This window comes from Aricia agestis, chromosome 10 (assembly GCF_905147365.1).
Source record: "Aricia agestis chromosome 10, ilAriAges1.1, whole genome shotgun sequence".
Classification (NCBI taxonomy): domain Eukaryota; kingdom Metazoa; phylum Arthropoda; class Insecta; order Lepidoptera; family Lycaenidae; genus Aricia; species Aricia agestis.
The window spans coordinates 4,054,149-4,109,426 of NC_056415.1; the positions used below are offsets into that span (position 1 = coordinate 4,054,149).

At 36.7% G+C, this 55,278-nt stretch overlaps 1 protein-coding gene across 5 annotated transcripts; it reads right to left on the reverse strand.

The window, feature by feature from the left end:
- Positions 1-968: 968 nt before the first annotated feature.
- Positions 969-29,743, reverse strand: LOC121730970 (protein FAM13A-like). Of its 5 annotated transcripts, none has more exons than XM_042120224.1 (11): positions 29,651-29,743; positions 17,920-18,245; positions 16,628-16,707; positions 13,271-13,459; positions 12,567-12,729; positions 11,744-11,874; positions 11,065-11,346; positions 6,724-6,948; positions 5,588-5,692; positions 4,923-5,078; positions 969-3,560 (listed from the first exon to the last, which is right to left on the reverse strand). In XM_042120224.1, the coding sequence occupies exons 3-11, from the start codon at positions 16,649-16,651 to the stop codon at positions 3,387-3,389; spliced, it is 1,449 nt and encodes a 482-aa protein (XP_041976158.1). In that variant the 5' UTR covers positions 16,652-16,707; positions 17,920-18,245; positions 29,651-29,743; the 3' UTR covers positions 969-3,386. The 5 variants fall into 5 exon arrangements, with proteins under 5 accessions (XP_041976158.1, XP_041976157.1, XP_041976156.1 ...); XM_042120223.1 differs by having other exon boundaries at positions 6,733-6,948; positions 13,271-13,519; XM_042120222.1 differs by having other exon boundaries at positions 13,271-13,519.
- Between the last annotated feature and the right edge of the window lie 25,535 nt (positions 29,744-55,278).

The window sequence follows — 55,278 nt, forward strand, 5'->3', positions numbered from 1 at the left end:
ATATTTAAATACACAGGGCCCCCGTAAGGGCTACTGGCGCCTGTGTGCAAAAAAAAAAGGATATTGGGCCCCGTTAGGCAAATTTTTCGGGTCCTTGGTTTTGGCGCGCGCGCCCCTAAAGATGGCGTCCGTGTGCATTGCACACATTGCACATATGGTAGCGGGAGCCCTGTAAATACATTACTATAAAAACTACCAACGAAAATTGGTTTGAACGAGATCTAGCAAGTAGTTTTTATATGCGTCATAAATGGTAAACCTTAATTTAACTTTCATTAAATCAACTGAATTATAAAAATAAATCAAAAACCTTTTAATTTCAACTCGCACTTTTTTAATCGCAGTTTTTCTACTTTTAGCTTTGAGCACGGGTTAATTTTGTAAGTTGTTGTTTAAAATTACAATTTAATAATATTATAATCAGTTTTGCTCTCCTGTCCCTATTTCCTATTATAACATCAAATATACTTTTATCGGACACGTGAATAAATATTATGATACTTATTGGTCATTGGATCGTTTATTTTTATATAACTTTAATAATCCGATACCGGAAAAGTTGGGTCGGATGAGGTAAGAGGAACATTTTGTACCCACAGTATGTACTCTTCCCCGTAGACGTAGAGCATCTTACCCCACATACTTACAGAAAACTGACTAGTGGCGTGAGACAAAAGTTGTGATGTGTTTCATTTGATCGAATGAGTAGGCCTACGGGGATGAGACTCTTCTATGGCTACAAATGAAACTCGTAAACCTAAAGGAGCTTATTTTTATTATGAGCCAAAATCGGACGATGCATTCTTTGTTCATTTTCAAGTGTCGAGTCGAATATCTCGAGTGAACCGTTTGATTTGTAGGTCATTTGTTTATCCGTTGTGTTTATATTACATCTATTTCAATAGTAAGGAGGTTAAAGTTCCTAAATTAATTAAGTATTATGTATGCTCGCGTAATAAAATAAGTTATGTTGTTAATGTTTTATTCGGAACATCCAATAGTAATAAAATTCATTGAACGCTACATCAGTACAACTACGTTGCGGTATTAAGTCAATAAACATATTATGACTATAATAAGTTTAATTAAATAGATTACATAAAGGCTACTCTTCACGTTGGCTTACGTTTAACAATCATGATTGCAACGCTGTCTATAAAATGCACAATTGGCGACAACGGCAATACTAGACGAATAATCCTCTTGTTCGTAATCGATTGTATTGGTCCATCGTAAGCCAACGTGGAGAGGCCGCATAATATGTACGTACAAAGTCATAACTGAAGTTATTGGAAAATGCACATAGTAGCCTCATATGCGAAATTCTCGGAATTTTGTTGTAGATCCAAAAACGTCTGTGGACGGAATTTAATTTAGGTAACAAATTGTTTTATGATTGTTTTATTTTATTACTATTGTTTGAATATTAAACATAGTGTAGAACAAATTATAACAAAAACTAGAAATCATTCTACTGGAGGAGCAAAACAAGAAGGTAAATATTTTTCTTTCTAAAATTTAAATTTATCGTGTCATGAAGCTACTAAATGCTTTTTTCAATAGAGTCACGTCATAAATACTCAAATCGATCATAATTGTACACTATACGTATAAATAGCTCTTAAGTCAGGTCTGGTTTTTGTCTCACTTATGCCCGAGATAGGCCTAATATAAACTTAAGAAATACATTGGAAGTACAAAAACTTAGAGCACAACAATCATAAAATGCATACACACTCAAGATACAACTATAAAACTTGTTCATTGGAAGTCATAGAGTTTTACATCAGCGAGAGTACTTGCTACGAACTACTCTGTCGCTTGTCTTAATTATTGTTCCGTGTGTATGCACCTTAGCTTCAACTTGAGGTCTTGTCACACAAGAGATTCCGATAATGCTTAAATCACAGGTAATTTACTTAAGACTAGCCATCCAAACATAATTAAATTCTCTTAAAGAGAAAAACAATAAAAAATCTCTATTCTACAAATTAACGTTATAGCTTCGTAATAAAATACTGATAATAATCAAATCTAACAGTTCATATTATATACCTAGTAAGTACATACAAATTTTACGTTATATGTACAGAGAAAGAAAAGAGTTCATCCATCATACTTAAAATAATAAAATAAAATCCAGAAGAAATCGGCGAAAAAGGCATTGACTGCCAGGAAAGATCATAATATCTTAGAATTTGTAGTAAATACAATATATTGTCAAATGGGCAGAAAGGTTCATGTAAAAATGGCCAGTACGACCAACAAATACCAACTGGCCCAAACTTTTCCACCGGAAAAAAATATCTCTCGCCATGATCATACTTAAAAACCATGCAAAAAAGATCAAGTTGAGATATAAGAAAATGATCAGGTACACAATAGATGGATCCTTCGTCCATCTTAAGCTTAATCTCAAGCGTTTATTTAAGACTTTTAAATCTGTTTACAAATTACTTCTCTAACATCATGCATTTTATTCTCTAAAATCCGATATGAAATCTATTTTCCAAAGTTGATTTTCAGATGTTATGTGCAGTCTTAATTATTGTTACAGGAGTATTTTACACAGTACGAGTATAATGTTTAATGACAAAAACAATTATTATTGGAAACATTCCGTATTTTCGTTACATGCGTTAGCGGTTAGAGTGTAATCTATTTTATTATTTATTACTTATTTAATATAAATTTATGTTATTGGTATAATAAAATATCTACATTTTTATTTAACATTGAATGAGGCAAGATAATCTGGGTATAGCTATCATTATTATTAAAAAAAATCTTGACAAAAATTGTCCGTGTTGATTGTTCCTCTTGAACCTAAATGAGGAAAGAAAGTTTGATCTTGTTTCTTGCTTCATCCAACTGCGTTTTGTTAGACCTGTGTGTAGTGTAAGTTTTATGCAGGCAAATATACCTTTGAGGATACCAAAAGTACCTTTTGGCTTTATATCCATAAGTAATTTACATTTTCAAGAAAACCTTGGGCATATTTAATATTTATAGGTATAAATAGATCGTCTCGCTGCTGTTTTACTTTTCTTGAATATGTAGAACGATTTGACAATATACGTATATTTAACGTATATTTACATTTCTTAGAAAATACGTTTCAAAAAGCGTAAGCTATTTTTGCACTTATAGTTATTGTGTATGTCTCAAATATATTAATATGTGTACATTCTCATTCACGTTCTATGTACATTTACGAGAAATATAACTAATTATGTCATATTAGATAATTCTAATCTCTTTTGAACTCATCATCTTTCGTATTTTAAAAAGTCCCTTAAGACTGCGCCTACTTTGAACACCAGTTGGGGCAAGTTGATCCGGAAAGAAATATAAAGCAACCTCTTGCCCCTAAACTCATAGCAAATTCAATCCTTCTTCTTCTGTTTGTTGATAAGCGCGTTAATCAATTTAATCCGAGCTTTGATCGACTTGTATCTGTGGTACTCCTCTTCGTAGCCCTTCTTGTCGTCTCGTTGTACTTTCCGACTGTTCTGGATTTCGAAGTTTACTTCGTACTCCTTGATATTGCGACGTAAGATCTAAAACAAAGTATATTCTAATTAGGGACTTATAAGTTATAACATTTTTTTTTTATGAAATAAGGGGGCAAACGAGCAAACGGGTCACCTGATGGAAAGCAACTTCCGTCGCCCATGGACACTCGCAGCATCAGAAGAGCTGCAGGTGCGTTGCCGGCCTTTTAAAAGGGAATAGGGTAATAGGGGAGGGTAGGGAAGAGAAGGGAATAGGGGAGGGTAGGGAAGGGAATAGGGTAGGGGATTGGGCCTCCGGTAAACTCACTCACTCGGCGAAACACAGCGCAAGCGCTGTTTCACGCCGGTTTTCTGTGAGAACGTGGTATTTCTCCGGTCGAGCCGGCCCATTCGTGCCGAAGCATGGCAATATTATAATATGTTGGCCGAGCGTTACCGAGTGAGGGCCAACGCCAACGTGTAGACAGTACATTATTTGCCTTGTCTTGCCAACGCTCGGTATCGCTTGCCTAGTTAGCTGAGCAAAGACAAGCGTCAACACCTATAGACCTCATTTGGCATCATTTGTTAAGAGAATACACCAGGGGATAGAGAAATGAAAAAAAGTACGTCTAATATCTATAGCTATCTCCCTTACCTCAAGGTTATACCGCAGAACGCGATAGAGACAACTGCAGAAAATCAACGATTCGTTGTCCCCTGATTCATTCTCCAAAACTTAACCGATTTAAGTACTTTTTTCATTAAATATTAAAGAAAGGCTTGAGCTATGTTCCTATGTTTTTTTCTTTGTATAATCTAGCCAAATAATTGGGTTTTTGAACGTTCATATCTTATTTAATAATTAAATTATGAAAAAAAAAGAAAACATAGGGACATTGTATTAGTGGCCGTAGATATTCAGGAAAAAAATTATAACTCTACTAGCATTATCCAGGGAGGAAACAGGGGACAGCGTTTGTATGGAAAAAAGGGCGGTGTGGACTCCTCTTAACAATCGCGAGAGATGGTTTGCCTCACTTCGCCGTAGGCGCATAATATATCCTCTGTCGGTCGAAATATCTTCATTTCGGGCCTCCACTCACGTTCCCACAAGTTTTTGATCGCTATCCAACGCTTCAATCAAGTTTCCTATTTAGCCTATTATTTATTTAGTAAATATACAGGCCTAAATTCAAGGGCATTCGAGGCCTCTAATTTCTAATTCAATAGAATCAGAAAACGAAAACGATTGTACATGACCTGCTAAAAGTAGAGCAGCATATTATCACGTACACATTTGAGCATCTCGGCCATAGAGATGCCTGGCAAGTGGCACACTCTACGAAGGGTGTCATTGACTTCACCTGCAGACCCTGCAGTAGACAATGATCGCTAAGAGTAAACAAGATATAGAAGGTAACTTACACATTTGAGCATCTTGGCCTCGGAGAGGGCGCGCGTGAGCTCCTCGAGCGGGAGGCAGTGCAGGCCCTCGTTGTGGGCGTCGTCGGCGGACGGCGCGGACGAGGCCGGGGACTCCTCTGCCCCGGGGGGAGACGATCCAGAGGTCTCCACTGTCTCCTAAAATATATTAAAGGAGTAAAAATGTAGAAGCGGCAGAATAGTTTTAACAACGAATGATGAATTAAATCTTAAGGTGCCTCTTCACAATGGTCCATGCTGGCCCACTACAAGCCATCGCCATTGTGTAGACAGGGTAGTGGTGTATGAGTGCGGACGATGGCCAGTGGACTGCCAGGCAGTAAGTGACCGTGGTCTACAGGTCACAATGGCTTGCGCCTTGCAGTGGGCCATCGTGGGCCAATGTGTACTGGGGGGCTTTACAAAAAGTTAAGCAAAACAATTATATTATGTTTTCTATAGCTGACATTTAGCACTTGAAATTAAATGTCGTAGGTGCATTATGTCACAAAATATTTACACACAAAGGGTGGCTCTGAGGGTGGCTACGACTGTACACGGAAATGTTACCACTACATAGCCTCAATAGGGCCTTTCAATGTTATGAATCGTGAATTATGACCGAGCTGCAAATTTTTGTACCCTACCTTTAAAAAAATTTTTAGTACCTGTGAGGAGTCGGAGGGCTTGTCCTGGGAGTCGCTGGAGCTGTCGACGCTGGTGTTGAACAGCATGGCCTCGTGCTCGTGGATCGTCGCCAACTCCGCGTTGACCTGGATTCACCATAAACATGATTAATATTTTACTCTAATGATGGTGGTGTTTGATTTTAGATTATGTAACATAGTTCGAAATAGCCGAATAATTATTGCAGTTTCTTAATGTTCTTGCAGCAGAATTGAGATGATGCAAGCAAGCGCTTCAATTCCTATGTTATGTCTGATAACGATTCTCCTGAACACATTTAATGTAGCGAACGTCTATCTCATCATATTTTTATAATGTCCTGTAATTATGTTCTGTTTGTGTGCCATGAAAAAATGTCAGGACATTATCGCGTCAGGCCTTCGGCTTACAGCTAGCACCAGCTCAATTGTCGTTGTTATATGCATGTCTTGCAAAGTTACGGGTGCTCCTATCATCAGCTTCTTTGGCTCCAGTAATATAACATGCTATGAACTAGTTTATATTATGGACAACAAAAAAAAGTAAAAGCGATTTTAAAATTGTGATTTGTCACATTTTGCTGCGACTGCTCGCGACGTGATTGTCGCGAAAGTAAAATGCAGAATATGAAATTGTGTGGTACCGCGCGCACTGCGATAATAAAATCGCACACTCGGGCCGGACGGCACTTCATTTGTGTTTCATCTGTCTACAGATTAATACATAATTATCATATTCTGTCCAACAATAAACATCGTAGTGGTTTATATTATACTCTTTGTTAAACATGTCGGCGCCTGTATCTCCAATGGAGTGTCCGTCTCCAAACGATACGAAGATAGACGTGAAACATTTGATAATCACAGTACAAGAAAGAAAGAAGTAAAAACGCCTCCTTGGTCCAGTGGTTTAGAGCGGGGCTCTTGACTTTGAGGCCGTGGGTTCGATTCCCGCGTTGGAAACATAGTCCACTCAAAGAATAGTCCAAAAGATGGTTTAGAGTGTGTGAGCTACAACCTAGCAAATTTCTTCAGAAATGTGTTCAAGATGCCCAGAAGGTAAACATATAGAAAAGTCTAGGGGGAACCGGCCACCGTCACCGAAAACGGTGTGGGAGTTATTATTAAATATTATTATGGATAATTACCGCGTCAGGCCTCAGGCCGGCGAGAGCTCGCTTCACCGAGCGGTACCGCTCGTACAAGTGTCTTGCGGCCCCTCGCTCCGCGGAGTGTGCTGGCGGGCGGCCCCGAGCTGCCTCCAGCCGCAGGAGGGCTCGCTGCACGCACCACTTCTCCGCCGCTAGGGCCGCAGCGCCCCGCTCCGAGCCGCGACCCGCTGCGGCGCGACTCGCTTCCACCCACTGAAGTAGTTATTATCATCAATTTTATTTCATCTTTAGCAACTGCAACGAGCTCGTTTTTACCCACAGTAATGATTAATATAATCATCAGCACTAACAACGATCTACTAAGACAGGTTCTTAAGCATTTTTTGCAAAAACTCAATTTTTTCCAGATTTTTAGTGGATAGATCCTAGGATAGTCCCACATACTCCGGCCGATATCAACAATCCGCCGGAGGCATCTCCAAAGCATTTTCCCGTTTAAAAAAAAGGCTGACATAAGGCCTAGCGCGCACCACGACTTTATGCAGCGCGATTATTTTATCGCAGAAATACAACGTATGAGTTAGTATGACAGTGCGCGCACATGCGAGTAAATAATCGCAGCGATTTTAAAATTGTGATTTGTCACATTTTGCTGCGACTGCTCGCGACGCGATTGTCGCGAAAATAAAATGCAGAATATGAAATTGTGTGGTACCGCGCGCACTGCGATAGTAAAATCGCACACTCGGGCCGACCGGCACTTCATTTGTGTTTCATCTGTCTACAGATTAATACATATTATCATCTGCCCAACAATAAACATCGTAGTGGTTTATATTATACTCTTTGTTAAACATGTCAGCGCCTGTATCTCCAATGGAGTGTCCGTCACCAAACGATACGAAGATAGACGTGGAACATTTGATAATCACAGTACAAGAAAGACCACCATTGTGTTTTCATTCTATAATAGAATTTTCATTATATAAAAGCCAAAGAATTTTTTGGGATACATCCGAAGTTCATGGTATTTCTGATAAAAGAAACCTTTGATAATTCTATCCGCTGCAAAAGGATGAGTCCAGTATTGACGAATTTTCTTTTTTTTTTCTTCTGATCCTCCGAAGTAGTAAATGAAGACAAGCAACTTGTGCGAAATCCACGGTGAAAGTGAGCAAAGATCACTATTTATTTATCGCAGTGCGCGCACCGTACTCTCTGCGATTTTTTACAGCTCGATTTTGAAATCGTGTCCCAAAAATTAAAATCGTGGTGCGCGCTAGGCCGGAGGTACCGGGTATTAGATTAGTTTCAGAACTTTAAATAAGACGCATTAGGCCTAGCGCGCACCACGATTTAAATTTTTGCGACACGATTTCAAAATCGCGCTGTAAAAAATCGCAGAGAGTACGGTGCGCGCACTGCGATAAATAAATAGTGATCTTTGCTCACTTTCACCATGGATTTCATACAAGTTGCTTGTCTTTATTTGCTACTTCGGAGCATTTATCAGAAACACCATGAACTTCAGATGTATCCCAAAAAAATCTTTGGCGTCAAACGTTTGAATTTTCATTCTATAATACACCACTATTTTTTAGTTAGTACCAATACTTTAGGGGCTTATTAGGTACCTGTAACTGATCATATTTATTTAGTTAAAACATAAAAAAACGCAGACCCAAAATTGTCCACGAAAATACGTAATATTTGGTAAATTCATAATTCAATGACCGAAGCGCGCCTCTAGATACTAGTATGTGTAGTAAGTTCCTATTGGTTAGCGTATGCGCTCGCCGCATCCCATTGATAAATCTTCGGCAAACTCGCGTCGATGCTCAGCACCCCCCTCCTCCCCTGCGCCCGCATTGTGCCCCGCGGTAAAACAAAAATGAGTAAGACAGAATACTATCAATGAATCAGTCAATGGATAGTAAAATGTGTCCATAATTTTATGGTAGATTTATTAAAAAAAGAAATTGCAATAACTTTGTTATTTTTAGATATTATAAAATTATTTCTTCACATATATGATAATAATGGCATGCCTGATAAGCCCCTAAAGTATTTGTACTAATTAAAAAATAGTGGTGTATAGAATGAAAATTCAAACGTTTGACAGATTACTGAGAATTGTTGGACCTCATCTATATATATAAAAATCAATTGCTGTTCGTTAGTCTCGCTAAAACTCGAGAACGGCTGAACGGATTTATCTTATCTTGGTCTTGAATTATTCGTGGAGGTCTAGGGAAGGTTTAAAAGGTGAGAAAAATTCGAATAATTGCCGGGAAAATCCTCAAAACAGCATTTTTCTATTTCCCATACAAACGTTTTCTAAATAAAATGGAGAGTCAATTTGTAATTTATTACCGCTGCATAAAGTTCAAATTCGCGTGCGCGTTGGAGGACCTAATATCGCGTTCTGAAACTCAACAAAAGTGAAAGTGAATCGCGAACGCGACAAAATTGCATAGTCTCAAAATACATAGTACATAAATAAACACAATTTTAGCTAACTTCAGTTGTTACTCTGTCCGATTATTATTTTTTTATTTTAGCTAACTTAAGTTGTTACTCTGTCCGATTATTTTTTTAATAAGACTATATAGAAATCGAAAGATAAATCTATATATATAAAAATCAATTGCTGTTCGTTAGTCTCGCTAAAACTCGAGAAGGGCTGAACGGATTTATCTTATCTTGGCCAATTTTGATGAAATTTTTTGTGTGTGTTCGTGGAGATTCGAGAATGGTTTAGATTTACAGTTTGGTCTACTGGAAAATGTTTTTTCAATTAATTTCTTATTTATAAGGAGTTGTTGATTTTGGAATGTTTTACATTAGATCCGGCGGACGGCGCTATCATCGCATTCAATATTATTCTATTTCAATTTTAGTTTGTCCTGACAGATGGTGCTACGATTAATTTGAAAAAAATTTTGTTATTCAATTCATGTGCTGATTAAAATATTAAATAAATAACACATAGGCTACAATTTTAACCGACTTTCAAAATGGGGGAGGTGTTATGTTCGTTTTCTTATATTCAACGATTACTCCGCCGTTGGTTAACCGATTTTCAAAATTTTTCTTTTGGTATATAGGGTATCATCCCAATTTGGTATTATATTCAGAAAAGTGATGATCTGATGAAGGATCCATAAGTAATCGAGGGAACTCCTCAAAACTTATAGGGAAACATAGGGTGACTTCGGTTTCGTGAGAAGTATTCTAAGCATATGCTACCAACAAGTAAGATTTTGCACCGAGATATACCTGGTATACTGTGGTTCGGAAGGTGCTGAGAGAATTCCTGATTCTTTATAGATACAAGTTTGGGAGTTTCGGCGTTGTTTTAAGAACAGAAAGCATATGCTACTATGCAAATTACATTCTTCATCATCATCATCATCATCATCACTACCATATCATAGTCTTTTAGATCGAGACTCGAGTTTGTCAAGCGATAATTAAAAAAAATCTATATCTACCTAATATTATAAACCTGAAGAGTATGTTTGCTTGAACGCGTCAATCTCAGAAACTACAGGTCCGATTTAAAAACTTATCTCAGTGTTAGATAGATCATTTATCGAGTAAGACTCATCATTTATCGAGAAGGTTATATTATATTATTACTCTAAGACTAATACGACAGAAGAAACTCAGGAAAATGTGGGAAAAACGGGGGAAATATTTTTTATGGGAAAATGTACCTACGGATTCTGTAAAATTTCTAATTTACGCGGGCGAAGCCGCGCGGGACATCTAGTATTGAATACAAAAATACTAGATTGCGAAATGCGATCCCAGCTGAAAAAAGGCTGTCAGTTATTCCACAATGGTGGTCTTTATTGTACTGCGATTACCAAATGTTCCACGTCTATCTTCGTATCGTTTGGAGACGGACACTCCATTGGAGATACAGGCGCTGACATGTTTAACAAAGAGTATAATATAAACCACTACGATGTTTATTGTTGGGCAGATGATAATATGTATTAATCTGTAGACAGATGAAACACAAATGAAGTGCCGGTCGGCCCGAGTGTGCGATTTTATTATCGCAGTGCGCGCGGTACCACACAATTTCATATTCTGCATTTTATTTTCGCGACAATCGCGTCGCGAGCAGTCGCAGCAAAATGTGACAAATCACAATTTTAAAATCGCTGCGATTATTTACTCGCATGTGCGCGCACTGTCATACTGACTCATACGTTGTACTTCTGCGATAAAATAATCGCGCTGCAGAAAGTCGTGGTGCGCGCTAGGCCTTAAATTTATAGAGTAGGAAGAATAATAAATAGCATATCACAAGAAAACGAGTGAAATATTTTAGAACAAATATTTAAAAATGGCTACCTCTTCAATATCCAGTACGATATCCGCCATTGGCTTGTCGCTTTTGAGAGCTGCATCGAGCTTATCATCTCTTTCCTTCTGCTGTTTCGCCGCCTGGATCTTCAGGGCATATTCCACTGGATCAGTCTTCATACACTTCTTCTCTGCCTGTAGTTTCCGTAGCGTTTCATACATGCGAGTCAACTGACCGTTCGTAAGTCTCTCGTCCGGAGTTATACTGTAGCCGTTCTGTGCCTCGAATTCGTTCTCATATTTGGCAATGTTCTTCTTTAGTACGCTTATCTGTAAAAAATATTGGTTATTTTAAATATTACTCTTGGTAATATCGTGATAGCTGTATATATTAGGTAACTCTATGTAAAACAGTGAAGACAGAAAAAAAATACTAGTAAATATCCTATGAATTAATATTTTAAAAACGGTCTGAACAGTTGATTGATCTTGCATTGATACACAGCTGGTATGAGAAAGTTTCTGTTACCAGATTTTGTAAAATTATTAGTTAAGTTTGTTATAGTATTGGCTCAAATTCAATTCGCGCAAGATTAAATTTTTGTTTTCCTGTTTATTTCTGCATAAAAAAGAGACCGTTCCGTGATTTGATTTACCGAATCTTTTGTAACTTTTTAATTTTTTTTGCCATTTCTCGATTATGGACTTGTCCGGCTGCTTGGCTTACCTTCTTATTGAGTTTCTCGAGTCGTCTCTCGGGGCTGGGCTGTGCTCGGCGCGGCGGCTGACTGCGCTCATCCCGGCGCTTGTGTTCCGCCTCCTCGTGACGGACACTCGGCAGTTCCACCTCATCACCAACTGGACACGAATAAGGTGTTGGAAGTTAGAACACTAATATCACTATAGATAAACGTTAGGCTGTATACTGTAGCAAATTAAAATGTTTAATTCCGATCTAATTTCTTTATAGTGGGAGACAGGAGTAAAGGGTTTGAGTTGGGACTTGCCACATTAAAATTTTTAAAACTTAAAGACGACTGACTGACTGATTGACATGGTGATCTATAAACGAACAGGCCACACCACTGGACGGATCGGGCTGAAATTTGGCATGCAGGTAGATGTTATGGCGTAGGCATCCGCTAAGAAAGGATTTTGATAAATTCCAACCCCAAAGGGTTCAAATAGGGGATGAAAGTTTGTATATAATAATCTTAATGCGAGCGAAGCCGCGGGCAAAAGCTCGTTTACAATAATTTCGAAAAGATATAAGGCTTAATTTAGTGATTTCTTAAGTTTACGCGAGTATCACTCGTGATATTATAAGGTCGCCTGTCACTTCAGTCCAGCCGTTACCACGGCCGCTGTAAAGCAGCCGAAACGTCGGGATTAATAAAAGTGCTCCGCGACAAAATCCGTAAGTGTTTAAACCTTATAATATCAGGCTTAATTTATATTCTAGTGCTAGTGGCACGGGCGTTTGTTTAAAAATTTGTAGCACAATATCTTTTTCAGAACCAGAGAACCAGACTCATTGACAACATACTCACCTTCAGGTTTCAGCTGGTGGACGTAATCGAAGTGCGGCGGTGTGACTGCTTCGTCGTTGCAGTCGTTCTCCTTGGGCGGGCGGGAAGTACGTGATGTTGGGCGGCGCCGTTTGCCCAGCTGTGGGCGCCGGGCTCGAGACAGACGCTCGGCGCGACGCTCAGACTGGAAGGGAAGTAAAAAATTAATATAATTATCAATGTAACCAAAGCTGCCAGCAGCATAACAATGGGAAAAAAGTGTGTAAGCGCCATTTGAAAATGATTTTCTTATAATATAATTATCAACAGTATAATATTATGCTAAGGCTTATAGGCTATCCGCTAAAGCTGCTATCCCCAACCTGCGTCACACGGGCCGCATGCGGCCTGCCGGGACTTTATTTCTGGCCCGCATGATGTTAAACCACTTTGAAATTCCCGCCCACCGGCAGAATAACGTAGTCTACGTGATAATCGTTAAATTTTTTCCACTTTTAAATCGTAAATTTTGAAGAATGTTATTTTTTAACCCTAAAAAATTTTTGTTGCGGCCCGCGACACCAAGACCAATACATGTTTGTGGCCGGCATGAAAAAAAGGTTGGGGACCACTGCGCTAAAGGCAATGTAGAGGGTGTGTGCTGTAATGAGCAAATTCAGAACGTGATTTTTGCTGCATACTTTCACAGTCAACTCTATGGGATTTAATTAGTCAATTTATTTTACCTCAAGTCTATTGAAGTCGTGTAGCGGGGGTGGCGGCGGCGGGGGCGGTATTCTCTCCTCGCTGTGCGGTCGTCTCTCTTTCCGCTCGTGGGCGCAACCGGAGTCGCGGCGCTCGCGGCGCTTGCGTGCCTCTCGCTCGCACTCGGGTGCCGCCATATTTTCCCTCTCCTTCTCTCTTCGCTCGCAGCACTGCGCACGCCAGCCGGTTATAACGTGACGTTCGCTCGAGCAGTCTGAATGGCCGTAACCCTAGTGTGACGGTGATGTATTAGTGTGATGCTCATGTTGGTGCAGATGTTTAATATCCATTGACATACAACATCCAAGGTCTCTCAGGTTAAGAAGTTCTAGGTGTTCTACAATATGCGACATCCCTAAATTATGGTTGATTTCTCGAACACGCGCATCTCGGTTATGTTGGGTATTATTTTACATGTCAATGTAAAATAATACCCAACATAACCGAGATGCGCGTGTTCGAGAAATCGATTCAGGTGAACTACCCAGTTATTGAAAGCTTACTTTTTATCTTTACGACCTACTAAAAGCAGTGACGGATTAAGACTACTTGATGCCCTAAGCAATCAATGCCTGTGGGCCCCCCTATATTCTGTATATCAACTAAAATCGGTCTTTATACCTGTTACGTGCAAGTAAGTGGGCAGCTTACTTGCACGTAACAGGTATAAAGACCGATTTTAGTTGGTCCCCAGTGCGTGCGGCCTCCGCAGCTCGTTGTGCCCTTGTCCTGACGCTCCCCTTGAAGTCCTCTCTCGGAGTCAATGGCACCTCCAAATCTCACTTCTGACACCAGTTGTTACGTGCAAGGGTTCGAGGATTTGGAGAGAAAAGACCTGGTGACTCTCTTGAAGACTTTATTCACTAAGTCTAGGTCACACAAGCACACACTAGGTCACAAAACTTAGCACTAAGTCCAAACACTAATCACTAGGTCCAATCACTAAGCACTATCACTGTCCTAGGTCGTAGCTAAGTCGCAGGTTTCACTGGTTCACTCACTATTTGTCACTCCGAAATCGCCTCGAAGATCGCTCAGATCGAACTGAATTCTCGGGCCGTCTACCTGCGGCTTTTTATATGGCGAGACGAATTCCAGAAAGTTCCCGATTCACGTAAACAAGTAAACAAGTATGGGAACCTTCTAGGAGGCTCGAGCATGTACCACCTAGCGCCATCTAGTTTCGAGTAGGGGATTTGTGTAGTGTGTCCCCTGATCTGTTTCGCTGGTTTGCCGCTAGATGGCACCACATGTCCGTATACCGTGTACCGTACCTTTACCGCCTAAAAACTTAGGCTTTTTTCCTAGAAACTTTTTTGGTGTGGTTTTTTGGTGACATATTAAGAGAGTGTTGCCCTAAGGACGGATTTTTTTTTGCTTCCTCTGGTGCCCCCTCAGATGTGATGCCCCAGGCAAATGCTTAATTTGATTAAGGGTTAATCCGTCACTGACTAAAAGTGACAATAAATGGGCAGTTTTCTTGTAAAATAATTTATACAATGAAAAAATGTTTTTGTATAATGAATGTTTAAAATTGCATCTTGTTTATGTGTAATGAAAGTGAAGCTTTGCTATGTTAGCTCTTTATAATCGAATATTTGTGTTAGCTGTACAGTATAGGCTTACAAATCTACAAGGATCTTGTGGCACTTGAATGACATAAGAGTATACGTGCACTGCAAAGCAGAGCCTGTCACTTAATATGATATTCACCAGCGATAATTCATCGTGCCCACGCAAAATAATGCTTGGATCACGTTGACGGTCAACATGATATGTTCTGTCATTCTAGAATCTAGAGCAGAGGTTCCCAAACTTATTTTGTCTACCGCCCACTTTAAGAACAAATTATATTTTAGCGCCCCCGTTGTTTTAATTTAGAATGCATCCAGATGAAATAAATCACCCCCAAGCCTCTACACAACGCCCCCAAGATCTAAAGGGGGGCGCGTGGTACCCAGAAGGGTACCACGCGCCCCCCTTTAGATCTTAAGCGCCCACAAGGGGGCGTTATCGCCCATATTGGGAAAGGCTGATCTAGAGTGATTTCCAATATGGTGGCGTTAATTCTATTTTGGCCACGCGAAAAGAGCCCTGTAGATCTGTAAGCTATGAAATTGCCAATCTAACAAACGTAAGCGTAGTGTCCTTGTATTAAAGCTACTTGATTATTGAGTTAAGTATTATGATTATTGCTGTACTGTACTGTAATTTGTAAATCGAATGATAAACGTAATTTAAATTTACTTTTGTTTTTACTTATGGGCTTGTCTATAATTAATAATAATGAAATCCTTTTCAATGGCATTAAACATGCTTTAAAATCTACGGAGCTGGACAATGTCCACTATTTTAACGGTAAAACTATTTTGCAGTAATATCTACAGACGAATGCAAAAGAATTGTGATTTGTGACTAACATTCAGACTTCGGACATTTTATATGTAGCTTCGTGCCTCTTCTCGTGGTTTATACCATAATTAATGAAAAAGTGTGCGTAGGTCTACGTTTTACACACACATCTATTTGATGTTAGCCCCGAAGCGAGCCAAGACCATTAGCTAACAGCTTTTGTTCGATCAATTCGTCCATATTTAATTAAGGACAAAAAAGTTAAGTAATGGAAATGTTTTTATCGTCGGGGTGATATATGATATTGTTGGATAGTGAACACTTATATTATTGTGGTTCTATACATTTAAGCACTATGATAGCGGGCCCAAAAATTGCAATAATTATGGGCTAAACACAATATGAAGAGTTGGAATGAAAATATATAAGTATATAATGTTAAAAAAAGTAAAATAATTAAGTTAATTAAAACTTAAATCACGGTCGTAAAGGTCGTAAATTGATAAAAAAAAGCTGAAAAATCAGACTTCGTAGCTACCTCGTAGGCCGTAGCACGTTACGTAGGCTGCACGTAGCCGCGAACACAAAACGTGTGCTAAACTTGAATATAACAAAATATATTCAAGTATGTATTATTAATTATTATGTTTTAATGACGTCATATACGATTACGTCAGTAACATATATAGAAAATATAAGTTGAACTTTTCTAAGATAATAATAGGTATTATCTACTTACATTATAATATCCTTTTTGTAATCATGCGCGGTTGAATCTTGTTTGTTAAATGTTGCCATTTTACAAGCGAAATCTATTTTATATTTTTTTCTTTTCATGTTATTTTCATTTTCTTTTGCAAACAATTACGTTTATCATTGATGTATTAATAGATTAAATTAAGTTCTAAAATGTACTGTGAAGCGTAAATTAAGCGTATGCGTACAGGACTGATACAATCTACAAATCCGATGGCTTGTGTTTATACCTGATCAATGTTCAAATAAACCATTTTCGCTTCGGATTATAAGTCTACAGGAAATTTTATATCTCGTTCGTGATGGTTGTCTGAAAGTAGATTTCCTTTGCCTCAGTAACTTATAATGAAATGGCCATATGCCTGAGTCGGTTATTCTTCCCTTTAGGTGGTTATACACACACCTGGGCACCATAATAATATATTGTATTATAACCAGATATTTGAAAAGTAAAATTCCGAAACCTAGGTGAAAATCTATTATCTAAGGATGAGTTGCACCAGAGGCGTGGTTAAAGTTAAAGTTAAGGTCAAAGTTAATGTTATAGTTAAGGCTAACTTTAACTTTAACCTTAACTTTGACCACAGAATTTTGTGAATTGACAGATGACAGCTGGTCCGACAAGGCTCGAAATGAACGTGCTGGTAAAGGAGAACTGTCAAAAATTGCGTTTTTGTATGATGACAGCGTTAGTTCATTTTTTCGCCACGTGCATTCAAAGCCTTGTCGAGCTCATGGTTATGGTTAAATATGGCGTCCATTTTTTACTTTAAACTAAGATTAATTGACATTTTTATAGTTATAGTTAAAGTAATGTTAAAGTTACAGTTATAACTAAAGTAAGTTTGTGCAACCCACCCTATGGTTAAATAAAAAATAAAATACATGGAAGATGCATCTATCATGACTGGTTACCTCTTCTTATAAATATTTATTATGAACCAATCAAAACAGTGATTACTTTGCTCAGCTAGTGAAATAAGTTTAAACCTTTCTGTCCATGTACTTCTTTGCTAATCTACATCAAAATGTGTCCAGTAAGTGTGTAATATTTATAATACAAATTATCAAAGAACTATTTTAATTTAACATTCAGTAACGTGTACCAAACAGAAATAAATTCATGTAAGGTAAATTATTAATCAATATTTTACATACCTCGCAAGATAAGGGCACAAATCTTAGTCACTTCAGCCTCCCTAGCATACGCCAACGAGATATCTCACTCTCGAGATAATTAAAAACTACTCGTCTCATAATGTCAAAATCTCGACATTATCTCGACAAAACTCTATAAAAATGTGTTATTTCGATGATAGATCTACGCGAGAAAGAATGTTTGTCATGCTAGGGTCAATAGAGATGAAGAGCCAAACCATCAAACATCGAGAAAACATGTAGAGTGAGATATCTCGTTGGCGTATGCTAGGCAGGCTGATAAAAAGTTGTACAGACACTTTCAGGCCTTAGAATTTTTGCCCTTGTCTAACCAAGGTAGCTGATTTAAAAAAAAAGTACTCACAATGCAGTATCGTACGGCGTCAACGAGGGCTTCGATGATCCTCGACAGATGGGCGCTTCGGGCCAGGGTGTCAGCCCTTGATGTAAAACAGAACGAACCAAAGAAAACGTAACAACTTATCACACGCCGTCTTGATCTACTTGATAATGTCCAAGCTACGCATATCTCTGTCGCGACACATTGTACAGTCTATTATAGTATGTCGATGTCTTATGGCTGCTTCAGGAAGTGCGTGGACACCAGCCTGTAGTTTAGCATTGATGGTGAGTCGACCTCGTCAGTGCGACGTCGTCATGTTAGTGGCGTTGATTGCGCGTCATGGTGGGCTGAAACAAGTAACTCGATTAGTGGTTTACGTAAGCACGAGTTGGTTACTCTATTATTAGTCTATTTACTCTATGACCATAATCCGGGGACTTTCACAGTGTGAAATTTGAATCGTTTTACAGCCAATAAAAGCTTGCTGCGCCTGGCGCTGACCAATAACAGCGCGATTTTAAAATTGAGTCGAAAATGTACTCAAGAGTCCAATTCTCATGTATGTTTCGACTTTCGGATCAAACTAATTGCGCTATGCGAGCAGGTCAACCATCGATGAAAATCACTTAAGACAGGATATATCACAGAAAACTGGCGTGAAACAGCGCTTGCTCTGTGTTTCGCCGAGTAAGTGAGTTTACCGGAGGCCCAATTCTCTACCCTTTTCCCTTCCCTACCCTATTACCCTATTCCCTCTTAAAAGGCCGGAAAAACACCTGCAGCTCTTCTGATGCTGTGAGTGTCCATGGACGACGGAAGTTGCTTTCCATCAGGTGACCCGTTTGCTCGTTTGCCCCCTTATTTAATAAAAAAAATGTTTTGCATCAAGAAGGCGCCTGGACTGTATGTTAGGAATTTGGATGACGATATGCAAAACATGATAATGAAGTTAAGCTTTGTTTCAAACGCAGTATAAAACAAGTCATTTTATGTATAATCTTACAAGTTTACATAATTTTAGTGATCGTAATACCAACAATTAACAAAGTGACAAACATATTTTTAAAATACCGCAGATTACTAAGTAGCTTCTACGTAAACCCACCCTACCTTTAGATTAGAGAAAAATTCAGTACAACATGGTCTCAACTCTCAAAACAACTGTTTATCAGATGTTTAATCTTTTGTGGTAAGACCGTACGTTTTTACCCTTGCTACGAGCTACGACGCGACGTAGAGATTATAATGACGTTAGGAAAACATTGTAGTGATCTACAAGGTTAATATTATAATTAGCTTATTTTCCTTAAACTACATTCAGCTGAGGAAGTATACAAGTATATTATAATAAGTGTCTAAACACACTAGGCCAAAAATACGCGGCCGAGGTTCGGCATCATTAAGTACGCTTACAATGCGCTATACGCATACCTACAATATAACGCGACGTAATTTCGGCATGGTGTGTCATTAGCATTTTTAAAGCACATTGCAGGCGTGATCATACCGAACTTCGGCCGTGTTTTTTCGGCCTAGTGTGTTAAGACACTTAGGGTCATTTCACATAGCGAAATCGCGAGTCGTTGAAATACACTTTAAAAAATATCAAAAGAAAAGGTATGCCAACACTACGGGTGGCAAGTCTTTCCCTTTGCAAGTTAAACGGACCCTCAAAATATAATTTATTAAATAAGCAAAAATCTATACTTTCATACTAATTACTAATGTTATAAATGCGATAGTACGTCTGTCCATCTCTCTGCAGGCTGTCTGTCTGCAGTTACCTCTTCACGCCAAAACCGCTAAACCAATTTTGATAAAAATTGGTATGCAGATACTTTGAGTCCCGGGAAAGGACGTAGGATAGTTTTTATCCCGGAAAAATGTAGGGTTCCCGCACGATAAACGAATATCGGCGCAAAGGTATTTTATAAAGTTTTTTCTCCTTCATATTACCTGGAATAATTTTCATAGTACGCTTGAACCAAATATACTTGTACCGTATGAAACTTTTATTAAGTTCACCGACCTCGCAAAGAAAACCCTCGAGGCTTGGCAAATAAAAAAGCTTGCCTATTTTTATTTACGTATAAATAAATGGTTAGGTTGTAATTTATTCACAGCTAAATTAAGACGATGTATTTAAAAAAAGACGTAAGTACCTACAAGGCTAATAAAAACGATTTTCATATTAAAAAAAGAGTTTCTTTTCGGAATTTCAACTAGCATCCCCTATGTTAATTCAGATTCAAAATAAAGCGAAATATTCCGTAAAAATGCAAACATATTTAACTTTAGAGCTAGTTTTCGAAGAACATTTCCAATATGCAATTTGAACAATTTTCTAGAAATGTAGATCTAGAGTGAAAGTTACTATAATCTAACTTTATCCTACCTACAAAGCACGTTTATCAAAGGAACATATTATTTAAGAATATATTTCCTATTGAAATCAAATAAAATAAAGGTTTCATAGGTATTAAAACCAGAAATAAAGAAATGTAGGTGTGACCTTTTATATTTTATTAGAGAGTATTAAAAGTCTTGAATAACTGTACGTTGAGCGGTATTTATTCGAACAGAGTTTCACCTTACACGTCTCAAAGTTATTTACAGAATGAATCAATCAATGCAATATGGCTGGCTTTTATACCATTATACACAAAAGAAACGAACTGCCGTTGACAATTCAAATATAGTAAAATAATTAAAAATGGCTAAGAATAAGTTAAATACATACTTCTAAATATTAATTGATGTACTTCCCATATTTAGGATAATTATTTACTTAAATATGAGAAGAGGAAGTTATAACTGAAGTAAATAATCCTCCCGCCATTTATAACTAACTATTTGTCAAAATCAAGTACCTTACTTATTACTATTTAAAATATAATAATCACTTATTAAAATTATATATAGTGACTAACATAATATACCGATTTAAATAAATAAATATAATATAATATAGCTTGTCCTTTGACATCCGCTAACACTCGGCCATCCTGCAATTAGGAGTGTCCCACGACGTTCCCATGGTTTGTTCCCCTGTGCTGTACCAGTGCCAGAACTGCCAGTGGTCTGAAACAGAGGAAGACACGGCAACAGTATTTTGTAAAAATAAAAGATAAAAAAAGAAGTAAAATATACATTGACGTCAGAAAAATCTTGTACTAGTATCACATCTCATCTCCAGCCTTTTCCTAAGAAACCTAAAGGTAATTTATGCATTTTTAGTTTTGTTGCATTGTTATCACTTATCAGTAGCATAATATTTTGTCACGCAGACAACTTTTTAGAATATTTGTAAGGTCACACTGACTTATTAGGTCACATAGGCATCGGTCACGTAGACATCGGTCACGTAGACATCGGTCACGTAGACATCGGTCACGTAGACATCGGTCACGTAGACATCTGTCACATAGACATCGGTCACATAGACATCGGTCACATTGACATCGGTCACATAGACATCGGTCACATAGACATCAGTCACATAGACATCGGTCACATAGACATCGGTCACATAGACATCGGTCACATAGACATCGGTCACATAGACATCGGTCACGTAGACATCAGTCATATAGACGCCAGTCACACGGACGCCAGTCACACGGACGCCAGTCACACGGACGCCAGTCACACGGACGCCAGTCGCACGGACGCCAGTCGCACGGACACCAGTCACACGGACACCAGTCACACGGACACCAGTCACACGGACACCAGTCACACGGACACCAGTCACACGGACACCAGTCACACGGACACCAGTCACACGGACACCAGTCACACGGACGCCAGTCACACAGACACCAGTCACACAGACTTGTTGGTCACACAGACTTGTTGGTCACACAGACTTGTTGGTCACACAGACTTGTTGGTCACACAGACTTGGTCACACAGACTTGGTCACACAGACTTGTTGGTCACACAGACTTGTTGGTCACACAGACTTGTTGGTCACACAGACTTGTTGGTCACACAGACTTGTTGGTCACACAGACTTGTTGGTCACACAGACTTGTTGGTCACACAGACTTGTTGGTCACACAGACTTGTTGGTCACACAGACTTGTTGGTCACACAGACTTGTTGGTCACACAGACTTGTTGATCACACAGACTTGTTGGTCACACAGACTTGTTGGTCACACAGACGACTATATAGATAATATTACTATGTTGATTTAAGGATTTGATCACAAAGCCATCCTATAGATAATATTATTGCGTTGATTTTAGGATTTGATCACACAGCCATCCTATAGATAATATTAATTAGAGAGTAGTAAAGGTCTTGAATTATACATCGATTGGTTATATTGTTAATTTTTTCTTTAGATGCAAATTCAGGACCAAATAATATTCTTAAGATATATTGTAAGATGCAGGCCACATAGACTAGTTTATCAGGTCACATATACTTTATTTTAATTTAGAACTAAACTGATGCTTGGCTATGTTTCTAATATTTTTGTAACTGTTTGGTCACACAGACTTGAATTATGTTAATATTTTTTTCTTTTAGGTGCAGCTTCGAGACCAGTTTCTTATTCATAATAATATCAATTGTGAGGAATACAGAAATAGAAAAGATAAAGTGTGATAATAATAAAATAGTTATTAAATTTGTAAATACCTATTAGATAAATAAAATTTGTTTCTGTACACATGATGCTGTATAAATTATGATCCCTAATCTTATTAGTTATATTATACAAAAATTATATTAAAATTAACTTTCTAATCAATCAATTAGATCACCGCGTCTACCTCAGCATCGCTAGATGAACTGTCAGTACCTATCAGAAGTTACTGATTTATAAGGCCTTAATACCTCACCCTTTACTACAGCTGAAAACGTCTTATTTTTAAATTTTTGGGTCACTTTGGCATTGGGGTTTACCATTTCCACAATACTACACCACCGACTGAATTTTCCTACATTTCCTGTGAAAACCTCACAGGTTCAAATCTATTTTTCATAACAGTCATATTTTTTATCAATTAGTAGTTTTGCTGTTGCCCTTCTTTCAGTTAATGCCTATCGTTGCGAAGTACGGTCACTAGAACCACTGGATGGAATAGCTGGTAATTTAGAGTTATCATGGCTAAACATAAGTTTAAATGAAAGGAAGGAAGTAGTAGAATTAGGTGTATTATTTATACCCCACACTATATCCATTAATTTATCATCCAAAACAGTTTAATTTTCAGGCATAGTGTTCAGTCCATCAATGATGGTACCATTTACTTTTTCCACTGGACCATAGGGTATCGGCTAGGAAATGCTTTGCCTCTATGCTATTATGCGGACTGGGTTTGTAAACTGGAAAATAATATCTTTTAAGTATTTTATGGTTTTTATGGAACTAGAGGTTTTGTCGGGCTTATCGACATGAAGGGTGTGCATGGGTACAGGTACTTTTTCTATAAAATGTAAATTTTTCTCCTTCAGATTTTCCATAATTACCCTTACCGAAAACACATTGAATGCAAGAATTGATGAATTTCCTTATTATATCGGGTCATTTTAGGAAAACCAAACTGTTGTCAAAGCCAGGGTGTCATTCATATCAGCTGGGGGTCATGATATCATTTCTGCAATAAACTATATTTTGCCAATTTGGGAACAGCAAATCGTTCTCCATTTAGAGTTTTTTTTTTTTTGGAACAGTTTATCCTCCTTAACTACATAATAATTATTAACTATATCAGGGTTGTTCGTATGCCCAATGATATTCTATGTTACTGACGTAACTAGATTGGCCTTTTACGGCAGAAACGCGTTGCCACTTCGAAGATACCTGCAGGCATATCTGACCTACATAATGACATAATAACATCCGATCAGTTTCCGCAATGACGTATACTGTTTCATAACCGGGATTCCTACTAGAGCGTCTACATGTCTTATTCTATTACCTGGACGATACTCAATTTGCAGACTATGGTCTTGTATGCTAAGCCACCATCGAGCAATACGAGGAACAAGATCTTTTTTTTTTTTGCTAAGGGTTGTGCATACCGCTGCACAATCTGTTACAACTTTTACAGGGATTCCTATTATATAAATACGGAAACGCTTTAAAGATTCCACAACGGCTAATGTTTTAACTCGTAACTGTAGTAAAACCGTTCTGTGGATGTGACTCTACCAAAATAGACTATAGGTTTAAATGTGCCTTCCTGCTGCTGTTTTTTTTTTTAATATACCCCCTAAACCTAGTTTACTAGCATCCGTATTAACCTGGAGATCACAGCCACAAATTTTGACACTTGGTCCTCAATATGAGGCAAAGGGTACCGATCTTTGAGTGTCTGAATTTAAATTTCGGTAATCAATGCGCAGCCTGTAATCTCCACCCTTCTTTTTATCTAAAATCACTGGACTAGCATATTCAGACATAGAGTGAAAAATGATACCAACTTCCAAAATATCGTTAGTTTTTTCATCAACGCAGTAATGCAGTAGCATTTATCTATTGTATCCCTAGTGAATAAATGTTTATATCTATCTAACATTTTTATCTAAACTTTCACCAATATCTGCTCTACCTAAACCCTCTATTTCCCGATTCAATGCCATTTATGATTCAATCGATAAAGTCATATTTTCAGTAGAGGTATTCGAGTCGATAATATTAACAATTTCAGCCCGGGCAATTGACGTATGTGCAGGCCAAGTTATTTCAATTTTACCAATATTTAGCCTTTAAATGACCCTCAACACTGACAGCTCCTCCAAGATTTATATAACAAATTCAGGAATAGCATATAAGCTGGATTTGTTCCATTGAATTTCCCACTGGAATCGATATCTTCAAACACATCAATATTACAGCAACTATTTTTAGGTAAAATTGTATCACGCTTCAGCAAAACATACTTATACCTATCACTTATATTTGTCAGCTGTTTGTAAATGTCAAACGAATTATAGTCTCAGTATAAGTGGCAGAATTAGCTGTATGGTAGTAACTAATACCAGGCTGGTTGATCATTGATTGTCCAATAATTAAGTCTATATCACTTGGCAGTTGTTTTGCAGTCTGTATATGGCTGGATCTATTTTATCTCCAAAACCCTTCAATATAGTATTAGAAGGTAAAAACTTTAGATTTCATTTTCATTATTCTTGTTCATTGGCTCCTACCCACACATTTTTTTTTTTGTAAATATTATTCACTAAGATATTACTTGAAGTATAAAAAGTGTTACTTACTTGTGTTGAATTCTGCGGTTGCCGAGTTGTTCCTGCTGTATTCGCGAACCAGCAGTTAGCCATCGTATGACCGGGGCATTGAAAAGCTTCATGACCTACTATTCGACAACTGTAGCAGCGTTTTATTCCTGGCTGGAGAGCTGTCGATTTTCCATCACCTGCACCTTTCCTCCAAGTAGACTTTCGCATTAGCTTGTAGTTCATTCGGAAACCCTCTTATAACGCAAGATGTTGCATGCTCGCGCCTGGATGTTGTATTTTGATGACTTTATCGTGGTAATATTTGGTCATCGTCATTTCATCATCGTTTTCAGTCTTCGTTCGAACCATCATAGCTCCAAGGCAGCTTTTGCGTAGTGGGCCCATGTAAATGCAACTGCACGATGAACTGTCAATTGGTGATACTGTTCCATCCGTAAACCTCCTAGCTGGTCGATTTTATGCAGCCATGTAGCTACATTACAAGCATCGTCTTCTGGTTCAAACTTTGGTATCACTTCTGCATCAGCATTAGTAATTCTGAGTCGTTTTATCACTGGTTCACTATCAGAATTTCTGTTTATAGAAGAAAAAAAAAAACACTTTCTTCGCCGTCAATCGTCGAGAGTCGGGGAAAGTCTGGGCGTTCTTCTCCTTTTGCCAAGTCCCGCAGCACGCAGCATAAGGATCGGACATTTTGAAATAATCCCACTTCTGAGATATTAGAGAGTATTAAAAGTCTTGAATAACTGTACGTTGAGCGGTATTTATTCGAACAGAGTTTCACCTTACACGTCTCAAAGTTATTTACAGAATGAATCAATCAATGCAATATGGCTGGCTTTTATACCATTATACACAAAAGAAACGAACTGCCGTTGACAATTCAAATATAGTAAAATAATTAAAAATGGCTAAGAATAAGTTAAATACATACTTCTAAATATTAATTGATGTACTTCCCATATTTAGGATAATTATTTACTTAAATATGAGAAGAGGAAGTTATAACTGAAGTAAATAATCCTCCCGCCATTTATAACTAACTATTTGTCAAAATCAAGTACCTTACTTATTACTATTTAAAATATAATAATCACTTATTAAAATTATATATAGTGACTAACATAATATACCGATTTAAATAAATAAATATAATATAATATAGCTTGTCCTTTGACATCCGCTAACAATTTTTAATACCTGCAAATATAGACTAAAGTATTTATAGATGTGTGGTTTTATATTTAGCTCAAATGGCCCGAAATACTCCACCCACATTTACATAGTATAATGTTTGCATGCGATTTCACTGGTGTTTGAAAATGTGGTGTAAAGATGAGAGAAGTGTAGTATTTTAAATTAAATACTAAAGGTAATTTATCTTCTCGGTAGTAGAAATTATTTACAATCAGCATTTCTTATAAAATAATAATGAAGAAAACCAAAAAAATGAGGAAGAAAAATAAGATGTATGTCTGTACATACTTCAATTTAACAGAATGAAAGTACTCTAATTTCAGTCGTAAAGTAATTACTAATTAAGTATCTGCAGCAATGATACTTATAAGTGCCAACTAAGTATCACGGCTTCGTGTTTGCAAACAATTATTAACCGAATAGGGTCTTTGAACTAAACTTAAACATCGCCTACGGAAACTAAACATTGCGAACTCAAAAGGTTCTCTCTTGAAATAACAACATAATCTTTTCTTTCGCCTATTGTGGCATGTTTTCTTTACAAACGTTTTATAAAGTGAAATTGTATTATACAATATACATGTTGTATTTACATTTACCTAAGTGATACACAAAGAAAGTAATCCGCGCCCTCAGACGGTTATTTCTCGGCTTCTCGGCGGTTTGCCAGCATATTTACCCTATTGTAAGTTGAAGGTTGAAACTTGAAGGTTTTCGCGTGAAATAAAATTGGTCAAGTGCGAGTCGGACTCGCGCGTGAAGCGTTCCGACTCGGTGATCAATTGATATCGAGCACAAGTTTCCAAAAAATGAAACTTTTGGTAAATATTTTAAGAAATAAGTATTCATTTTACTTTTAGTATTTGTTTGAAAAGTGGTGACCGAATACATAATTTATGAAAATTTAGAGACTATGAAAATTTGAGATGGACGGAAAGAAGCGAAGTCTCAGTAATATTATTAATATTAATATTAATATACTTAGTTACGGATACGGATACGGAACGCTAAAAAGATAAATGTAACTTACCACAAAACAAGTGCCAATCTTAATAAGGGCCGAGTTATGCCCGATTCGGAGTTAAAAAGGTCAAAGCTTATTAATATGTATTATTCAGCAAGATGTTTTAGGAAACGAGCGTGCGGAACGCCTGATGGTTATCGCCGGTTATACACCAATGGTTACAACTACACACCTAAAAAATAATTGATTGAAATGATTTTTTAAATTAAAATTTAAGTACCATCTTTTTACTAAAAGGTGGCCCCATGCTTATTCTTATGCCGGGTTAGTTCCCTGAACCGGTGATAGGCACCTTAGTAAAAAAACTATATTGATTTTGATTTTATTCCGTTTTGTGACTTTACAGAATGATTATTATACTTCTGAATATATGCAACTATTTGCCGACAATTTACCTGAAAATAAAAACTGACTCAATCTTAATCGCTTTAACGCCTTAGATCTTTTTTGTGCAAAAAGTATAGTAGGTATCTAGTAATTACTACTTTGAAGTATGTTTTTTGTAAACAAAAGTAAATGAACATTTTTATTTAAAAATTCAGTCATAACCTTTTTTTTACGTCCATGGTCAGAACATTTAAGTATTGTTGCTAATAACTCTTTCCTAATCAAAATTATAAATCCTGCGAAATATAAAGTTTTTATTATTCGTAGCATAAATCGTAATAAAATTAAGGCAAACATGCATTCGTTCCTTTAGAAAGAAATATACCTAAGCATTGGAAAATAGCTTTTCCGACATTATCAATATTTCAGATTGGCAAGTTGGCAGCAGTAATTGCTGGCATGTTGTATGTCAGCTTGCCAAAACTTCTACGCCGCAACGTTATTTAATTACCAAATATACCTAGGGGTTTATTGCCATACTTTATCCTAATGACCGAATTATATTACATAACTAACCCGGCAAAATTTTGTTTTGGCTTATATTTTATGGTTTGAAAAAAAAAAGATGTAGATTATTATTAGTCTTAACGATATCCACAAATTTTATCACCAGCGGGCCAGCCGTTACGGAGGAGTTTGGCAAAAATTGCGATAGAATTTCATAAGATACTTTTACGATTATCATTTAAACTTAGAACACTAAACTACTACAAATTAAGTTTAACGACTTGGTAGTATTACGTAATAAGTTTTTACTACGTCGCACTTTCATTCAAATGACCTTGAACAAAAATCCAGCGCTTGACTTATACAGTGCATGGGAAATAGTGATTTCCAACACTATCAAATTTTAGCAAATAGCGCATAACGAGCAGAAATAACACCTATTGGGCCACCTAACTGCATCATATTAAGTGTCAAGATACATTTTGAAGTAAATTGACTTTTTACTATTTTGCTAAATCTCATTGTATTAATTAAGTTATTGTCCACGAGATGTTGTCCGCAAATTCGTTTATCACACGTTAATTCCGTTTATCCAGTATGAAAAACCTATGTCCTTTCCTGGGACTCAAAGTATCTCAATACCAAATTTCATCAAGATCCTTAAATCAGCATAACATAAGATTGAAGATACAAACAGATAGACAGACTTTTGCATTTTAAATATTAAGTAGATCCATAGATAATATTGTTCATCATCCCATGATGACATGGCCCATGATGATGAACAATATTAGCTCTCTTAAGTTAATTTAATAGACATTTAATATTTAAAGTAAGTTAATTAATAAAATCAAGATTCTAGTCTATAATAATACGTCCAAGAATTGAGTAGTAAACAGTTCTGACCCCGTTTCCCGGACGGTGGGCGTGTCGCACACGTAACGAATCTCACAGAATCTCATCAAAACTCAATCTCAACGCTCAATGAATCTCATTGTAACTCAAAGAATCTCATCAGTCATCATTCATTGAATCTCAAAACTGTGAGATTCATTGTAGTTTAGGGCCACGTTAATTAATTATTCTTAAACTTGTGAAAAATAATTAGATACAGATTTTCTCTTCACTTAGGTCAAATCAAATATAAAAATTGGATGAAATTACAGACTAATGTAAGGCTGCAAATCACTTTGGAAAAATAAATATGTAATAATTGAAAGTTAATTATCAAGGATGTTGTAATGCGTATTAATTAGTAAAATTTAACATAAATATGAATCTTATAACAAAACATAATTAATTCTTTTTTTTCGCAATTAAAAACGAAACATCGAAAACAAAAGGAACCCTTGAAAATGCAAGCTTTTGTTGCCGGAGAAATGACCACTTATTTATCAACAAGCGAACAGAAATAGCCTTGAAAACAAGTATTGTAGTATTGTAAGGCTTAAATATACGAGATTTTGTATATAATCTTACCTGTTAGCTTATATGAGTGTATGAACAAGGAAGTGGTTTTTTTTTTCACGAAAACGCCGGCATAAGCAATAGGTCTGAACGGCGCGACCCGGCGGGCGTGACTGAGGGAGGTAGGGCAGAACGATAGTGAGTTGCAAAACGTCGATAGAATATCGATAAGTCCATAAGTCAGAGGTCAGTCGTTAGAGATAGCTCTCGACAGGCTTAAAATATATTAATAATATGTTAAAGTTATATTAATTAAGTTATTAGTCGAATTTATGATACCGGCGGAAACACTGGTAACAAAACTACACATATGCTTCGAGGCTACTATTCTGTATAAATAAAATAGCATAAATTAAAAAGTTTAATTACTATAAATTATAATTGACTAAACGCAAATAAATTTACACATTTACACTTAATGGATAGAAATATGAACAGATCTAGATCAAAAAATTATTAAGAATTATTATGAGAATGTTGTTGTTTTTCTCATGGGTTTTTCTAATATTGATCATAATTCATAAGGTGAGGGGTGAGCATCTATTTTAAAATCAAACAGATGTCGTGTTGCACAAATACGCATTCATCCATAAAACACAGTGAGTGGGCATGAATGAACTAGAAATTATACGATACTTCTAATAATAATACAAAACTTAATTCTCTAGCATAAATAAATAAAATAAAATATGTTTTTATTCAAAATGGGTATCATGATACACTTTTTGAAAGTCGAACGAAGAAACTACGTTGCCTACCACCGGTTCGGGAACTACCCTGCCGAGAAGAACCGGCGGCAGCTTTTATAGCTCAATTTTATACTTTCTGTAAAATACCTTTCCAAGTATGTAGATCTATAATATTATAATAGACATGTATAGAAAATATTATAACAATTAAAATTATCGCAAATATTATAATATTTACTAAATTGAGTATAGACCTATATAGTAGTATAAATAAAAAATAGTATAAATAAAATAAACTAGTATAAATTTTGTCAAAAAACCCAAAAAAGTGTATAAATTTTAAATCAGTATTATTTTCTGTAAATTGGTAAATGAGTAGTTCCTATGAGAAAAATATTTTGCGCAAACGATACCTCTAACTACATCTCACTATAAATAACTTCACGGACTACAAAGTAAAAATACATAAAATTCTCGTGTCACAGTGCTTGTGCGACCCTGCGCTTAAAAAAATCGGCCTTTGCATCCATTGTGGATGATTTATACAGTATTTTCAGAGCGAAGTAACCACTCCTCAAATACTGTAGTGCCTGGGACAAGATTTTTTAAATGACCGTATGGTTGCCCAAGCACATACGGCATTCCTAGTCCAGAGAAAAAAACTAGTCAATACGTCTGGGACCAACTATGTGCGGGTTTCCTCACGATGTTTTCCTTCACCGTATGAGTGTCGGTATTATGTACTTGAGATCAGAAAACGTCTCATTGGTAGTATTGGTACACGCCTACACCCGAGATCGAACTTGCGCCCCGTAGGAGTGCGAACCAAAGGTCTACGGTCTACCCACTAGGCCACGGACGCTCTATGCTGCGCTTAACTCCTCCAAAATAGCTCTTTAATGAAATTTTGTATGTACCATCGAGGAAATTGATTCCTAGGCAGTTGACAGGTCAGTACAACGTCATTTGGTCGAATATGTCAATTCAATGTTAATTGCATAGACATAATATATTACGACAGTATATATTATGTCTATGGTTAATTGTGATCTATCAGCTGGGTTTGACGTAACGTGACCAAACTACTTAGGTCCCCGATTTGCATAGGAATCAACTTCTCTGATAGACAATTCGTTAGGCCTGAGAATAAGAGGTTTTTATCTTCTTTTAACATTGATACCAGGAATAATTTATATAGCAAAACAACGTTTGCCGGGTCAGCTAGTCTCACTATGAATATCACGGACTACGAAGTAAAGTATCGATGATCGTGTTTTCCGCCCTAGGCAGCGTTCATGGAAGAGCACGCGTCTGAGCCGGCCGGCGCAGCCTGTCACAGCCGCAACATATCAATGGAAATACATTATTCGTCATCATCACCTTTTTCATACTTCTTTATATGCTTTAAAAGTTGATTTTGTATGGCAGAGAATAGCTATGGAATCACTAAGTTCGTCGCCAAATCACAACATCTGTTTCAATTTTTTTTCTCGACCGAATTTAGAAACTTCAAAATTATATTCATACGACAATATTGAAACCTTATAAATTATAATACCATTATATTTTCAACTTTCATTATCAATAGCAGTTTATTATTATTATTTATTATACACAATGAAAACTTTATGTTCAATTCCTATACAATAGCAGTTAAGTATTATTATTCAAATAATATACACATTACACAATGAAAACTTGGTATTGAATTTTCAATGTAAGCCTCTACGCAGTATCGCGTAGGCCTGCTACGAGCTACGAGGGGGTCTCGTAGCAGTTCGTAGCGGCGCTACGCGGAGTACTACGCAGTATCATACATACCTCTTCTAATATTAAAGGTACCTCTGCCTTGTAACTGCGTAGTTACCCGTTCATATAATGTGATGCGTATTACCTTTTTTTGTATAAGGGCAGGTTTAATCCCAAATTCACGTTTCTAGAATAAGTAATTTTTAAAGAAAGCGTCATTAAAAAAAACTGAAAAATATATACATGCATCTTTTAACTAGTGACTTTTTTGGTTAGAAACACAATGCAGATAATTTTACTCGATAAAAAAATAATCAGAAACAACGTCGATTTGAAAAATATTTTGAGTTTTATAGGACTTACGGGGACTCAATCAAAAATAATTTTGACAGTTTGATTACTATTAAAATTTTACAGGGTATTTTTATATTACATATTGGATACATGTTTAGTTATAATATTTTTCGATTCAATATCAACGAGAAATACGGCTTGCGCGCACCACGCCTGACGCCACGTCGCATCAGTGTCCATAGAAACTTGCGCGACGGGATAACCTGCCCTTAAGAGCTCATATGACCCTAACTTGACTACATACTTTAACCTAGATCTCAAAATCTGTAAGGTCTAGAGAACTGATTTTTTGACACAAGTAACTTCAGTTCATAAAGATTAAATGCTTAAGACGAAAAAACGATTACTCAAAAAATGCTCGATAGTTTATTTTTTATAAAAAACCTTGTATTAGACACATTTTTGCTTGGATCTTCGAAGTTTGCTGTCTTTTCTTTAATATTTTTTAATATCTAAAAAGGTATTGATAAAACCTAAATTTGCTCAAAACACTTTTTTCATAATCATTAGAGTTCGTCTTTTATTCAAGTAAAACTAACTCGGCGATGATTCTGCGCCGTTCTTTTTCATCTTGCATATGAAAGACGGGCGTGAGTGTGAAGAGAGAAGGACGATGTTTGATTTTTAAAGTGAGGTGAGCTCTTAATGGGATATTATATACTATAAGCATAGTGGAATGGTAAAAACTATATTTTAGATTTGTGAAGCAACGATGAATGAATTAATAATTATAGCTGGACTTAATCCGAGATATTTATCGAATCTATTGAAATGACACAATATAATAAGAATCAGTAGTTTAGGCGCTGTGATCGTACAGCACTACCGAAATCTTTCCTTCTGGATTCGTCATCTGTTGTAATGGACAATGGTAGAATGATTGTAGACTAATGCTTTCTCATTTCATATTATTTCTTATATATAAAACGAGCTTTTGCCCGCGGCTTCGCTCGCGTTAAGAAGTATTATTATATACAAACTTTCATCCCCTATTTGAACCCCTTGGGGTTGGAATTGATCAAAATCCTTTCTTAGCGGATGCTTGTGTCATAACATCTACCTGCATGCCAAATTTCAGCCCGATCCGTCCAGTGGTTTGGGCTGTGCGTTGATAGATCACTATGTCAATCAGTCAGTCACCTTTGAGTTTTATATATATAGATTCTCGTGTCACAAATCACAATGTTAGTTACCGTACTCGTCCGAAACGGCTTTACCGATTTTTATCTTTATATGCATATTCAGTAGGTCCGAGAATTGGCTGTTGCGATGGGTTGATCGTGCCCGTAACTTTGCCTAAGCGGTGAGTGGAGCACCATGGGGTTTTAGTGGGTAGTTCCTCGGAGAGTCCCACATACCCCGGCCGATGTTCCCAATCCGCCGGATTGCGTAACGCATTTCCCCATGTAAAAAATAAAAAAAAAAAAGGTGCGAGAATTGGCTACTGCCTACTTTTTATATTGATAAGTGCATTTGTTGAACAAATAATAGTAAATTATTACAACTCGAGACTGACGGCGACCATTGTTTGTGTGACGACTGACGGGATAGCGATGGACGTTGCCATGGTGCCATATTTTAATTTAGTTGGTTCGATAAAATAATATGGGCAAAATACTTTATATGGCAAAACAACGTTTACCGGGACTGCTAGTAATTTGTAAAAATCAGCAGTTTAGGAGCTTTTGTACATATACACTACCCAAATCCTTCTGATTTCACCATCAGTTGTAATTGTAGAAAGGTAGTATACAGAGTGTAACAAAAATAAGTGATAATACTTTAGGGTGTGTACAAGTTCCTTGTAGAGAGTTCACTGTTAAAGTAGCAGCGCTGAAATACCAAAAAATTTGTTCACTTTTGTATGGGGAAAGTGAAAAAAAATTTTCGTCTTTCAGAGCTGCTACTTTAACAGTGAACTCTCTACAAGGAACACGTACACACCCTAAAGTATTATCACTTATTTTTGTTACACACTGTATATATTTGTTATAATTTGTTACTTCTCATTTGTTAATAATCAAATGAAAATTAACGACTTATTTACAAACACGCTTAGCTCGAGCCCTAATACGCATTTTCATTTTGTTTACTAACAGACCCCATGTCAATTTCCCATTTCGGGAGCGAGACGGGCGATATAGCTGTCCCTCTCCGCGATCGATGTGACCTTGGCAGTACGGACAAAGCCCTTGAAGTGGGGTTGTCTTAAAAAAAACTTGTTAACTTTCACAATAGGTGGTCGTTAACAAACACACAACAGAAGTGCATCGCATGTAGGTGTTTTTTAGGGTTCCGTAGCCAAATGGCAAAAAATCGGAACCCTTATAGATTCGTCATGTCTGTCTGTCTGCCCGTCCGTATGTCACAGCCACTTTTCTCCGAAACTATAAGAGCTATACTATTGAAACTTGGTAAGTAGATGTAGTCTGTGAACCGCATTAAGATTTTGATACAAAAATAGAAAAATTATTAAAAATTTTAGGGGTCCCCATAGGTACAACTGAAAAAAAAAATTTTTTTCATCTAAGCTATGCGTGTGAGGTATCTATCGATAGGTCTTAAAAAATCATGTTGAGGTTTCTTATATCATTTTTTTCTAACCTGAATAGTTTGCGAGAGAGACTTTTCCAAAGTGGTAAAATGTGTGCCCCCCCCCCCCTCTAATTTCTAAAGTAGGGGCATGATAAGTCTAAAAAAAATATATGATGTACATTACTATAAAAACTACCAACGAAAATTGGTTTGAACGAAATCTAGTGAGTAGTTTTTTTTATTCGTCATAAATGGTAAACCTTAAACCAACAAAAAAAAAATTCTTGTTCGTTTAAGGTATTATTTCTTGTTGGTTTAAGCTCTTATGAAATGTCACCAGAATTAGTTCAGGGGCTTAGGCATGATATACCTTATCATGCCACAGACATACAAACAGATAGACAAACTTTCGCGTAATATAAGTATGGATGATCAAAAATGAAGAAAATTGGAGAAAATTTATAAAGAAATTCAGTACTTTAAATTAGCTAATCCATGTGATATTGTGAACTAAGGTTTTATCTGATGGAACCCTAAACCAACCATAATAATGGACATGGTTGTTTTTTTATAAACCTTTTCTAAAACAGAAGAAGATGTATAGTCTAGTGTTTAGTGTTAGTAATATAATTGTATGTATGTTAGTCTATAAGGTATAAATATAATATGGGCCAAGATGCCTGAATTAAATAAATAAATAAATAGTCTATACCTCATCTTCTTCTGTTTTAGAAAGCCGGTTTTACAGTATAGACCGCCTTTTTAATGCATCAATATTCCCCCTTCTCAGCACAAACATAAAAGCACATTAGCATAATAAAATAGCGTAGCATATACCATAATAGTGTATTGTACAAGGTCAGGTACAGGAGGCGGGATCCGACGGAAATAGATCGTTCCAGCCACTCTCGTACTCGCTCTATCCCAGTACTGGCTCTAAGTGTCTAAACGCACTAGGCCGAAGTTACGCGGCGTAAATTCCGCATGATTACGCCCGCAATGCATTTTAAATTACCGATGACACAGTATTCCGTCACGTTCCGTCCGTATTTTGTATGAGTTTGACATTGCGGACGTAATCATGCGGAATTTACGCCGTGTAACTTCGGCCTAGTGTGTTTAGAGCCAGTCCATACGGCGCGTTGCGTCAGCGTTGCGTCGACGCAGCGCTGCCGTTGCGTTGTTTTACATACAAATAATCAAAGTGTACACGGCGCGCTGCGTCTTCGCAACGCACATGGCGCAGCGCCCGTGTGGCCTGCTATGCGTCAAACAGCAGCACTGCGTGGACGCAACGCTGATGTTAACGCGCCGTGTGAACTGGCTCTAAGAAACTGCTGTATTGGAACACTGCCATTATGTAACTGTAATTGTATATTATGAAATAATATTATTGTGTTTTAGTTAAGTACATATTGTATATATTAACATTTGACCTCAAAAATCAAATGTACAAAAAAAAGACGTCGTTTCGGAAATATCGGAACAAAATATTATTGGTTGTTTTTTATTAGACAAACGCAAAGAGGTACGTAATAAAAACATATTCTACATTGCAGGAAGAGTTAAAAAAAATAAACCTAATAGGCATGAAATCTTTAAAAATTAATTTAAATTATATTTATGTACTTATCATAAATGATAAATAACATAAAGAAGGACAAATGAGATTTTTAATTATATATATTAACCTGACACGTAAAAAGGTAATGCTAAGTCGATGAAAAATATTGCGCAACAAAATATAAACCTGCTCCTACACAATAACCATTAACCACTGAGCCAGCGATGTAATAATGATGGATACGTCTGCCAGTAATCCGAAATCGATTGATTCCGACGTTGGCTTGGCACGGCATCTCCACATTACATGTAGAAATTTAGAATCGTTATTATATATCGCTATAGGGTTCAATCACGAATGTAATATTATAATCGTTGTACCAATTCATATCTACTAATATTTAATCTATAATATAAAAATGAGTCGCGGAATGTGTTGCTAAGCGCAAAACTCGATAACTGCTGAACGGATTGGGCTAATTTTAGTCATAAAATATTCGTAGAAGTCCAGGGAAGGTTTTTAAGTGACACGAAGTTCACCGGGACAGCTAGTAATATTATAAATGTAAAAGTGTGTCTGCCTTTCTGTCTGTTACCCCTTCACGCTCAAACCGCTGAACTGATTTTGCTGAAATTTTCTATTGAGACACTTTGAGCCCCGAGAAAGGACTTACTTACGATACTTTTTATTCTGAAAAAATATAGATACGTGATAGACGAATTTAGGCTGAACAGAGTTGCGGCCGTCATCTTGAATTTAATATAGCTTATATTTAATGATTAATAACGCATTTTATTTTAGTCCTAGTGTCGACAATCGTCGAGCCTTTATTATAGACATCCAGGTACTATATTTCGGCCGCAAAATTGCGCCAAAAGTTTATGGAGCGGAACTCGTACATTTTCCCCGGCAAAAAAACAATCATAATATTATGTCAGTGCCACTCGACCCTATCAATTGTTTTAAAAACAAATTATGACTTTTCTTTTGAGTGTAGACTGTACACATACCTTAATACCTACTATAGTAAGTATGTAAAGTATGTTTTCTTGTAAATAACAGCATTATATTCTTAACAAAGGTCGAATGAAGACCTACAAACCATTTCTTACTCCAATCGGACTTTATAACGTAGTTACTTATAATGGTAATTGTTTTACACCATAATAGGACTTATAAATCTAAATCTATAATATAGGACTTAATAAATATAAGACCTGTTTCACCACTTTCTGATAAAGTGCCTAATAGGCTATTTACCTTTTTTTTTGACACATTCTCCATACTTGATCTGTCAAGTTAATTTCTGGATAGCCTTGTCAGTAAGTGGTGAAACAGGCCCTAAATCTAATAAAGTTATTTGATTATTTCATTGTTATTTTTAGGGTTCCGTACCTCAAAAGGAAAAAACGGAACCCTTATAGGATCACTTTGTTGTCCGTCTGTCCCTCCGTCCGTCTGTCAAGACCCTTTTTCTCAGGAACGCGTGGAGGTATGAAGCTGAAATTTATATCAATTACTCAGGTCTACTGTCCCTTGAAGCTGTGAAAAAATCAAACTTCTAAGCCAACGCAATCAAAAGATACAGCCGTTTATGCCGCAAATTTTCGACACTTGCAAGGGAATCAAAACCTACAGGGTGCTTCCCGTGAACTCAGAATCTTGAAATTTGGTACGAAGCAACGTCTTATAGCATAGATAAAGGAAAAATTACGAAAACCAGTTAATGGAATCAGGCGTTACTTTGCGGAAATCCATAGTTTAAATTTAGTTTGTTATTATTTTTAGCAATATTCCGCGAAAACAACTTCCACCTTTAATGTGTGGACTCTACGAACACGACGACTACGACTTAACGGACGTTGTTCGTAGAGTCCACATCCTGAGGATGCTCCGGTGTTGGGGCGAAACGCGCGTCGAGGTTTTCAACCTGCATGGTGGTGAGGGGCCTTGCACGGATTTGCCAACATTATTGCTTGTGTGGTGGTGGTGTTTGCAAGTTCTTGCATGCGAGTGTACGCATAGGCAGTGTGGGAGGAGGGAGGTGCTGTACGCATGTCTATGCGTACACTCACTCATTTACTTAAAGGTGGAAGTTGTTTTCGCGGAATATTGCTAAAAATAATAACAAACTAAATTTAAATTACGAAAACCATAAATTTTTAGTTACATCACATAATATATATTTTTTTAATAATTTTAAACTTACTACCCATTTCCTCATAAACGCGTAGAGGTATTAAATTGAAATTCATACCAAATACTCAGGTCTATAATACCTTTAAGCTGTAACAAAATCAAACTTCTATGTCAACGCAATCAAAAGAAACAGCAATTTAAGCTGCATATTTTGAAACTCGCCAGTACTCGCAAGGGAATCAAAACCTAAAGGGTACTTCCAGTCGACCTAGAATCTTGAAATTTGGCATGAAGCAACGTTTTATAGCACACATAAAGGAAAAATTCCGAAAACTTTAAATTTTGTTATGAATTTCATTTTGCAATAAAAATACCATAGTTATGACTCGATTGTCGTAATGAACGAACTTTGTAAACCTTGCAGGTTTGTACGGAACCCTCGGTGCGCGAGTCCGACTCGCACTTGGCCGGTTTTTTTATTTACTAATCATATTTAATATGTGTTCCCCAATATGTGTTTCCCAATTACATAATATTTTCCAATAGGTACAATTAAAATAAATGAACTTTTGACATTATATAATAAGTATCCTTTATATTTAAAGTTCTGAAGTGTCAGTTTGCATGTTACGCTGTAGCTTCGTTACAGACGTTACCTCATATAGACCTAGACTCCTGTAAGCACTATTCAGGTCTAAGGGTAGTCGATAGGTTTACGTCTGCGCATTACACACTTCTCCCGGTAGCGAAGGAGATAAGGTTACTGACACTGGAAATTGGCCTTTATTTTCTGGGATTAAAGCTCACAGTTCACTGAACAAATATAATCAAACCTTTGTTTGAAGCCGGATTTAGACTGCACTTTTTGTTTTGGTTTGTTTTTTTTTTTATTTAGAATAAATAAAGGCGTAGGACGTTTAATTTACAAGTTTTCGTTAGTTGGTTTTCGGAAGGTATATTCAGAATCAGGAGTAATCATTAACTGCTATGGTCCAAACCACGAGACAAATCACACTTTCATTACGTTTTATGGATATCAAAATTCGCATAAGAACTTGCGATTGGTATGGTCCGACCGGTGAATCGAGGCACAAAAGTTAAAATGTTTTGGTATGAAATTCTGTGCCCAGTCTCATTATTAAGATTATAAGTACCTACTATGATTGTCCTAATCATGTCCAAAACAAAATCTTAATCGAAACATTAACTCAGAAAATAACTCCCTTCAAAAAGCCCGCTTGAAAATTGACACCGGTTTAGATGTCATGTTATTTCTTTCGTAAACATCGAAAATTAGAGAGATAAATTTTTTAATAACGAGGTTAATTTAAGCCCAGAACTACGCAAATAGGCCTTATTAAAACATCCCCGTCTGTTGATACTTAAACGGTAGGTACGTACTCGTAAAATCTAAATTTAGCACTTTAATAGATAAATACAAAGTTCGTTCACACCGCCCACGTGTACTGTAACGACATTAAACATACGGAACCTACAACCTTACGGCAGACCTTGAACCTTCTTAGAATCCCTCACCAGACATAAAATGTAGACACAACGTAACAAAATATAAGTTAAAAATGGAATGTCTTTCTATCTACTCATCGTCAACAAAATATGTAGATACTAGATACCCATGGGGGTACCCAGGCAGGGTTCATTTTCGTGGCAAATTAAAAACGTGTTACCTACGCTGCGCAAAATGAAGTGTTGGAAACAAGAATAAGTATATTATATTTTCAGTCAGAGTAATAAAAGTAAAATTTCATGGTTTTTTTGTGTATTGTGTATGTTGTGTAACCATACCTCTGCATAATAATTATCATACGTTAGTATTGTTAATGACAGTAGGTTTATTTTCTAATAATTTACCCAGTAGAGAACCTCGACGACCTCTGTGGCTCAGTGCATGGGCGTACCGAGTGGGGGGGCAGGGCCCAGCTGCCCCACCGGGTCATGTTGACGTTCCTGCTAAGTATATTATCTAGTACTTTTATCTATAAAAATTAAGAACTAATTTTTGCCATTTGTTTGCAATATACAATATTTTTATAACTAATAAAAAATATTAATTTTTTATTCTTTATTAACACCTAGCTTATGAAAAATCTGATTTGCCCCCCCACCCTGGCCCAGAACCTGGGTGATTTGCCCCCCCCCCCCCCCTGGCACCAGGTATTTTGCTGAAATACAAAGAGATTTTCGGGCTTTCAAATCTTACTTTTCCCCTTTTTTGAAAATAAATTAATAGGTTCACCTACGCATAATAACTAAAGATAACTTTTGTTTCTTTGCATTGACAGGCTCTACTACTAGACCGATTTTAATAAGAACGGACAATACAATGTTTGGAGAAACCAATAAGAAAAATTTTAGCAATATTATGTTCTAATTCGCACCTAAATAATATTTATGTCAGTACAAGCACAAGGTATATTAGGTAGATAATAAATTCCTTTCACATATTCCAATGTCGGTGCAAAGAAAATTTATTAGCCATGCTTGTGCCTCGGTCGCCATTTGGCACTGACTGGAAAATAGCTCTAGGTGCCATCAGTTTTAACAGCGTTTATTTTTAACCGTTTCTAGACATTTATTGTTCCCCTACTTTGAAAGCCGTTAAGTTCTCGTAGGAAGTAAATAGTGTGAAAATTAGCTAGAAACAGCAAGGGGCAATTGAATATATATGTTATCCGTTTTAAATACAATAATACAAAAAAAATCCGCAGTCGAACATATAACCTCCTCCTTTTTGGAAGTCGGTTAAAATTATTCCCAGTAGATAATGTATCTATCTAGAACTATAAATCTTTTAAACAAAAAAAATTATAGGTAGGTACACGTTTTAAACAGTAGAAAACTCGATATATTTTATTACAATAAAATAATATTATATTCAAGCTTCAATACTATATTATACAGGGTGTAACAAAAATAAGTGATAATACTTTAGGGTTTGTACGTATTCCTTGTAAAGAGTTGACTGTGAAAGTAGCAGCGCTGAAAGAGCAAAATTTTTTTTCACTTTTGTATGGGGAAACTCGTGACGCTCGGGCCCTTGCCCATATAAAAGTGAAAAAAAAAATTCGTCTTTCAGCGCTGCACTTCCACAATGAACTCTCTACAAGGAACACGTACACAGCCTAAATTATTATCACTTATTTTTGTTACACACTGTATAATTGGGCGACGTGGGCCACCGTCTAAGGGGCGTCGCGTCGCAACTCGCAACCCTTAGACTACGAGGACTTTTTTAAGGATTAACTAGTTTTGATACTCAATTTTTTATACTTAAATATTTTTTTTAATAAATAAAAGTTTGAGCATCAAAAAATTCTTTCTCTCAACAAAATTCATCTCCTTGCGTCACCCATCAGGGGGCCTCGCAAAATATATTTCGCCCACATCAAATTAGGCTTTGCCCCGCCACTGTTTACAATGAACCCTGGGCATACATTGGCTTCAGAGTTCAGAGTTCAGCAATAGAGTAATTGAATCATCGAGCAATCTTATTATTTACTTCTTATTAACAATGAGCCCTAGGCTTACATTGGCTTCAGAATTCAGCAATAGAATAATGAAATCAGCTCGCTGCAAGATGCGGTGCATCGTCCATCGATCGCTCGACCTACTTGCAGGTCAAACCGCCGGCTACCTTCGGTCAGGGATGAAACATATTATTATGGTAATTCAATTGAGGTATTAGATGATATTGCGGCTTTAGTGTTGCATTTTGCTATAAAAATAAATATACTTGCCGACTTGTTGTTCTCTAAGTATGGTATGTCCAACTCCTACATTTCTTCTGATTAATTCCGTTGCGGGTCCTAAGATTTAAGCTAATCCCTGTGACCATACAAAGAGTGATATCACGTGGTTGGTTGCCACTGGTCCAGAAGACACAGGAGTTGCAGTGATGGGAATGTGTGCTGAGCCAGTTACCCGTTTTAAATAATACTTTAAGGTTGGGTTGCACCAACTAACTTTAACTATATTAAGCCAGCTCCTCTTTGTATTAGCTTCATGAACCCAACCTAAGAGAAGAATAAGAATATTGTAAAAATAAGAATATTTTAAGAAATAAAAGACAAAGCGAAAGCAAACTATTAACCATAGCTGGGCATTAACTCGTTAATCCGTTAATCGTTAATTAACGAAGTTAACATTTTGATTAACGGATTAACTTTTAAGTTAACTTTTAAAATATTAACGGACTCGTTAACTTCCGTTAATATGCAGAAGTCCGTTAATCGTTAATCCAATGCCTATTTACCGCACGGCACCCCGGCGCAGCGCGGCGCGAAAACAGGTTCAGAGTCAGACAGTATAAAAAGACAAGTGCCGGGCAGGCGGGCAGCGCGGCGCCGCGGCACGGCAGCAGCGAATGAAACAAAAGATTTGACATTTTGCATTGTAGTTAAAGTTATAGTTAAAGTTAGTTGGTGCAACCCAGTCTAAATATTCGATGTCATGTACAAGTGTGGGCAAGTGATACAACTTCAAGAAACGTGCCATTTTGTGTTTCCTCCAAAACTCCATCGAAAGTTTTAGTAAAGGGTCTACCACTTTATTAAAACAACAGACTTGACTCGTTGACTTTACTGACTACTTTTTTAGACTTTCGACTTGACGATCATTTGGAAAAACGACTTTGGCCATGGTTAAAAAGCCGAGCGCCATATTATGAAAAAAAAGAAGAAGAAGAAGTAAACTCCTAATGGCGGCTCTCGACATAGGCGAACGCGTTGGCCAACGCGTCTGCAGACGCGTTGGCAGTGCGCTTGCAACGGCGTTTGTGAGTAATCCACACATAGGAAGGTCGTTCAGTATGCTTTGGATCGCGCCAATGTGCGGACGGATTCAAAATGGATGTTTAGTCGCTAACAGCTGCAGCTGTTTATTTATTCACAGCTTATAATTACTTTGTAAATGTGGACAAGAAAAAGTTTTTAAAGGGTATTCTCGAAATAAATAAATAAAAGGCGAGAAAACGTAACAAATAAAGAAATAAACTCACTTTTACATTATATTATATAATATTAAAATAATATAAGTAATTATTTTATTACCTACTTATTATTTATTAAATTATTACATACAAAAATTATTACATATTATAATAATTATCATAATTATAACTCCGGGCAAACTGATCGCGCGGCCTATGTGTGGATGGAGCGCGAAGCTTGCGACAAATGTCCTTTGATCTTTTGCCGACATTTCCGACCCGCGCGGCAAGCTCGCAGACGCGTCGGCCAACGTCTAAATACCTACGGCCAACGCGCGAACGCCCGTTCTACACATTGGGCCAACGCGTCTGCAGACGCGTTGGCCAACGCGTTCGCCTATTGCCGGCTCTTGATATAGGCGAACGCGTTGGCCAACGCGTCTGCAGACGCGTTGGCAGTGCGCTTGCAACGGCGTTTGTGAGTAATCCACACATAGGAAGGTCGTTCAGTATGCTTTGGATCGCGCCAATGTGCGGACGGATTCAAAATGGATGTTTAGTCGCTAACAGCTGCAGCTGTTTATTTATTCACAGCTTATAATTACTTTGTAAATGTGGACAAGAAAAAGTTTTTAAAGAGTATTCTGGAAATAAATAAATAAAAGGCGAGAAAACGTAACAAACAAAGAAATAAACTCACTTTTACATAATATTTTATAATATTAAAATAATATAAGTAATTATTTTATTACCTACTTATTATTTATTAAATTATTACATACAAAAATTATTACATATTATAATAATTATCATAATTATAACTCCGGGCAAACTGATCGCGCGGCCTATGTGTGGATGGAGCGCGAAGCTTGCGACAAATGTCCTTTGATCTTTTGCCGACATTTCCGACCCGCGCGGCAAGCTCGCAGATGCGTCGGCCAACGTCTAAATACCTACGGCCAACACGCGAACGCCCGTTCTACACATTGGGCCAACGCGTCTGCAGACGCGTTGGCCAACGCGTTCGCCTATATCAAGAGCCGGCATATGTCGAGAGCCGCCATATTATTATGTGATGTTGTTTGATGATGGTCTGATGCTAAAAAAGTTAGTTATGCTTAGTGTGAGTGACAATGTCCGCTAGGCAAATATACTCTAACCGCGAGTGTTATGAGATGTTCAGGTGCTACATGTTGAGTGGCGAAAGTTTACGCGGAGCCCAGAGACTGTACGAGCAAGAAAGTCTTCCTCGTCTTCGAAAAAATGGATTCAAGAATGCGACTGTACCGAGTCGCGAAACAATTTTATCCATTAACCAAAGACTCTTGGAATATGGGCAGTTCGCAACACCTTTGCACGCTTTAGGAGGAGGTAGGCCGAGTTTATCGGTTAAACTCCAAGATGACATCTTGGAGTTCTTTGAAAGAGACCCACGAGCGAGTACCCGAGATGCCGCCCGCCGCTTTAACGTGAGTCGATCTGCAGTGTGGAAGTTAATAAATACCGTAAACTTAGACCCAAGCCATAAGGTGCAGGCTTTAAACGAAGGAGACGCCGCACCCCGTCGCACTTTCTGCGAATGGCTTATTGCACACCCTGATGCAGTTATTTTGTGGACAGATGAGTGCCTGTTTACTGGTGTGGGTTTGTACAACCAACACAGCGAGCATTGGTGGTCTTATCAAAACCCACAAGAGATAAAAGAAAATTACCACCAAGAGCGTTTTAGTGCTAATGTGTGGGCCGGTATTGTTGGTGACAAAATACTGGGGCCTTATTACATCGAGGGGCACTTGACCGGAGTAACCTATCTAGAAATGCTAGAATACATTATTCCAGAATTCATGGATGACGTGCCGCTTGCACTCATTTGCCATCCGCAGTTCTACTTCCAGCAGAATGGTGCACCACCACATTATGCCGCGGCTGTTAGGAATTATTTAAACCGCGAATATGGTGATCGCTGGATAGGTCGTGGGGGTCCCGTCCCATGGCCGCCTCGTTCACCAGACCTCACTCCTTGTAATTTTTTTTTATGGGGTGAGATTAAGAGGCGAGTTTACGCAGATCAGGTCACAAGCCTCAAAGACCTCAAGAAGCGTATTAACCGTGCTTTTGAAGAACTTAAAAGTGACAGACTTGTGCTCAATAAACTTAAAGACAATGTGCAAAAACGTGCTAGACTTTGCCTAGAGCGAAATGGTTTTCAATTTGAACAATTTTTAAAGTACTGTTAAGTGTAAATAAGGTAAATTATGTAAATAAGATTAAGGGCCTGTTTCACCACTTTCTGATAAAGTGTCGAATAGGCTATTCACAGCTTTTTTGACAGATTCTCCATACTTCATCTGTCAAGTTAAGTGGCAGATAGCCCACTGAGCCATATGAAACTAGTAGTTCAAATATGGAAGTTATTGCCGATAGACGGACTTACCTCCCAGACGGACTTTGACACATTGACTATATATATATATATATATATATATATATATATATATATATATATATATATATATATATATAGAAAAAAAGTACCTACTTTAATTATTTCATTACTATTTATTATTATAGGTAATCAGGCGAGCAGTTGACACAATTGATGTTGCCTGTGTCAGATTGTTCTCTGTGCATTTTAACCATAGACTTAATATATACTGTCGTATTATAGGTTTATGATTTTAACAGTGATTTTTTCATATATTATCTGTCAAGTCTGTTCTTGAAATGATTAACATTCTGGGCTCCTATAACTTGCTTGATTGCTTTTTGAGGAACTGGCAGAGAGCTTCATGTTATGGCCTCTCAAATGTGTGTTATCATTCAACGTAAATATATTTTGAAAATCTTGAATTTCATAATGTCCATTCAGCATTTTATGTTTCTATTAAATCGCCTCTATCCCTGCGTTGTTTCAGAGTAGTAATTTTTAAGGCTTCCGGACATTCTTCATATGACAGTCTTTTCAGTTTTCTGGGTATTTAAGTAAAGGAATGCTGTACTTTTTCCAACAATTCAATGTCTTTAACAAATTAGGGGTTCCAGATCTGGAGTGCATATTCTAATATCGGTCTTATGAAAGTTTTGAGGATTTGGCTTCCTATATTATCTGTTTGCTAATTATTATTGTCTCCTTGAGATCATATCCAAGGGATTTCGTGGTTGTATACCGCTGTCGATCCTGGCGACACAGGCCACTGTATAGTGGTGGGAATATGTGGTGGGCCAAAGCCCGTTTAAAAAAAAGTATATTAAGCTCCTTGCTTTCTTTGTGATGGTTGAAATATGTTCTCCCCACTTTAAATCAGAAATCTTTACACCCAAGTCAGATTGCATATTGACGTCTATACTGTACTCGGCGAAACATGGCGGTAGCGGTCATTGACTCCCTGTCGAACAATGAAGTGTCAGATGTTGTCAATCGTGGCTTTGTATAGAAAATGACAAGTTTTTGACAGGAAGTCAATGACCGCTACCGCCATGTTTCGCCGAGTACAGTATAGACTCTAGTACAGTGCTCCCAAAGTGATAATGCGCATAGAAGTATTCGAAATTCTTAAGCAATGATCGTATTTCCAGAGCGATGTTGCATGTTCTAATTGCATTGCGTTTAAGATAGACGATGTTGCATGTTCTAATTGCATTGCGTTTAAGATACATGTGTTAGTCAAAGTTCGTCGTAATATTCCTGTAACTTTTGTAACACGGTCATTTTTCACGGTCATTCTTGCGCATTATTAATTTTGGAGTACTGTAATTGGGTATCATTTAATTTATATTTCAAGTGAGTATTGCATTATTTGCCAGTGTGCAGCACTGTGCATTTAGAAGAATTCAGGTTTATAAGCCGCTGCTTACATCAGTTAGCTATTTTGTTGAAGTCATCTTTCAAGATGATGAGGCGGTTGTAATCAGTCAATGGATTTGAAAATATCTTATTGTCATCGGCAAAGATGCTTAGATTGCATTGAAGGCAGTGGGGAAGGTCGAAGGTGTATAAGATGACCGAGTACTGATCCCTGGGGTACGCCACTCAATACTTCTACGTGATCCGATTTTGCTTCGCCCACTCTCACTTGCATAGTTATTTGTTGCAGAAACTTTTTACTGTGTGTGTATAATTAATTTTGGTGTGTGGCACACGAATAGTGAGGGAACCCTAGAACAAATTTTTTTTGTGAGTAGGCTCTACATTTTGATAAGACGAACAACATTTTTATATTGGAAAAATCTCGAAAGTGGTAGCTAACAGAGATAGAAAGGATTTCATACTTTGACTTGATGGTAAAATTTATTTGTAGGACAAGGTTACTCTTAAATTATATAACTATTAACCTACCAATATACAAGAAATCAGCTGGTTAGGGTTCCGTTTTAGGGTACAGTAGTCAAATAAGTTTTGTTGATTACAGAACCCTAAAACGGAACCCTTCGGTTTCGGGGGCGATAAATTTTATTCGTGTGTTATCGAATACCGAGCAAAGCTCGGTCAAGTAGCTAGTAAGTTTTTAAATTACTATCTATTACACTTAGTATGGGAGCTCTAGAACAATTTTTTTAAATTTTTAATCTAGAAAACACTTTTTTTTATTACTATCAAGCATCTATCAAGCTTATTTTTTGTGAGTAGGTTCATTTTGATAAGACGAACAACATTTTTATTTGAGAAAAATCTTGAAAGTGGTAGCTAACAGAGATAGAAAGGATTTCATACTTTAAATTGATGGTCCTAAAAATATATGGACTGTTTTATTTGTAGGACAATGTTACTCTTAAATTATATGACTTTAAAATATCAATATATACAAAAAAATCTGCTCGTTAGGGTTCCGTTATAGGATACTGCAATCAACAAATCTTGTTTGACTACTGAACCCTAACAAGCTAATATTTTTGTATATTGATAGGTGTAACCACGCACGGTGTAACATTGTATCCATAATTTAGGACCATCAAGTATGAAATCCTTTCTATTTCTGTTAGGTACCACTTTCAAGATTTTTCGCAGATAAAAATGTTACGTTCGTCTTATCATAATGAAGATACTCACAAAATATTTGCTTGATAGTGCTCAAAAAAAAATTGTTCTATGGCTCCCGTACTATCGACTTTTTGCCACACGAAATTTGTGATGATTCGGTATAAGTATGTTTATATTTCTCTATGTGATGATTTTTGTTTTAAATGTTAGAGTATCCTCATGAACATTTTATTTAAGTTAGCCCCAGTTTTTTTTTTTTTGTGTTAATTATGTGTTACAACTTACAAGGGAATCTGACGTGTCAATTTGTTTTCATTGATTTAGATGAGGAACTGGCGAACAAAACTGGACAAGTGCACTAGAGTGAGCAAGTATTTTCTTAACCCTTTAAGGGGCAGAAGCTCCTGGCTGGGTAATGAAAAAATAACACTTGTATGTGAAAAATATATTTTATTTATTATTTTTAAGAACTTTTTTTAAAAAAAACGTGGTGTCGACATATTCGACACTGCCCTTCAGGGTGTATGGAACTGAGCAAAGCATGGTACAATGCACAATGGAACTTGGCATTTTGTGCACTGTATTTTGGATGTTTTCTTAAGGTTTTTGCTGCTGCATGCTCTGCACCTTCTGTATTTGGGTAGCTCCGTTGGCATGTGAGACCCCACATCATTCAACCTCAGTTCATCAGGTATTCCGTGAATGGCCTTCTGTCTACTTGTTGGCCCTTTTGGTTTTTTAGTTATAAAGATGGGCGATTGTGCCACAGTTCTTTTCCTGGAGCTGAAGTTGTCTATCAGGTTACGTGCGAGCACGGGGCGGACATGCAAAGAGGTCATAGGGTTGTGCACTCTGTCATTTTGGGTGTATATTATATAGGCATTTGTAATAGCAGAATCAACCAAAAAGTAAAATATTCGCATCCACCATCTTTTACTACGTCTTTAGATGGAGTATGTACATCTCTTATGGTCAAATCTATCAACTCCTCCCATTCTTTTGGTATACTCCAGGATTCCTATGGGACACGAAACGTCAGACTTCGAACCATCCTTCTGCGTTCTTCTACTTGATGTTTTCTGACGGGGATGATAAGCAGTACTCAATACATACACCAATTTAGTATCTTTCCATACAAAAAATGCGACGTTCTGGTTGACTCGCCATTTGTACTCTCCTTTAGCCAATACCAGAGGAGGTGGTTTAGGTTCATCTTTCTTTTTTTTTTTTGTTTTTTTATAAGTTTGGGCAAGTTTGTACGATCTGCGCGTACAGTTGCAGTTGCATAAATATTATTATCAAATAGGTACTGCAATAGCTCAAAGGACGCAAAAAAATTATCAAAGGCGATGTGAGTATTCTCAACCTTTTCATCAATCAGAGTTTTAGATAGTTCTCTTACCACACTGGCTCCTAATCCAACCTCTGTAGTGGCGTCATCTTTTTTTCCAATATAAATTTCAAACTGATACAAATATCCAGTCAGACTGTCACAGCGCGACCACACTTTGAAGCCCCGTTTTATCGGCTTTTTTGGCATATACTGCTTGAGTTTATATATATACCATATTAAAAAGTATGGTGTCGAATATATCGACAGAGCCCCATAAAGGGTTAATCGTCTTTTCTTGACCCATCTGCGTCAATCCCTGTTAATACCTTCTGTAAAAAAAAATGCTCATGGACTAATCCGGTTCTTCGCCAGCTCATATTAAATTATCCTAGAAGGTTTCTAATAATATTATTTTGTTAGCATTCGTGATATAAGGATATCATTTCCCTTAATAGCGCCTTTTTAATAAGGAAAAGCGCTCATGGCATTTCTAGATTTTCTAGCCTTGTTTATTAGTCACTTGTACTCAAACTTTCGTGGCATGTTATCATTGTAACAAAAATGTTGGTTGATGTTGATGAGGATTGAGGATAATCCAAGTTCCAACATAAACAAAAATCATCACAAAGTTCGTGTGGCAAAAACAGTGTTGACTAGTGTTATTAAGGACTAAATATTAAAGTTTTTTCAAGACTGATCTGATCTGTGATGAGTTGATGACTCAATAAATATTTTCATACAAAGTGATTTTTTGTTTTTATTCAAATCTAAAACTATTTTGCTGCCTGACTTAAACCTGAAAGTCATAAAAATTATTAACTTGGGAGGTGGGACGAAGGGCTAGAAAAAAAAGTTAAAAATTCATATATCTAGTCCTTCGTCCCGTTGGGAAGAGGAGTTTTCTGACGAAGTACCCAAGTATCTACCTAAGTTCATTAATTTTATTCTAAACATACCCACATGACACATCCTTTACATTCTGACGGTCCTCAGCCCGTTAAAGTAGGTATGAAGGGAAAATTTGCAACTTATGATAACTACAAGAATAATAATAATATTATTATTATTTTACATTAAATGCTGTTTATTACGTAAATTTGTTTTTTTTTTTTATGAAATAAGGGGGCAAACGAGCAAACGGGTCACCTGATGGAAAGCAACTTCCGTCGCCCATGGACACTCGCAGCATCAGAAGTGTTGCAGGTGCGTTGCCGGCCTTTTAAGAGGGAATAGGGCAAAAGGGGAGGGTCAACCTTAATTCCAAAGCGTTAACGCCACGTTAACACACTTTATTACTTCTGAGAATTCTGAATTCTGAGAGAAAAGAGCTCGTAAAAATATTATGAAAATTGACTTTCATTAATCTGACTGAAAATATATTTAGTTTCCAACACGTTTCTAATTTCCATTTGCCTGGAAAATTGACGTTTATTTCTAACTTGACTTCCAGGGGAGGGGGGAGGCGCTGCCCCCCCTCCCCCTGCCTCTACCTGGGTACTGTTACTTGGTGGGTCTTGAGAGACTTTTTAAAAAAAATCACTTTTATTAAAACTAGAATATTTATTTAAAAAACTTAATAATTGTCTTAAGAGAAGACCTGCACCCGACGAAGGTCCAATTCGATCTGATCAAAAAATACGGAAAATGGAATAACAGAAACAGCAAAAGTTTGCAATTGCAATTCATGGAAATGCAACTGAAAACCTAAGCGTTTTTACTACACATACGTTGACATGTGACTTCCGATATAACAGCCCCCCCGTTAAGATCGATCATCACATCTTAAAGTGATGAGAGATTGAAATTACTTTAAGCGCGAGAAATTGGACTTTCGTTTGGAGTATACAAGGGAGTAGCTAAATTATAAAACTATTTAATTAATAACATTTATTTAAAAATTAAAACTTAACTAACACACAATAAAAACACAAAATTATAAAAAGACACAAAAATTTTAATAAGAGATTATTATAATATGTAATTATTATAGAAAATAATGTTTATCATTATTTATTCAATATTCAAATAAAATCATACAGTAATAAAATTGTTACATTTCATGATCCTTTACAACATTAGTTATAACAACATTTCTTTTCAAAGGAGTCGGTGTGCTTACAAAATTTGTTTCTTCCAACATAGAATCATTCTTTACACTATTATTATCTTTAAATACTACAAGAGATGTTGGATGATCAGTGCGAGTCTTTGAATTATGACACTGATTAAAGATTTGAATACAACAAGGATTTTTCTGAGAAGTAATATTTTTGCGACATTTATATAAGAGAAAAAATATGAATACTATGCTACTAAATAAACTTAAAGACATGTAATAATTTCCATATGTATCAAAGTGAGATGGATTTTCTAAATTATACAACTTATCTTCCATGGAACGAAGATGGATGCTGGCATGAAGTAAAGAATCAAGATTACCAATGTTCTCTAAATTAGAATGTGGAAGTTTAGAAAAAGTTTTATTAATTTTAGTTTGTTCACAACAATCGTCTAATAAAATGTTGAAATTGGAAATTACATTTGTTACGTTGCCGAGTGATGTTTCATCAACTGCGGTGAACTGCAAAGTCTTATAAAATGCTTTACAATGTTTAGGTAAGGTCAGGATGCCAGTACCAAATAAAATTACATCTAAATTTACGTCAGATTTTTCGCAGGTAATATGAGATTTCCCTGGTTCTGATTGTACAAAGATCCAACGGTTAAAACTAAGCTTATGAAATACATCTATAGAACCATGAACAATTTTAGCTACACAAGAGTCTGGGAGTTTAGTAACCACTTCAGTTAATAACGTTGTTTCACACGTAGGATTGGCAACGACTGAGAACAAGTCGGCGAGCACACACACAAAACACTTTTCACTTATTAATTTGCACTTGTCAATGTCCCTTAATAGTGAATAGAACATGCGATCACCTGTTACTGCTACATATGAGCTAGTCGGCTCTATTAGAATATAGGTGTCTGGTTTCAATATATCGTATGGGACGGGTAATGGTATTATATTATAAAGATTATAGGTTTGAGGTAGGACTAAAGGAATGTGAAGGACGAATATTATTTTACTTTGATGATAATAGCAAACTAATTTAGAAATATCGGTTAATTCCTGAATATTTTGTAGCGTTAGTGGTATAGGCAAATCATAATGGCTAGGGAGTTTATTTCTATGTTTATCTAATTCGTTATATAACTGATAGGGACTGAGTACAGTCGGGTGTAAAATGTTAAGTTTTGCAAATAAAATAGCATTATTTATGTCGTCGATATCGAATGACGACGTTAAGATTATAGCTTCCAAAGAGTTAGACAAAGAATTAATTTGAGTTTTTAAAGTAAGCTTGTCATTAGTATTTGAGACTGAATCTAATATTGTATGTATTGTTTCCATATTTTCCAAAAGATGTTTTTCATTTAAATTAACTTTTGATATAGAATTATTAAACGATGAAATAGTGGATTGTATGACATGAATATTATCTTTCATAAGATGAGCGAGATGTTTCTCGTCTGTCTGGACACTATTTATAGCCTCCGAATATTTGACAGCATCTTCAGCATCCAATGTACCGAAGATAGTTTTCAAGATAGAACCTCCTAAGTCAATAAGACCTCTTTTAAAACGCTGTTTTGCGTTATCATTTTGAAGCAAATATGAAACCGAAGAAAACTTATTAACATTAATAAGGTGCTGATTTTTCAGCGCCGTAAGAGAATTTATGCAATCCGACTGTATTTTCGACGACGTAAGAGAATTACAGAATACGCTTAATTTTTCTAATAAAAATTCTACCTTATCTAGATTCGGTTGAACATGACTTATATCTAAATATGCTAAGACTTTCCAATCATTATTAGTAAACTTAACATCTAAGAGCTTATCGAAATAGAGGCCCGGACTACTAATGATGGGCGATACGTAATTTGATATAGCTAGCGGCGACAGCGCGCATCTGAAATAGAACGAAAGGACTTATGTTACGATTATGTTATAGTTATTATATAGTTACTACTAACTTACTGACCTAGGACACTATGACGTATCGTCACTTGCCGGCTTTATTTCATCGAAATGATGACGTACGTGCTTACGATTAATTAATAACGTAGCCGTATGATTACCGTTGAGCTTTACTATTTTATAAGGGCCTTTCCACACTGGGGACAAGGCTTTATTTTGTTTATGGTGGCAACGGACATACACCATATCGCCAGCATTATAAATAATAGGCTTTGTTCGTATATCATAATAATTTTTTGACTTTTCTTTAGACGCTTGAATATTTTGTAGAGCCTTTTGACGGCTATAATAAAGACGATGATTTAATGCTCGAATATAGTCTGTATATGTATTATTATCGAGAACATCTATGCTAGATGGTATGTAAGGCTTAAAACCGAATAAAAGTTCTAGAGGGGAATAACCCGTTGTACTATGCACATTTGAATTATAAGCTATCATAGCGCTTGGGATGTAAAGGTCCCAAGTATTTTGGTTTTCGCCTATATAAGATCTTAAATATTCTTTAAGGGTGGAGTGGCTCCTTTCGAGAGCTCCACAAGTTTGAGGATGGTATGGTGAAGCGAAAATATGCTTAATACTGAATAATTTAGCTAATTGTTTAAAGAGATCTGAACAAAAGTTTGTGCCTTGGTCTGAAATTATCATTTTAGGTATTCCCATGTGAGCAATATAATTAACTAGTGTTCTGGCTGTGTCTTCAGCTGAACATGATTGCATAGGATAAGCCTGTGAAAATTTTGTGAGATCATCCTGAACGGTAAGTAAAAATTTATATTTATATTCATATGTTTCAGGCAATGGACCGACAAGGTCTAAATATATTTTTTCATTAGGCCGCGATGCTGTGGAAGTGATTATCATTGGAGCCCGATTGGTTTGACGTAAGGGCTTATTAATTTGACAGGAGCGACAATTTTTAACATAATCTTCGATATCCTGTCTCATATTTTTCCACCAAAATTGAGATTTTATTCTTTCCAGCATACGCGAGATACCGGGATGTCCGGCTACAGGTGAGTCATGATTATCTTTTAAAATTTGTTTAATTTCACTAGGTGTAGGATATTTTATACAATTATGATAGATATGAATTTTAATATTAGTGTTATGAAAAAGAAACGAAATAATATTATATATTTTTGTGAACGAAAGTTTAGAGAAGGGATCTGTGAAATCTGATATTGCTATCTCTTTCTCTTCGGCATACCAGTATTTTATCATGTCTCTATATTCACGAAGGACATTAAATATATCTTTATAAGTCATTTCATCAAAATGATTTAATTTAATAAACAAATGAGTA

Excerpts from the sequence above, each read along its gene's own strand:
- LOC121730970 (XM_042120222.1), bottom strand. The coding sequence starts at position 16,651 with ATGGTTTATTTGAACATTGATCAG. Across the intron at positions 13,520-16,627 it reads TTTATTTGAACATTGATCAG|GGTTACGGCCATTCAGACTG; the intron begins GTATAAACACAA and ends CCGTCACACTAG. Across the intron at positions 3,561-4,922 it reads AGGCCAAGATGCTCAAATGT|ATCTTACGTCGCAATATCAA; the intron begins GTAAGTTACCTT and ends ACTTTGTTTTAG.